The sequence below is a fragment of the Stenella coeruleoalba genome (genome assembly GCF_951394435.1).
Source record: "Stenella coeruleoalba genome assembly, chromosome: 1".
NCBI classification, from domain to species: Eukaryota; Metazoa; Chordata; class Mammalia; order Artiodactyla; family Delphinidae; genus Stenella; species Stenella coeruleoalba.
The window spans coordinates 25777552-25848232 of record NC_137169.1 but is presented as its reverse complement, the minus strand read 5'-3'; the positions used below and the strand labels follow the sequence as shown (position 1 = coordinate 25848232).

The window sequence follows — 70681 nt, the reverse complement described above, 5'->3', positions numbered from 1 at the left end:
TGGAAGTGGAGAAGGAATTTGCTGGGTGGTGAAAGAAGAAAAAAAATTATACAAGGCACAGAGGCATGAAAACACACAGCATGCTCCAGGGACAGCAAGTATTCGTCATGGCTGGGGCCTGGGAGGAATGGCCGGGGGCTGGGAGATGGGGCAAGGGGAGCAGGCAGGGGCCGAGGAGCAGCACACCTTACCTTCATGCCAGGGAGTTTGGACACATACATGTCCTAGATCCAGTTATTGAAGATTTTCAAACAGGAACGGAATGATGTGGTCAGTTTGAATTTTAATGTAGAGGGGAGAAGCGATAGAGAGGCCAGAGAGGAGGCTGCTCTGTTAGTCCAGGGATTTGGGCCACTTAATAACAATGGTTAACACTCAGTGATCACTCTGTATGGGCCCCATTCTGATTACCTCATACAAGTCAACTGATTTAATTCTCCAAGGACCCTATTTTAAAGATCGAAAAACTGAGGCATAAAGAAGTTAAGTACCTTGCTTTACTTGGTAAGTGGTGAAGCCTGGATTTGCACCCTGGCTGGCATACTTCAGGGCCCGTGCTTTTAGTTTCTGTGCTATATGGGTTCTCACTATCATCATAGTAATAATAATAATGCTATGCTAACGAGTGTTTGTTGAGTGCATATTCAGTGCCAGGCTCTGCTCTGTGCCCTTCGGACTCTTACCTCAGGTTTAATCAAGTTCTAATCAGGTTGGCAAGGAGGACACTGTCCAGCTGGAAGGCCATCCCCAGAGCCCATAGTCCAGGCCTTGCTGTGACTTAGCCACTCAGAGGACCTGGCCACCTCCCCAAATTGCTGACAGCGACCTTTGGCAGAGGCATCCGGAGCCTCGTGCTGCAGTTGGCTGAGAGCCCAGCCAGAAGGGCTGAGCCAGTGTGGAGTGGGCAGCTGCAGGGCCTGGGCCCCAGGGACCTCCAGGCGCCCTGGCTTAAAGCCAGGACACTGTGCAAGGCTGCTACAACCCATAAATGGGGACCAGGCATCAGGACCCCTGGGTTTGGGCCCAGCTTGGCCACTGATGTGTTGTGGGATCTTGGGCAAATCCCTACCCCTCCATGGGCCTCAGTTTCCTGGAGGGTGAATGAATAAGCTTGCCCCTGTCCTTGACCTTCCTTCCTTATATGGCCTGTGATGGGCAGGGCACTGGGAGTACCGCAAAGTCATCTCTCCTTCCAGGAAAGCCAGGCCCCACGTTATTTAGGATCTCTCCTTGGTGCCGGGCCCTGTGCTGTGTACCTGAGCCACAGAGCAGGGCTGAGCTGATCCCTGCCTCCAAGTAGTTCCCAGTCAGTTGTGGGGTTGGGGCACAGACAGGAAAACCAATCACAGCCCAGTGTGGTAGGTACTGCACTGCATAGAGAGAAGGGTACCCATGGAGGGGTCTGTGGGGCTCCAAGGAGGAAGCAACTGACTCTGCCTGCAATGACCTGGAAGGCCTCCAGGTAGGAAGTCCACGGAGCTGGACTGTGTCTTGCATCTTCCAGGTGGAGAAGCAGGGGTGGTGCGTTCCTGTTGAGGGAACAACCTATGCAAAGACCTGGAGGCAGAAAAGCCTGGGTCTGTTGAGGAAAGGGTGAGAGCCATGTGGCAGGTGGTGGAGAGGGCAGTGTGTATGTGTTCGAGGAATGGGGCTGAACGGGCAGGTGGGAGGCAGCAAGGGGCCGCACTGAGCACCAAATTGCCAAGGCACAGCTGAAGTCTCCTCAGCCAGGAAGAGCAGGGCCCACACACAGGCTTTGTGGGCAGCTGGGAGGGCCAGGAGCCTCTGGAGTCCCAGGTGGCCCATACCACCTCCTCCCTTCCCGAGGCCAAAGGCCATCCTGCCTTCCTGTTCGGGGCACTTCATCCCCTCCAGTCTGAGATAAAGCCCTTCACAGAGCTGCCCATTCATCCCAAACACCTCATCCTTGTGCGCTTCATCCTCTAGCTGCTGAGTTTCTCCAGTAGTCCAGTGAGGTAGCTGAGACTCAAAGAAGCCAGCCTCCAGGCGATGCAGAAACAGTTACTGAGCACCTGTGGGTCAGTCACCATGTTGACCTCTAGAGAACAGGCCAGACAGGATGCCTGCAAGGAGCCTACAGTCTGGCTGGGAGGACAAATGCTAAACAGGTGCCACTAATGCTAAACAGTGCCACAGTGGCCACTAACAATGCCACTAATTAATGATTTACCGTTGTTTGGGTTGTTTAGAAAAATATACGTAGCTGGAGAACTTTATAGGGAGCTGACCTCTCTGGGAGACAGAGAAGGCATTCCTGAGGAAGTGATGTCGCAATCCGAGCCTGAGGATGCAGAGTTGCTGGTTTACTCAGTGAAGCATCAGGGGAAGAATGTTACCAAGTCCCAGATGACTTGTCCCAGGTCGTCTGGCCACAAGGGGGATCTGACTCCAGGCCCAGCGTCTCACAGTCCCCTCCCATCAGTATTTTTCTCACATTATTCAAATGTCAGCAGCAAAGAATTTCCATATCTTTGATCTTGCTGGATCCTCCCTGAGGTAGGGCCCACCTGCCCATTTAGAGGCAAACTGAAACCTAGGAAGTCCAAATGACTCACCCACTTCCACACAGCGAGTCAGAGCTAGGACAAGAACCCACATGTCTGGGCTCTGAGATACCCGGTGAGATCATGGAGGAAAATCACTGCTGTCTTTCCCAGCATTGCCTTGGACCAGACCATCCCCGGGATGACAGACACCCAAGGGACTTTCCTGGGAAACAACTTCCCTGAGGGACATGAGAGCTGCCCAAGAGGATGCCCAGGAACCCCTTACTGGTAGCCCAGAGCTCAGAGCAAACACTCAGACCATGGTTCTTTCTGCCCTTGATGTTGCAAACAGACTGCTTTTGAATGAAATGGAGCATAAGCAAGGGCTGGACAGGCCTCTAGGGGATATGGACACCACCCTCAGAAAGACCTGTGAACTGTAGGAAGCTCTAAGCCCTTGAGCACTGGGCCCTCAAGCCCTGAAGTGGGATGGGTATCTTTGGACCCCAAGGGGGTCTCATTCCCATTCAGGGGACTCTGGGTCCCAGTGTGAAGACCTGTAGGTCATTACGGAGAATATCTTTTGGGGGTTCTAATGAGGGGTCTTTGGATACTGTGGACCCCGGGGAGGGGGTTCAAACAATAACAGATCACTTGTCAGAAACATGGGAACAGTTGAGGGTTTGAATATATTTGTGTGTATATATTTGCTGTGTATCTATGGAGTTGCTTCAGTCCCTTTCATTCCCAGAGCACTCACTCATTGATTATCTTATGTGTTCCACATTGGCCCTAAGAGCTTCATCTTATGGAGCAAAAGAGATTGAAGATGGAGAAATAAAAAGAGCTGACGAAATCCCCACAGAGAGGGACACATCGAGAATCAGACCTGACCCTCTCCTGTGGCCTCCATCTGCCCTTGCACCCTCTGCCCATCCTCCGCCCACCCTCCCCCAAGCCAGCTGGCCTTGCCTTTCCAGCCTCTGCTGAGCTGCAGGCCTTAGAAGCCAAAGAACCAATCCCCACTCCCCACCTGAGTTCTCCTCTCTGAAAAAGCCTTGTCTGGGGAGATAGGATGAACCGGAGACCTTAATCCTGGCTCTGCCTCCTTCCCTGCATTGCGGTGAGTTTAAGTGAAATCATGGATCTGAAAGTGCTTCGTAAACTGAAAAATGTTGAACCAACACAAAGAAGGGGAAATCACCACTCTGCTCCGTACAGAGATGGGTGGTTTGGAGTCGTGCCTCTGAGGGGCTCACGGTCTGGCTACACAGACACACAGGCCCACAACCTCAACATGGCATGACTAGTGTGCCGGCCAAGGGATGTGCCGGGCACTGTGAGGGCACGGACAACTCCTAAGGAAGAAGGGGAAGGCCCTGAGCGGAGGACACCTTGGAGATGGGCCCTGAGGGATGTGTGAGAGTTTACCAAGTAGACAAAAGGGAAGACATGCATTGCAAAGACAGGAACAGCTGGTGCAAAGGCAGGGGGGCCTGGAGAGGGAACGACGGTGTCCAGCTAGAGCCAGAGAGTGCAGTCAGCAATGGGGCAAAGGAGCCTTGGCAAGGCCGGCCAGGGTGGGGCAAAAAAGAGCGCTGCAGTGCTTACCAAGAAGATTTGGAGTCCTTTCCAGTAAATAATGGGACTTCTAAAGCAGGCAAGTGGTACTTATGCAAGAAACGGTTATTCGGTTTTTTTTTACAAATTTCAAAATAGAGGCTCAGCGTGAGCAAGCAAATTGCCCAAAGCCCCTGTATTCGTCAGGAAAACAGAACTAATAGGAGCGATGTATATCTCCATACTTATATGTATGTATGCACTTATATTTTATATATATTTATATTATACCTATAAAAGATTTATTATACATATATGTATAATAAATATACATATATAATATATACACACATGTATATAAAAGAGATTTTTTTATAAAGAATTGGCTTATGCGTTATGGAGGCCAGCGAGCCCCAGGATCTGCAGGGTGAGTCGGCAAACTGGAGGCCCAGGAGAATGGATGGTTTAGTTCCAGTCCGAGTCTGAAGCTATCTGGACACTCTGTGAGCAGTCAATTTGACACACAAAATTATCACAGCCTCACAGCTAAATAGTGGTAGAGCTGGGGTTCCATCCCAGGACTATCTGACTCGAGAACCCGTGGCTGCGGCAGCCTCTGGGCAGAGATCCAGGGCTCTGCTTCCCCAGCCTGGTCTCCAGCCCCACGCCAGCTGGAAGGAAGCAGCCAGTCACCAGCCAGGTTAGGCCGTGGGCCAGTCAGATAACCCAGCAGGACTTGGGGAAGGAAGGACTAAACAACAGCCTCTCTGTTTCAGGCAAGGCTTTACAAAGGGTTTTACACCCTCTTGGGAGGCAAGGTGAGGACAAGGGGGTTGGGGCTTCAGAGAAACTGCCCAGCTGGAGCAGAACCTGCTCCGCCCTAGTCAGGCATCTGAGCAGCTATGCCTCCTCGGTCTCCCGTCCCCAGCACCCCCACCCCCCGCCCCGCTCCCTGGCCTGGAGAGCCATTGTTTTCAAGATTGCTGGAACTGGAAAAGCCCCCAAACTTCCCTTCTTCAAATCAATTCCACACCATTATGAAGATGGCAAAACAGAGGTCCAAAGGGCTTTCCTACTCAGCGAACCCAGTTCTTGTCAACCCATGTTTATACGTCTCACTGTTTTCTATTGTGCAGGGGCTTAAATGGTAAAGGGATTGGATAGGCAAGTCCAGGAGTGTGCTTACGTGACACTTTCCCCACCAGCCTGGAGCCTCTAAGGAATAAAAATGGATCCACCTCTGGGCCTCCAGTGTGAGTACAGGGCCTAGCGTAGAGAAGGTGTGGGGCTATTCAGTAGTGTCCCCACATGTTCCACAAGGTCCTGAGGTACCTGTGAGAGACACAGAGAACAGAAGCTACATGAGGCTAGTATAAATGTGGGTGGTAAGAGTCAAGGGGTTGAGGATAATACATCGCAGGTTCCAGGCTTCAGCTTCTGGGTACATGGGGGTATCCTTCTCTAATTTTAAGGACAGTTGGAAGAAGTGCAGATCTAGAGGGAAGATGACAAGAACAGTTGGGACCTTGAACTCATGAGTAAAGTTCTGGAGAAGGAAAAGTAAGAGGCTTGTTTGGGGAAGGCTGTTGGTGTGTCTTGGAGAGCGGCAAGAATTAGGTATGAGTGGTAGAGGGTTTTGAATGGAGGATGAGGTTAGTCCTTGATTCCCTCGGGGCAGTGGAGGGCCACTGAAGGTCGGTAAGCAGATCCTTGGAGAGATGATTCCAAAGGGCACTTCCAGCAAGCACCATGGGAATAGCACCCTCAGATTCCTCAGGGAGTAGGGGGAGATGAAGCCAGGCTGTGCCCACATCAGCATCCACTTTCTTCCCCATTCACCTCATTTGAGCTCCGCAACCCTGAGAGTGGGGAGGGGTAAATGCACATTGGGCAGATGAGAAACTAAGACACTGAGAGGTGAGGTGTGTGCCCAGGGTCACAGCTGGGAAGAGAATCACTTGGAGCCCATCCCCCTCCTACTTTACAGAGAAAGAACGAGAGGCCCAGAGGGGAATATCCCCATTTTGCCCATGAAGAAGTAGAAACACAGGAAGGTTGGGTCTTCTCCAAGCTGTTCAGTAAATAGTGGTCAAGCCCTCCAACTGTCCTAGGTATTTTCTCATCTCTCCACAGAACTGGGCCTTTCTAAGGTCCCCAAGCCCAGAGTTTACAAAATATTTGTCTTGGCCACTATATCTTCGGTTCTAGATAATGCCACTGCGGAGCCAGATGCAATCTTACCCTCCGTACTGAGATCCAGGGAGGAGGAACAACCTCCCATGTCACCCAGAAAATCAGGATCTAACTCCAACTATTTCCCTGGGCTGTCCCTTGGACTGGCATAATAGAGGCTCGACTGGTGGTGGGACCAGCCTCTGGGCGACCATGGGAAACCTCTCTGTGGAGAGGAAGGTTCTGAGGCCCGGAGATGGCAAGGGGCTGGCCTGAGGCTCCACGAGCTAAGACATGTTGCTACCCTATCACGCCACTTGGCGAACACCAGGTACTTTCTGGCGGTGATGGAGGATGGGCTGGGCCCCAGCGCCTGCCCCACATCCCACCATGAAAGCACACCAGGAGCGAGGGGCTTTCCACCCAGATCTCTGAGAGAAGTTGCTCTATCACCCTGTCTCACCACAACCATTTCCTTCTCTAAAAACTCCCTTCGCCACAGGCTCTGAGGCCAGCCAGGCTGTCAACATGGAGGACCCAGACTAGCTGCTCTAGCTGTAGCCACACCAGGCTCAGGAATGTCCCAGGAGGCCCCCTTGCCTCTGCTACTGCCACAACTGAGGGTGTGTGCTGGGTTAGCCTCAGACTAACACGCTCCCATTGTTGCAAAGCCATCAGACATCACACACAACAGCTCACTTAATCCTCACAGCCATCCCATGCGGGTGGGAACAGTTATTATCAACGGCCCTTTTACAGGTAAGGAAACTGAAAGCAGGAAAGAGCTCTGAGTAACGACTTTTCCCTCTGACTGAGCAACCTTCTCCTCCTAAGGGTCTGCTCAGTAGTGTCGAGTATCACATTCTGAGTTTGTTTAGCTTTCGGAGGTTATTTTGGAGGTTGCCTGGGAAAGCGTTAAGCTTCGCAGAGCGCCAAAGCGGAAGGGTCCTCCGGGGTTGGGGAAACCGTAGCGGGAAAGGAGACCTGACTTAGGGAAGGTCACACGGCAAGCGAACTAACTAACTGGCTGGGGTCAGACTTGGCGGCGGGAAGCACCTGCCAGGCTTGCACCCTGACACCAGGGCTGCCGCCTCCCATCCCTTAAGGCCTCAGCTTCTAGGCTCTCTAGGCGGGGAGCCCTTCCAGAGCTCATGCTTCCGGTGGCGCCGCAGACTGTGGGAGCTGTGCCTGCGGAAACCTTTTCATCTGCAGAGATTCTCGCCCCGCCCCCTTTGGCGCGGGCAGTTCCTTCAGCCCCCTCTAGCTTCCCTGACCCCTCCAGCCCTGACCCCGCCCCGCCCCCTGTACCCCAAGCACCAGAGGACTTGAAAGGCTCCGCCCCCAGCGGTGCGCCAGGTGTAAGGGGCAGAGCCTCTCGTCCCAGCGGGGCCAGGCGGGAGCCCCGCCCCTCTACCTGAGGAGGCCCACCTTGGGAGGTGAAAGGTTCGCTCCTCATAGGAGAAAGAGGGTCTGGCTGGTGGGCAATGCCTGCTGCTACTGACTCATTCATACACTCATCCATTCATGCATTCAACCTCCCTGATGTTCATTCGTGCACTCCATCAGCAAATTCTTATCCCAGAACCTTCTAATTCTCTCACTAGACTTCTCCGGACAGCCACACTGGGTCACGCCTTTTGCTGGACTCTGGGGACACAGAAATGAACAAGGTGGACATGGTCTCTGCTCTGGAGGAGTTTAAGAGTGTAAGGAGGGACTTCCCTGATGGTGCAGTGGTTAAGAATCCACCTGCCAATGCAGGGGTCATGGGGTCGATCCCTGGTACGGGAAGACCCCACATGCCGCAGAGCAACTGGGCCCCTGCGCCACAACTACTGAGGCCCGCCTGCCTAGAGCCCGTGCTCCACAACGAGAAGCTGCAACGAGAAGTCCGCGCACCGCAACGAAGAGTAGGCGCCGCTGACCACAACTAGAGAAAGCCCTTGCGGAGCATGAACACCCAAGACAGCCAAAAATAAATAAATTAATTTAAAAGAAAAAAAAAGAGTGTAAGGGGCACAGCAGCGTGTGTCTGATGCTATAACAGAAGGATGGGCGCAGGACAGCAACAAGACGGGGAGGGAGCCTCAAGTGTGAGCAGCCAGGCAAGGCTACAAAGGGGAGTGGCATCTGACCTGGATCAGGAAAGGAGCAACAGATGGCCAGGTGAAGTTAATAATAGTAACAACCCAAATATAAGCTCTTCGCAGGTTCTTACTGTCGGTTTTATTTCCATTACTTTTCATCTTTACTACAGTCTTGGGAAGTAGATATTATCACCTTCATTTTACACATGAGGAGACTGAGGCTTCAAGAGTTTACATAAATTGTCCAAAGTGATACAACCAATAAATTTTTAAAAAGCCAGAATCTGAACCAGGTCTATCTCCAAGTTTAGACCTAGATTTAAGTTTAAAAATACCAAATGTTACCTATAAAGGCCTGGAGGCTATACCCAAAATATTAGCAAAGGTAGTCTCTGGGAGGTGAGTTTACATCGTTATGCATTTGAATTATGTATGATACGAGATGTCTGTATATGTTAGAATTCAAAATTTCCCTATGGCAGATTAGTTTTGTTTTTTCCTATTCTTTTTCTTCCCCCAGAAACGGAAATTGCTTGACTGTGGGGGTTTTTTTCTTCCTTGATTACAAAAATATAGTATCATTTTTTGAAAATCAGTCCTTTTAAAAATAACCATTTTCAGTGATTATTTTCCCTCTGTGTTTTCCTAACTTACTGCATCAAGCATGAATTACCTTTGTAATTCGAAAGTAAATGCTATTTTTAAGAAATGAATTGCACTCGTCAAGGACTCAATGACCTGAACCACCAGAGCTCAGGCAGTTCCTGAGAAAAAGGCTTGGGGGTATTGGTTGACCTCAGACAAGAGTGAGTCATCTCAGTGAAGTAACTGCCAAACACTGGGCAGACAAGTAGAAATGGGGGCCCCAGATTGGAGAAGGAAACCTCCCCTGCCGCCTCAGGGCTGGTCAGACCTCATCTGAGCCTCAGGCAAGCTGGAGAGCTGCCCTGCAGCTGGGGAGAGACCTAAGCACAGTTGAGGGATCTTGGAGAAGAGGCACCTGGGGAGAGGTCTTCACAATACACACACAATTGGCGTGCAGGTATGAGCAGGGCAACCAGGGGGCTTAACTTGTCTGGAGAAGTAGTGAGCAAGGAGAGGCTGGAAGACCACCTCATTAAAGGGTAGCTGTGTGGGTGATAGATCGCATTAGGAGACCTCCCTAATATGTACAATGTTAGTCAGATATGACGGGAGAGAGATACATCCCCAACTCAACATCTCAGAGGGAATACGCTGGAACTATCAATAGTAAACAATAGTGATAACAATAATGAGAATTGTTTGTTGAGTGCCTATTGTGTGCCAGGCTCTTTATGCCTAGCACATTATATGTAATATATATTGTAATACATGTAATTATATACAGTATATAATATAAATTATGTCAGTTATTATATATGGTGTGTTATATAATTATATAATATAAAATATAATGTTTATAATATAACTATATATATATAGAGAGAGAGAGAGAGTTAGGCATAAAGAGCCTGGTGATATATATACCAGTGACTTTCAAATTTTAGCTACACTAGAATCCTCTGGAAGGCCTCTTGCCACACAGATTGCTGGGTCCCACCCCAAGAGTTTCTGATTCAGTATGTCAGGGGTGGGGCTAATTCACAGGTGATTAAACGCAGCTGGTCTGGGAACCACACTTTGAGAACCACAATATACATTTGTCACAACCGCCTTACAGTAGAGGTTCTGTTATCAGCCCCATTTTACAGATCAAAAAACAAACAAAACAAGACACATCCGATGTTCCTCACGGAGGTAAAGTTACTGCTTACAGCTAGCAAGTGGCAGAGCCTAGATTTGAATCCAGGTTTTTCTGACTCCAAATTTCAGACTTAACCAAAACAATCAGTTCTTTTTTTCAGGTAACTAATAAATAGAAATCAAGATTCTATTGTTTGAAATTAACATAACATTGTAAATCAACTATACTTCAATAACATTTTTTAAAAAAGATTTTCTTATTTGGTAGCAAACCTGTAAATTTTTCCTTCAAGTTATTAAAGAAATAAAAATTTTGATCCTGGAAGAGGCTGGGCAGGAGTCACCAGTATTCCAGAGACGAGAAAAAGCAAAGCCTTGCGGGGGAGGCGGGAGTGATGATTCAGTTCTTCCCTCCATGTGGGAGGGGCTTTGGATTATACCTTGCCCAGCATTTCTCAGTTCTTACAGCTTCAGGATCTCGTGTTGGGGGCTCTCTGCTGGGGCAGTCGTTCTTCCCTTTCTTAGGATGCAATTGACCAAACACGTATTGAGCATCTTGTTCGATAGAGCAGGGTAGGCTGAATAATGGCCACCCAATGATACCAGGTCCTAATCCCCAGAACCTGTGAATGTTACCTTATATGGCAAAAGGGATTTCACAGATGTGTCTACATCAAGAAACTTAAAATGGGGAGATCATCCTGGGTTATCAGGGTGGGCCCAATATAGTCACAAGGGTCCTTATAAGAGAGAAGGCAAGCACAGAGAGAGAGATTGGAAGATGCTTCGCTGCTACCTTTGAAGATGGAGGAAGGGCCACAAGCCAAGGGATGCAGCTTTAGAAGCTGAAAAAGCAAGGAAACAGATTCTTTCCTAAAGCCTCCAGAAGAAATGCAAGCCCTGCCAACACCTTGATTTTAACCCCTGCAAGACCCATTTTAGCCCCGCAAGACCCATTTTGGACTTCTGACCTCCAACTATAAGATAATAAAATTGTCTTGTTTTAAGCCACTAAATTTATTGTAATTTGTTACAGAAGCTATAGGAAACTGGTATGAATATGTGCCAAAAATAGAAAACTGCCTCTAGTTGTTCCATAAGTGTGTGAGCCAATAAATACACACACATCCACGTTCACACTCACACTGCTTCTGCCTTGTGCATGCAGGGGAGCAGGTGCATACGGTGGCCTCAGTGGCATCCGGCCTCAAAGAGTGAGAGTACCTGGAGCCACCTAGACCCACCCAGACCACTTCTGGGCTTACTTCCACAAGTAAGCAAAGGTGATTCATTTCCTCAATAAACATTTACTGAGTACCTGCTCTGGGCCCAGCTTGGTGCCAGACATGGGTATGAAAGGTAAGCCAAATGGATCTTCATGGGGCTTCTGGTCTGGGGGTGGGACCATAATTCATAATTATAGTGTGGGTGTCTCAGAAGGGGGTTCAGTTCTAAAGTCAGCACCCAGGAGGAAAGGATATATCATTCAAAATTACATTTGAAAGCCCTTAAATTACCTATAATGCACAATAATTCTTTTGCATGCTTGGGTCTGAGAACTCAGCTGAAGGGAATAACTAAAGGAAAGGCTGTCTTGAGATATCTGTACGTTGAAGCTGCTCTGCCTTTAAGAAAAAGACCCCATCCCTAGGGATGAATTGAGGTTGGGCAGAGAATTTGGGAGTGCTCCTGGCACCTGCAGGGTGATTCCAGTCTGCTTTTATATTACGCATGTATCATCTTAGTGCATGTTCAAAGATTAGTTTGTTTTTATGAGGATAATACAAATTCTGGAGCTGCATCTTTGGAGGTCAGTGGTTGGAGGATAAGGTCGTATTATTTAAATATGCCTCGGATATGAATCCACAGGGCAAACTGTGGGCAGTATTATTATGGAAAAGAGCTGAACCCATGAGAAACTACGGTTGGAAGAACACGGGGTCCCATGGAGGTCTTCCCAGAGGAAGTGACATTGAACTGACACCTGCAGGACAGGGGGACAGGTGAACATTAACCAGCAAAGAGGACTGACCGGGAGAATATTCCAGGCATGCAAACTACCTCAGTAAGTGGCTAGAGTTGAGACCTCCTCTGTAGACCCAAGAGAGTGACACCCACAGTCCCCTTGCTGCCCAAAGATACCCTGGGACTCTCTGCCCTAACGCTGAGACCTTTAAGAGGTTCTTGTCTGTGAACCCTAGGCACAGTTCTACTTCCTAGAAAATGCTGGGGATTTCTTAAGATTTGGGGTTTCTTGTTCATGCCTGGGGCACTTTTTGTTTTCTGGAACAGTGTGGTGAAGCTTTGCAGGGAGTGGTCCTAGAATCTGTTCTGACATCAACTTGCTGTGTGATCTTGGACAAGTCAGGTCTCTCTGGGCCTTGATCTGTCCATCTGTAAAGTGGGTTGAGCCCTTCCAGCCCTGACACAGTCCCTCTGGGACTATGGAGAAATAGCGCCCTACAGTGGTTTGAAATCCCAGACTGGCACCAGCTCTGAGTGGGAGTCCTGACTCCACCATTTACTGGGACCTGGGGCAAGTCATTTCACCTCTCTCAGGCTCCATTTCCTCAACTGTTTTACAGATGAGGCCTTTGTTCCCATCCCTGTGGATTGTACGAGGATTAAATGAGATCAGGGACATAAAGCATTTGTTGCTGTTGCAGCTGTGGTCATTTTTTGTTATGGTTGTGAAGTGGAACGAGTTAACTCTGCTGATTTCTGCAGAATGCACCACCCTCAGGGTTTACCACCAGTGCAGTCTCGGCAAACAGCGTCAGAAGGTCCTCTGATGGGTGTTCAGGGAAACACCCAGAACTGGGTGGCTGCATTTGGCAGGAACTGAGGAAACTCCCCACAGGGAGTTATGACGGGTGGGCGGTGGCTGCACTAACTTGTGAGTACAAAGATGATTCCCAGACTGAGCTGCAGGAGTAGGCCTGGGATGGAGTCTGGGTAGCCTGAAATAGTTCAGGGTGGGAAGGGAAATGTCCCTTGCCCTCAGCTGGTAACCAGGGCCAGGACAGGCTGGGACAGGATGGAAAGGAGGAGGACTGAGTCTTCCCTCACCTATGACCAGCCCCTGAGCCTCTGGCCCTGCCCCACTTTGATTCTGACCACCTGGTGTCTATTCATATTGCAGCTTAGACAGTCTGACTGCTCTTGATACAAGGGATAGGAAACTGAGTCCCAGAAAGGGGTAGGGACTTGCCCAAGATCACACAGAAAATCAGAACCAGAATTGAAGTCTCCAGGTCTCAGATCCGAGAATCTCTGACAGCATCCAAGAATCTCTAAGGCTATGTGAGCTTAGTCAGGTCACTCCACCTCTCTGAGTTGGTTCCCTCATCTGTAAAATGGGGTTCATCATATCTACCTCTCAGGTCTGGATAAGGAGCAAATGAAAAAATGACGCAGATCCAAGACTTGGTCAAGTGAGTGAGTAGTTGGTTGTTGCCTGGCAACTGCAGCAGCCCCAGATGTTTTCTATCTCCACACTTCCATGGGAATCAGGCCACGCAGTGACAACTGGGCTCAGACCTCAGAGAGAAAAGTCTCTGGCTTATGGGGCGGTAGGGAGAAAGGCTTCTCCTTCTGAAGCACTGACCCAGGCGAGGCACAGTCAGTTCCCTTCCAGGTCCTAGAGGTCCTCCCAGGCAGCCCAAACTTGTCTATCTTTCTAGCTTAGGGACAGATTTACATGACTCCTTCTCTCTAGGCAGAGCTGAGCTGTGGGCTGTCAGCACACACAGCAGCAAGTGCTGGAGGAGAAAAGCCTGCCGGGGCCTTTTCATCACCACTGAGAGGCACCTTAAGAGAGTAATCTGGAGACACACCTGGGCCCAAACCCTGGCTCTGCCACTCATTGGCTATGTGACCTTAGGTCACTCCACCTCTCTGAGTTGGTTGCCTCATCTGTAAAGTGGGATTCATCATTTCTACCTCTCAGGTCTGGATAAGGAGCAAATGAAAAAATGAATGTAAAGTACCAGGCCTAGAAGTGGGCACTCAGCACTGGATCAGTTAGCTTTCTCAATTGCAAAGGTCACCTTGCAGAAAAGGGCCAGAGAATCAGGCTGAGAGGCTATACAGCGAAAAACAACACCCCCAGAGTGCAAGCACACGGCACGGATAGGGCAGCGCGCACCAGGGATGCTCTGCAGGCTCGCTTCCCTGACACCACCGCTTAACCGCTGCATCCTTCTTCTCCTCCTCCACCTTCAGCACTCCCTGACCTCCTTACCCTGCTTAGCCCTTATCACCTTCCCACATAACTTACTTATTATGTTTACAAGTTGTCTGCTTTCCCTCGTTAAGCACCGTGAGAGCGCGGATCTTTGTTCTGTTCACTGAACAAAGTATGGCACATAGTAGGGGCTCAAAAATATTCGTTGAATGAATGTCCATAATGTCCCTGAGGTCACACAGCTGGGAAGCAGCATGGCTGTGATTAGAATTCAATTTTATTTGGTTCCAAAGCTATAGAATCTTCTTCCTAGGGCTGTTAACGAGGCTCAGATGAGTTCACATGTGTAAGCCACTGAGCACAGTGCCTGGTACAAAGGTTATTGTACCATAAATGTGGGCTGCCGTCATCATCATCACTCTTACTATTATTGTTATTGAAGGGTCCCCCCCTTCTCTCCTCATGGGCTCATTTTTCTAAATTCCATAATAGTTCTGTCAGCTATCTGGGGTGTGACTTCAAGCCTGGGCAGACACACTGACATGAACCTCAGGAAGGAAAAAATACAGGTGTCTCCAGGCAGCCCAGGTCGCAGGGAACCTTGCCTGCCACCCCCACCCCAGGACCCAATCCTCTATGTGGCCTGTATTGTAACTGACCTGAAATTATTCTCTCATAAAGGCAAACAACACAGACTTCCTGTGTTTTGAGAAAGGGGAAGTCCAGCCAGCACTTTACATTGAGTCATTTGTTTCACAAAGGAAGCCCCTGCAGTAGGCAGAAGAAGGTAGCAGAAGAGAGAAAGGAGGATTCTAGGAGTGCTACCACTTCTCAGCTCCATGCTGAGCAAATCTCCTCTGTGGTCTTAATTTTCTCATTTTGGAAAATGGGACAACGATCTTTATCTCACCTGCCCCTCTGCATTGTACTACTATCAATGAGTATGTGTGAGGAGCTGGGAATACGTAAGCCCTGTGCAACCGGGAGGCCTTGGAATGGCCACTAAGTCCATAAGTTAAAAATACACAGACCTGGATTCAAATCCTGCCTCCATCACTTTCTAGCTGTGCGTTCCTAGACATGTAATGGACCCTCTCTGAGTCTTGGTTTCTTTTTCTATAAAATGGGCCCTTGGTTTCCTCAGCTGTGAAATAATAGCTTATCTCCTAAACTGGTTTTGAGGGTTAACTGAGAAACACACATCAAGGCCAGGAAGGACCTAGGCTAAGAGCAAGCCTTCAGGAATGGTGGCTTTTGTTTTTAATCCTCGATGACCTCTCACTTCCTCACCTCTCCTGTGTGTTGCCTTGTCCAGTCCTGCTGTGCTCAGGACAAAGCCCCTTCTGAGACTGCTTCTCATAGACCTTCTCCCACATCTATGAGGCCACAAATAACTGTTAAAATAGTTTTACTGATTACAAAAGTAATAAATCCATGCTAGAAAAAAAATTTTAAGCAAATAAGTAAAAAGAAGGAAATAGATATTACACATAACTTCACCACCCAGAGATAATCACTATTGATTGGGTGACTTTCCTCCCTGATTTCTTTTTAATGAATGTGTAACAGGATGTCCCTGTTGTTTTGGCAGATAACAAATGCCATGAACCATGGACCACCCAGGCAGAGCATGCCAAAGGATGGAGAAACCAGTTCTACCAGCATTACCCCATCACCCACCTCCGGTCATCATGGAGTGTGTGTGTGTCTGTGAGAGAAACAGAGACAGAGATGAAGAGAGAGGAGAGGCTGGTTGGAAGGGATTTCTTTTCTTTTTTCTTAAATTTTTAATGTATTTATTTTATTGATTTATTTTTTTAGCTGCGTTGGGTCTTTGTTGCTGCGCACGGGCTTTCTCTAGTTGCGGTGAGTCGGGGCTACTCTTCGTTGCAGTGCACGGGCTTCTCACTGCACTGGCTTCTCTTGTTGCAGAGTACGGGCTCTAGGCGCACAGGCTTCAGTAGTTGCAGCATGCAGACTCAGTAGTTGTGGCTCGAGGGCTCTAGAGCACAAGCTCAGTAGTTGTGGCACATGGGCTTAGTTGCTCCGCGGCATGTAGGATCTTCCTGGGCCAGGGCTCGAACCCATGTCCCCAGCATTGGCAGGCAGATTCTTAACCACTGCACCATCAGGGAAGCCCTGGGAGGGTTTCTTATGGAGAGGACTGTTGGTTATTGTTTGGTCCCCACTGAAAAATCCCCTCCACCCCAGAGAGGTGGACTTGAAGGGAACCACTTGGCAAGTTTGAGATGTACCTGGGGTCCACAGACCAAAGAGAAAGGCAAGTCTAAGGCAATGGCACACTCTCGTATCACCCACACTTCACACAGCACAGAGCTTATCACACTGAATTGGAAATGTCCGCTGAGTTGTCTGCCTCACCAGCTTGACCTAGAAATGGCTTTCAGTCTGGGCCTTGTATCCCCTACCCATGCAGAAGGCCTAGCACTTAGCTGATGCTTGATAAATGTTCTGGTGAATTGAGTGAAGATTGAAGAAGCTGTGGAATCGAAAGCAGAAAGATCAAGGATTTTAGAACCACACAGATCTAGGTTCAAATGCTGCCTCTGCCACTGTCGCTGTGTTCCCTTTGAGGAAGTCACGTCATATATCTTACCTCATTGTTTTCACTTGAAAAATGAGGATAATTTGAGTTTCTGTTCTGCACAGTTTTGAATGATCAAGCGATGGCACGTAGTAGGTGTTCCAGCAATGATGAATGAATGAACACACAGTAGTCTTGGAAATGCTGCACACTGGCTGGGCCTCCCTGTTTGAACTGATACAGTTCTGGAATTTCTGGATCCTGGTTTCTTTCCCCTGCTCCTTTCTCAGGCATCATCATGTCATTGTCGTCATCATCATCATCATCTTTATAGCAGCAACAACAGCTGCTGGTTGAATGGAAATTTACAGAAATTCCATGACCTGGTCTCATTTAAATCTCACAATAATCCTGTGAGATCTATAATTCCCATTCCACAGACAAGAAAACTGAGGCCTAGAGAGGGTGAATGACTTGTCCAAGGGCGCAAAGACTTGAGACTTGAGGTGCTGCTTTTGGCCTTCCTTAAACTAATTGATTTAACAGGTACTCAATACCCACTGTGTGCCAGGCACTTGAAATTAGCAGCTTGGCTCCTGTCCCCTTATAGATGAGTGGGAAGGACAGACATGCAAGTTAATAATTATAACTCTACATAGTAAGTGCTGTCCAGGAAAACTCCAGAGAAGATGATTATTTCTTCTGCTGGGGGCAATCGGCTGGAGGGTGAGTCCAGTCCACTATTTTCTATCTCTGTGGCTTTGGGCAAGTTACTGCACCTCTCTGGGCTTTAATTGCTTCATCTGTAAAATGGGGATTATGATAATAATATCTCTCTCATACAATCACTGTGGGGATAACAGAGGTAATGTATGTATTTGCACAATGTCTGGCACAAGTAAGCACTTAGTAAATTATAGCTGGTTCTTTATTACTGTAACCTAGATGTCAGCCAGGGGCCTCCTGACCCCTTGAGATCATGGGATGAGCCCAAGCACTCATTCCAAAACCCTCACCAAAATTACTGTGAATTCTTGGGAGGTTTTTTTTTTTTTTTTTTTGCAGTACGCTGGCTTCTCAATGTTGTGGCCTCTCCTGTTGCGGAGCACAGGCTCCGGACGCGCAGGCTCAGCGGCCATGGCTCACGGGCCTAGCAGCTCTGCGGCATGTGGGATCTCCCCGGACCGGGGCACGAACCCGTGTCCCCTGCATCGGCAGGCGGACTCCCAACCACTGCGCCACCAGGGAAGCCCCAATTCTTGGGAGATTTGATATCTCGTGGTCCAGCTCCTGATTCAGCCTGTACTGTCTTTGATCAGCACTATGCCAAAACAGATGTAAAGCTTGGCCCCTTCAGCCATTTTCACAAACACCCCAGTCGGGGCAGCTTCAGTGAGTATAGAAGACTTTTTTGAAGATTTCCAGGAATGAGAGACAGAGGAAGAGACCACATCACAATTACAAAAGACCTCAGGGTGAACTAAAAATACTCTGGTTCCCAAGACAGCATCAGCAGCTCTTCTGCTTCCCTCTACACTGTTCCCACCCCCTCAGCTGTGGCCAGCTCCTGTCTCCTGGCCATGGATATCTGCCATATGGCTACTGTCTCTACTCTCTCTTCCTAAGGAGCTCTCCAATTTCCCTTCCAGGCATTATCCCACTGTGTGAAGCCTTAGGGGTTGGGGGGCTGGCTTCCCCTCCCATCTCCAGTCACCCCCTCACACTCTCCCTCACCCCCTGCAAGTCCAAGCACAACAGGGCCCCTCCCTGGCCTTCATGTAGACCCCATGAATGAGGAAATGTTTGCCATCATTCATAGCAGTTGATGCTGGTGGGTAGGTGTCCTGGCTGGCTTTCTGCTGCCTCTGCCCTCCCCCCGCGTCGGTTCCTACCCATTTCCCAAACCCAGGCCTCCAGTTTCTGGTAGATTCTCTGAGTCCTCAGTAGCTTAAAACATCTAGAGTTGTTTTAAGAACAAATTCAAATCCAATTCCTCTTCTTTTTTGCCTCCACAACAGCTGCCTCTGGGAGCTTCAAGACCACACCTTCACCTTAAATAATTTTTCAAAGTATTTTCCCAGTGAAAGCCATCCTCTTTCCTAAAGAGAAGAGGTCACACACTGAGGGTCTATGAGCTGCATCTGGTCCACAGGATGTTTAAAAAATCAAATCAATATTTAAAAAGTGAGCAATTACACATAAAAATCTGGATTTGTGGCTTTTCCTGTACACTCACAATATCTGGCGTCATAGGACCCACAGTCCCCGCAAGAAGCATGCTGGCCTCAATGGACAGCAGAGTCCCTGCCCTCTAGCTAGGTTCTTCTTATGCCCCTGCCCACTGGCCCTATTTATTTCTCCTGTTTGACCCCTGTAATCTTTCAAATTTGTGACCTTTGCTGAAAAGCATTTCAGCAGCAGTTCCCACCCCCCATCGAATTTTATTATAATAAAGTTGGGTCTATTAATGTGCTAGGTTCGCAAAGGGCACTCTAGGCAAAAAGTACAGCAAGTATAGTCACGAGTATGAAAGTGATGGCTGTTCCTGGATGGGCAAGAGGTCCAGAGGGACTGGGTCTCTGGTGCAAGAGAGCAGTGGGACTGGAAAGGGTTAAGCTGGGGCTTGGTTATGAAGGGCCTTAATGCTCTCCTATAGGGCTATTGGGAGCCAGTGTGGGGTTTAAAGCAGGGCGACACATCATGAGGTGTGCCGTAAGACAAAAGTGGCTGGGAAGCTCGTGGGGCAGGATAGATTGAAACCCTCCTGTCCCCCGCTGTCCCTGCAGGAAGCCCAGCGACAGGCTGGGGCAGTGGTCCAGGAGGGCCAGGGATGCTGTGGCCTGACTGCGTGGCAGCGGCAGTAGTAATGGCTGGGACGGATTCCGGAGGCAGCCTTGCCCTGGAGTGGGTATGCTTGACCTTGACGGAAAACACTGCGTGCGCTGCCGCTGCAGCTCACTCGCCTCCCCGCCCCTCCCCCGCGCCGCAGCGGACTGCGGCGGAATCCCGGCCCCTCGCCGGAGCCCACTCCCGCGCGGCTGCGGCACGCGAGGGGCGGGGGCGGGAAAGCGGGGGTGGCAGGATGGTGGGGATGCCAGTCTCCCCCAGAAGGCGAGGAGGGGAGGAGATGGGGAGGCTGGTCACGTGGTGCCGCCACTAGGCACAGTCCGATTGGCAGGTCCCGCAGCGGAGCCACCCGGGCTGCTTGGGTTTCCAGGCACGAAGCAGCGCCCTCCCCTCGTTCGAGGGCTCCGGGGTGTGCTGGTCTCTTGCGGAGGAGGGTAGGGTGGGGATGCTGCTCCCTCCGCGGGGTGTAACGCAGCCTGCTGCCTGGCTGGTCGCCACGGTCCTCACTGCATCTTGGGAGGTCTGATTATTGTCTCCGTGAGCACATCCCTTCTCTGCTTCTCTCCCGCCTTCCCACATCTGCCCCTCTTACTACCATGCTAGCTGGAGGCCAGCTTTGTTTAGACTGGCTGAAACAGGTTTCTGTTACTGGCCGCAATGTTGCAATTTGGGGTAAATCAATTAACCAGGCGGCAAAGATTAAAACAAATCCCACAGACACTTCCAGCCTCCACAAATCCAAACCGACATTTTTCTCTCTCCAAACTGTGCCTTCTTTTTGTCTTCATCTCTGTTTCAGGCAAGAAGCCCAAAAGCCATCTGTCTCACTGTCCTCCATCAAATCTATGACAAAAACCTATTAAATTTACCTCCAAAATAGTTCTTAAAACTCAGTACCCAGTGTTTTTCCTGATTTGTAACTATGTTTATTTGTGATTGTTTTTGTACAGTTTTTTCCACTGGACTGTAAGTGAGCTCCATGAGAACAGGGACCTTATCTGTTCTGCTCATTGCTGTATCACCAGCACCGTACCAGGCACATAGTAGGTGCTTAATAAGTGTTAACTGAAGGAACAGATGCACAGCAAGTACTGTACTAGGTGTGGAAAAGGGGCTCAGATTTTAAGATGAAACACACAGCTCTAGCCTCAAGAAGTCATCTATCCAACAAACCCACCCTGAGACCTTCTCTACACCAGGTGCTGGGGGGGACCAGTGCACAAGATGAGTAAGACTGCATTTCTACCTTCCCCCTACATCTGGGGAGGGGGGACCACACATGACTAACCTAGACAGTAAGACTCTGAGGTACTGGGGAGTCAGGGGTGGTGGCCCATACCAACCTCTAGAGTCAGAAGAGTTCAGGATTTGAAATATGATTGACCTCCAGGGCCAGCTTTGCTGCCTTCTGGCTGTGTGACCACAAGTCTCTTCTCTCTCTGAGGCTTCACCTCCTTATCTTAAAAATGGGGATAACATTCTTGGGCTGAGAGATATGAAAGCACCACGTGCCAGGTTTTATGACAATGTTGGGTGTAGGTGGATAACCGTACCTTCTCGTTTGCCCGGAACAGACTGATCGACACCTGTTGAACCAGGGCAATTGATAATAGCATTCTCTTTCATTCTCAAAAGTGTCCTGGGTTTGGACAGTAAATCATGTGGTCATCCTAGTAATAGGTGTGACACTGGTGTTATCTACATCATGCCCTGGGGACACAAGAGAGGGAGGGAGGTGAGTCTGAAAGTAGAAAGGGAGGTGGTGACCATGGAAATGAACCTGGAATTATGCATGGGATTACAAACAGAGGGACTAGCATTTGCAAAGAAGCAAGATGCATGGAAGGAGATGAGGCTGGCAGTGGGAACTGTAGAAAGTTTTTTGTGGAGGGGTTGACATGAGCAGATGATTTCACAAAAGACACCAATCGAGGGGAGCTGGGGCCAAAGTCCAGGCAAGAGAGATGTTGAGGCCTGAACCAGAGTGAGGTTCCATAAGCACTTTGGAGTAAATAAGACTTGGATATGGGGCTTGGAGGACAGGTCAGAGGCAGGAGGACTTCCAGGTGGATGGGGAGGCCATTCACTGAGGCAGGTAGGGAGGGGGAAGGGCCAGGAAACCTAGGAGATAGGAGGCCACCCAGATCAGACTGACTAGGCCAGTGGCATTCACCATTCTGATCCAGAGGGAATAATTAGGGGTAACAACAGGTAGATCACTCCTGAGGCCAGAGGAAGGAGCTGGGGCCCAGCAGTATTCAGGTGACATCTGATCAAAATTAGCTTTCAAAGCAACCTGGAAAGGCAAGAGAAAGCCTAAAAGTAGAGCCTCAAGGAAAGAAAGAGCAGGCTTTCCAGACCACCTCCATTGTACACATGGCTCTCCTTGATCAGAATGTCTCCACAGCGCCCTACTGCTGAACAGAATAAAGGCTGGAGTTCTCAGGCTGGCATTCAAGGCTCCTGGTGACCTGGCCCCAGCCTACCTCTGGTGAACACTTCATATTTTACCTGCTCATGTTTGACCCCTCCCTTCTTGTGAAAACATAAGAATTGCCCTTTCCCCTGGTCCAGCTATATGTTCCAATCATGGCATCCCATCCCCCATGGCCAAGGGCTCAGTAGCTGTAGTACTTGTCTCAAAGGGTTACATGAGCCCCAAATCACTTTTTTGGCCTAGGCTAGTTTACGTTGCGCTGCTTTTCCTTGCATCCAATGGAGTCATAATACAGAACCTTTCCATTTTCTCTTCTCTCACACAGGCTTTCAAACATTCTCTATTCCTCAGGCTGATCCAGCCTTTGTACCGCTATGCCTTTCTTTCAGGCTCCCTCAGTTAGGAATGTCCTTTCTCTTTCTTACAACTTGTCAACTCTAACTCATCCTTTGAGACCCAATCCAAAGGGCTCTTCTTCAGAACAGCCATCCCTCACCACCCTCAGCAAGGCTTACCATGCCCTCCTCTGGCCTGTCACAGCTTTTTGTACATGACCTTATCACTTAGTATCCCAATGACCTGCTTTCTTGTCTGCAACCCCTATTGGACTGTGCTTCATCTCTATGACCATAGTGCCTGGCAAAGAGCCTTCCACAAAGTAAGTATAATAAATGTTTACTGAATGAGTGAATAGATAAGTGAGAATCCTTCTCTCTCATGTCATCTCCCTGAGTCACTGCTCAGCTTGTATCAAGTGGAGACACAGAGGAAAAAGTGGGAGGAATTGCTTTAGTCCCTTGATTCACGGGTGACGGATTCAGGAGACAAAACCCAGGAGAAATGGGGCCATAGCAAAGTCCAGTGGCATTTATGAGAGGTCAGTTTTCTGCCAAAGCACTGATGGTGGCAGCTTTGAGCTGGGGCAGAGTTTGTTTGGGAACCAGAGCCAAGAAAAGCAAACATTCGGTACATTGAGCTTTTCAGCAAGCTAGGATTCTGACAGCTGTTTCTGTCAGCTGCACAAGAGGAGGCATCTCAAAGCCAGCTGGGTCTGCCTGGAATCAGGGGTCCCCATCTCCTTCAGCATAATCTGACCCAAGGAACAAGGCAGACTTCTCCCCCATCTTTCATCCATATCACAGGCACACAGCTCCTCGAAGGGGGCTCTGCAACCGCTCAGGACATTGGGCACTGAGAACAAAGTCAACAGTGATTATAGGGAACTGTGGCTGAGATAACATCACTTACTAAATAGTCCATGCCTCACCCCCCTCTACATTTCCCAGCCTCCTTTGCAATTAAACTGGGCCTGTATGACATTTTCTGCCTAGTAGTCTGTGAGTGGAAGTAACAGACTACTAGGCAGGCTGTCATTTCCAGGCTGAAGTATTGAATTGATGGTGCACAACCCTCCAGCTCTCTTTCCCCTATTGAGGCAATCCTGAAAGCCTTGGGTTGAGGTGGTACAGCCCAGACTTCTGAGTGACCCAGAGACTGCCTTGCCTCATAGCAGGCTTTGTATGAGTGGGGAAAATATATCAATGTGTTAAGGCATTGAGATATGAGTTGTTACCACAGCAAAACCTAGCCTACTCTGTCCAATATACAGAAGTTAATTGTTGTTTAGCCATCCAGCATCAAATCTCCTTCCTCCTTGAGGAGAAACATTTCTCCTCCTTATGGGACTCTTTGGTATTGCCAAATCCAGCGGTCATTTCTGTTCTTATCTTTCTTCATTTCTCAGCGGGATTTGTCACAATTGACCACTCCCCCCTGGAAACATTTTATCTAGGTGTCTGTGACATCATGCCGGCTTGAGTTTTCTCCTGTCTCACAACCCCTGCTTCTCAGTTTCCTTTGCTGGCTCCTCTTCCACTGTTTTACCTCATGAGTCTGAACTTTCTCAGGGTTTGTTCCTGGGGACCTTTCTCATGGTTTTAAATACCACCCATGAAAAAGACAGCTGGTTACCTTCCAGTACTCATTCCACCATTCTTTTTAACAACAGAGCACCGGGCTTCCCTGGTGGTGCAGTGGTTGAGAGTCCGCCTGCCGATGCAGGGGACATTGGTTCATGCCCCGGTCCGGGAAGATCCCACATGCCGCGGAGCGGCTGGGCCCGTGAGCCATGGCCGCTGAGCCTGTGCACCCGGAGCCTGTGCTCCGCAACGAGAGAGGCCACAACAGTGAGAGGCCTGCGTACCGCAAAACAAAAACAAAACAAAAAATAACAGAGCACCTATTTTTAGGGGCACATTGTGCCCAGTTAGAAAACTACATGTCCCAGTTTGGCCATGTGACGATGCTTTGGCTAATGAGATGTAAACACAAACGTGCCAGACTTTCCAGGTAGTCTTCTTAAAAGGAAAACAGTGTACCTTTCTTCTCTTTTCCCTCCCCACTGTCTGGAATGTGGACCATAATGAGGTGATCTTACGATTAGAAACCAAGTGCTGAGGATGGTAGAGCAGCCTTGAACTGCCTACTTTGCGACTTAGTTTTCACAAAGAGAGAAATAAATTTCTATCGTAAGTCATTTTTTTTCTTTTGTTATTTGCAACTGAGTATAATCCTAACTGATACATTCCCATTGCTGTTAAAGTGGCTTGCTTGCCTCGCATTTGTAAGTCTGAATCCAGATCTTCCCCCGGTCAGAGCAGTGGGGAACCAGCAAAAGAAAGGCACTTTCAGGCAGAAAAATGCTGGGCTTCCTTCTACAAATTGTAAGTAACGAAGCTACCGGGAGGTAAGAATGGGAGGTGGGCCTAGCAATAGTTTATTAGCTCACAGAGACCACTGAATGTTAGATTAAGGGATTTGGACTTTGTTCTATAATTCTCTTGCAGATAGGGGGACCCCGTCTGTCTTATCTAGTAATGCCTCCACTTAACAGATGCTCAATGAATATACTCTTTATTAATTAAAGCTTAATAAACAACAACAAAAGAAGTGTTGGAAGGTGGACCAGCTTGGAGTCACCATCTGATTTACCCTTATCTGCTTTTTACAGATGGAGTAACTGAAGTATCATTTGCTGCAAGTGGCAATCGGCCCATCCTTGAGGAAAGGCAAACCGAAAACTCCACCTTATGGATGACGGGGGTCGGGGAGAAGGTATTGTAGCAGGAGGTCTAAAAAGCAGTTGGGTTACCGTCTCCTCAAGATGGAGGTCCTGGAATCACCTGACCCCCGAGGAGGCGGAGCTCCGCTCTAGCACGCCCAGCACGCCCCACCCCCGCTCGGCCCCGCCCAGCGCCCCCACCCGGGCGGGGCGGCGCGGGTTGTGAGGTGTCTTCGCGAGGCGCCTGCGCAGTGGGCAGCGGCGCGCGGGGCGGAGGCTTTATAACCACTTAGTCGCTGCCGTTCGGTTTCTATCTCTGGGAGGGCGGCTGAGGCGGCGGCGGTCGGGACGCCGACTGAGGAGCGCTGAGGCGTGAGCTGTGGCGGCGCTGGGCGCCCCTCGCTCCTCGGCCTCTGGGGGCCATGGGCTCCGAGAAAGACTCCGAGTCGCCGCGGTCTACATCCCTACACGCGGCTGCGCCCGACCCCAAGTGCCGCAGCGGCGGCCGGCGCCGGCGCCTCACCTTCCACAGCGTCTTCTCCGCCTCGGCCCGCGGTCGCCACGCCCGGGCCAAGCCGCAGGCCGAGCCGCCACCCCCGGCCGCGCCGCCGCCGCCCGCCCCGGCCCCTGCCGCGGCCCAGGCCCCGCCGCCTGAGGCGCTGCCCGCCGAGCCGGCCGCCGAGGCCGAGGCGGAGGCCGCGGCGACGGCGGGGCCCGGGTTAGACGATGAGGAGGCGGCGGAGGGCGGCGGCTCGGGCCCGGAGGAGGTGGAGTGTCCTCTGTGCCTGGTGCGGCTGCCGCCCGAGCGGGCCCCGCGCCTCCTCAGTTGTCCGCACCGCTCGTGCCGGGACTGCCTCCGCCACTACCTGCGCCTGGAGATCAGCGAGAGCCGGGTCCCCATCAGCTGCCCCGAGTGCAGCGAGCGACTGAACCCGCACGACATCCGCCTGCTGCTCGCCGACCCACCGCTCATGCACAAGTACGAGGAGTTCATGCTGCGCCGCTACCTGGCCTCGGACCCCGACTGTCGCTGGTGCCCGGCCCCGGACTGCGGGTGAGAGCGGGGGCGTGGCCCGGGGGCGGTGGCCGCGGCGGAGGGAACCTGGGGCCTGGGGCTGGTCACCGCGTGTGACCGGCCCCAGGGGCCGTCCTTTGCGCACCGTGTGTGTGTGTGTGTGTGTGTCCCAGCGTGGAGGGAGAGGTGAGGGATGACCAGGGGGAGGGAGGGCCAGGCGGCAACTGCGGAGAGCCGGTAACCGCTAACCATCCGCACGCCCAGAAGAGTAGGGTAAACGCACCCAACACCCCACCACTGCCCGAAGGCTTGAAGTGGGGGCTGAGCAGTCGGTGAGAAGGGAGCTGTCCATCAAGTCAGGAGGCAGGGAGAGGCCGTTTTTGGTCGGGTGAATGCCCCTCTGTCCAGAGGTAGGGAATATGTCTTAATGAGGATGGAGAGGGGATATCTGGCAAAGGATGGAATGAGAATATCATTCTGAGGGGGCAGCGCTTTGGAGGGGTGTGTCCATTTGGCTAGGGGCATACTTTGCAGCGTTTCAGGAGAAGGGGTGTTCTTTCTGCCCACCACGGCTGAAAGTTGGAATGCAGGTGACTGAAATGGCACTAACGGGAAAGGACAGCTCCCAGGCAGCGCTCTGGGGGCACCCTGGGCATTGTGGTGTGTCTTCTGTGCCAAGCTATTGGGGGGCCCCCTGTGGTTCTTACACTGCTGTCTTGGGCAGGGTGCAGAGTGGACAGACCCTTTCTTTGTCCAGAGAAGCAACGGGGCACTGAAAAGGGTGCCCAGAGGTTGACATGGTAGGAGAAAATGTGTTTCCCAGCTCCTCTGATCTTGAGTTCTTGACGATGCACCATGTATGCCGACTTTTTAAGGTCAGTGAGAAAATAGGCAGTAGATGCAGAGACATAATACTACCAGATTTCACTATCTGGAGCATTCAGTGGACACCGCCCCCGACCCCCACCCCCCACCCCCGACCCTTACCTTTTAAAATCTGATTGTGTGTTACTGTCAGTACATCCCATGAACGATTGCATGCAGCAAAGAGGGGCGTCAGACTGTGCCATTACCTGCTCTGCGACCTTGGACAGATCATTTTATTCTTGTGTGTCATGTTTTGAGGACAAAAAGATGCTAGGGACTCCTAGTAAAAAGCTGAGTGTTCGTTTCTTTCAGAGGAGTTAAGAAAGGCTCTTAATTGTAGCCTATATATCAAGGCTTTTAAGATTTCCATGATTCTGCTATTTGTCTCCTTCAAAAGAAGCCGACTTAGAGTATCTAGGGGAGTAAGATGAGTTATTCTATTTTTCTGTTCTGACAAACTTGTTTAGAGATGGATGTGTTATTTAAGCTCACTGAGTTGGGGTTTCTAAATTACTTTGAAGTGTTGTGGTCAAAGGTTGGGGCATTTAACTATGGTAGGTCACTTTCACTTTCAGTTAATAAGTATCAGAAAGAACCTCGTAGGCTCTTGGAAAAGTTTGCTTATATCTGGACATCTGGTGATCTTCCTAGCCTTAAGGGGTTAATTTACATGGTATTGAAGTTTTACAGACACTATTGATCTATTTTCTGAACCAAAGGAATATTTACTTAAGAGAACACTGCTTGGTTAACTTTGGAATAATATATTAACTCCTTTTTCAGATGTGAATTTCCTTGAATTTTAACTGAGAAATGTGGCATCACTCATTATATTTCTGGAAAAGTTCTCTTTTTGTTTTTATTTCTCTGAAATCAATCTCTGTCTTTGCTCACGTCAATAAAAATGAACAGGAATTAATTTACAATCTTGATGACAACTCTAAACCATTACTGATTTGGAAGTTATTAAAAAATTAGGCCATTTCTTATTTTAGCCAAGTATTGGATTACTACCATCCAGAGGTTTTTTTAAATTAGTTAAAAAGCTAACAATTTTAATATAATCTTTAAATGTGTTATCTGTGGGTTTAAAGAAGGTGAAGTCTGGGAAAAGCAAGCAAGCTAGCATCTGAGTATCTATGTGTCAGGCATACATAATTTAATTTGATCCCTGCAACATTGTAAGATAGATTTGATCTTGTTTTACAGATAAGGAAACTGAAGTTTAAATGAGTTGAGTGACTTGTTTAGGGTCATATAACTAGTGGGTGGTGGAATCAGGCTTGGAACACTGGTCTTAACTCCAACCAAGGCCAGTATTCTTTTCTCTCAAAGCATAAAAAGCTTTAAAAAAGCATAGGCTTATCAACATTATTGGGGATGCTACTGTTTGGGTCATTTCATCAAGTGTGGCCTAAGGACAATGTTGAGAGAGCCAAAAATGCTAGAATCTGGTTTCTCTTCTGATTCTTATTGTTAACAGCCTATTACCTACTTTATTTTTCTTACCTGAAATAGGCCTAATCCTTTCCTTACTTGAGAGGCCTAATTGATATTTTCAGAGTGTTTTGAGAATTCAGTTGAAGGTGTTAGATAAACAGGGAGATAAACAGGGAGTAACTTTAAATTTCTGTCACTTCCCAAATAGGTGGGGATATGGCCAGTGGTTTTGCCACCTCTTTTTAATGTCATGAGAAAAATAACTTGTTTCGTTTTAATCAAACTGTTCTATTCTTCTGGGTCAGGTAGAAATCATGGATGAGAACTAGAAGAGAAGCCTAAGACCCCAATTGTGTCTTCTCATACCTGACCATCTTTACTGCCTGCAGATTAAGTTTCTGCCAGCCAAATTTATCAAGTTCCTTTTTGCTCTCTGTGTGTATATGTGTGTATTTGGCAGGATGAGGGGAGCATATAAGTGATCTGATCGTTAGTTTTACTGTGATCACTCACGATAATAAGAACACTATATGTTAAACGATTCATTATTTGTTTATAAGATATTTGTGGAACAGAGAAAAGAATCTTGAATTTTTCTTTTTTCATACTTAAATACAATTTTATTTTATTCATAAATAAGGGAACTGATTTCTATGGGAAAACATTCACATTATTATTAGTATTATTAAGTACAATATTACCAAGTGCAATTTTTTTTTTTTTTTGCTGTGCGAGACTGTGGGATCTTAGTTCCCAGACCAGGGATGGAACCCGGGCCCACGGCAGTGAAAGTGCCGAGTCTTAATCACTGGATTCCCAGGGAATTCCCACCAAGTGTAATCTTTAAAACATACTTTCAAATGAGATAAAATTAACTCAGAATACAGATAACTGACATTTTTATAGTCCTTTATAATCTTCAGACTGTAACTTCATTCAGAAATAATTTCATTTTAGTTTCATACAGGTAGATGGTGGTAAACTCATTTTATAAAAGAGAAGCCAGTTCAGAAAAGTTTAAGTGTGGGACCCAGTGTCTCACAGCTGATAAATGGTACAGTTGATATGCTACCCCTTAGAGTCTCTACTTAAGCACAAGGTCTTTTCAGAAACCTCCAAATCATGTAAACATGTAATGTTTTCCTCTCAAGTGCCCTGTTGCCTATCTTTAAACCCCTTCAGAATCTCTAGAAGACTGAGGGGTGAGCAAAAGAGACGACAGAATATTTCCTGGCATACAGGGGGCAGATCTTCTTTACAGAAGAACAGGAGATAAGGCTGTCTTGACCTAAATTCTTTGTGCAGGTCCACCACTCCAGCCTCTCATTGCTGCCTCTGTCTCCTGCAGAGACCCCCATCCCACCTGACCCCAGAAGGTAGTATCACTTATTGGCCATCCTAGATAACTGGACTGGATTATCCCATAAGCAGGAAGCTTCTGTTTGTCTCGTAACACTTTTATGAGGGAAGAGCACGCTCCCTGAACAAGACAGATTTCTCAATCAGTGAGGGAGGATTTTCACTTTCTGAAGCCTTCCTGAACCTCTTCTCTCTCTCTTTCTTTTAAAAAATATAATTAATTAATTTATTTTTTAAAGGTGGAGATGGGGAGCTTTTTTTTTTTTTTTTTGCGGTACGCGGGCCTCTCACTGTTGTGGCCTCTCCCGTTGCGGAGCACAGGCTCCGGACGCTCAGGCTTAGCAGCCATGGTTCACAGGCCCAGCTGCTCCACAGCATGTGGGATCCTCCCGGACCAGGGCATGAACCCGTGTCCCCTGCATCGGCAGGCGGACTCTCAACCACTGCGCCACCAGGGAGGCCCTAAAGGTGGAGATGGGGAGCTTTTAAAAACAATGTTTATTTATTTATTTATTTTGGATGCTCCAGGTCTTAGTTGCAGCACGCGGGATCTTCGTTGCAGCATGCAGGTTTCTTCGTTGCGACATGCAGACTTCTTAGTTGCGGCATGCAGACTCTCTTAGTTGCACCATGCGAACTCTTAGTTATGGCATGCATGCGGGATCTAGTTCCCCAACCAGGGATCGAACCCGGGCCCCCTGCATTGGGAGCATGGAGTCTTACCCACTGGACCACCAGGGGAGTCCCCTGGACCTCTTCTTAATTTAGCTCTGTACCTTCATTTTCATAACTCTTTATTCCCCCTACAACGCCCCTCGCCATTTACATCATCCTACAGCCCAATATGTCTTTCTCATATTTGCCAGAGTACTCATTCTAAAGTGGAACATTTTATATCATTGCCCTGCTTAAAACTGCTCATACCTGACCTACAAGATGACTTCTTATGTCTTTAAGAACTTATTCTTTATATGATCTATCCTTATGATTTAAGACCCTTTATGGTCTCCAACCATCTTTTGATCTTGTTTTCTATTTTTCACCAACATCAATATTTCCCAAGGTATAGGCATTACTATTGAAAAGAAAAATGTTTTATGATTGAATAAGCTTGGGAAATGTTGGATTGAACAAAATAAAGCAACTCTATTTCTGAGCTCCTTAGACCCTTTAAAAAATACTAATATACACTGTAAATCTTGTTAATGCTAATATGCAAATCTTCAGTCTGGTATAATTTCCGTAAACTGAGATCACCAGGAAACATGTTTTGTTTTGTTTCGTTTCCATGACATCTTTAAAGCATACCTGAAACTTTCCCTATTTGCAGTTCTCTAAACTCCTTTAATAGTTATTATGTCCTGCCTTCTGTTACTGTCCTTATTTAACACTAAATCTTGTGCTCTGAGTAAATTGAGAGCTCCTCTAGACTAGGATATCTATATTCCAACTTTTTCTACAACTCTGAACAAAATCTTTCGATTAGGTCCCAGAAGAATGGGATGAATAGTTAAATTTTTGATACGGGGGATAAAGAATACAAACACCACACTTTTGAGAGGAGAAACAGATAAGAGGAGGGTGTGCAAGAAAGGACAGACAAGTAATCATTAAACAGACACTTTTCAAAATCATATGGTGTTGAAACTTAGGTGAGTATTGGGTATTACAAAAAGGACTTAGACATGGGCCTCTTGACAGGGAGTTTGGCCTGGTAGAGGAGACAGATAGGTAAGTAGGAAGATAATTATAAATGCAATGTAATATATACTAAAGAAAATACAAGTGTTCTTAGAAGATGGATGAAAGGTTTTGCATGATGGTGTCAATAAAGACTTCGTGGAGGAGGTGATATTTGATCAGGGCTTGAAGAATATGAGTAGAAATTTATACCAGACAAACAAAGATGAGGGTAGAGAAAAAGGTGTCTTAAACCAGAATGTTATGAGCAAATGCATGGAGGTATAAGAATTCAAGACTAAGTCTGGAGTCTCGTTTGGTTAGCCTCTGGATATACAATATGGGGAACATGATCTGGGAAGTGACTTGAGATCCATCTGAAAAGGTAGATTGGATTCAGATTTATAGGTCTATCTATGCCATGCAAAGAAGTGTAAGTTTGAAGGACTTTTTTCTTTTTTGTTGAAGGATTTTAAGCAAAAGAGTAACATCATGAAAGATAAACTTTTGGAACTGGAATTTGGATTGGAGTAGGGAATAAAGAGACTGCAGTCTCTTGCAGTTGTCTGGTCAAGAGATGACATGGGTTTGAACTAGCGCAGTAAAAAGGAAGATAGTAAGAGTATGGCTCACTGTGACAACTTGGCCCATGTTTTCCACCCTTATATATGCTCAGGGTCTGTTTGTAAATGGTTATATGGCCTGGAACGGTGAAGTACAGACATAATATAGGAACACATTCCTTTAACTCCCAGGGTTTGTTGGAGCATAATCAAATTCATACTATTGGGAATTTTTCCCCCAGGGCTGGAGTAAGGTAATGCTGTGGTCTGGCTTGTCACACATTATAATGTTTCTCAAGTTAGGAAATTAATAAAAGTTGTATGAACTTAATGGGGGGAGGAAAGGATGCTTCTGTGTTCTTAGCATCATGCAATTTCCTACACCTTCCATTTAGCTTCTAATTAGCAGACCTGAATGCTCTGTTCAACTAAGAAAGCAGAGTAGGAGGCTCCCGTGTAGGACATGGAAGAGAGGGAACAAGATAGTCAAGGCAGTTTTGGTCTCAAGGATGAAGGGTTTTTCTTGACTGCCTGGGGTAGAAGATTGCCCTATTCAGAATTTAGGAGTTTGCTCCGAAAAGGGGCTTAAACAGAATTTTAGGATTAAGTTATAGTACTTGACATAAAGAAAGCCAATAGATACATGGATAAGTTTAAAAGATTGCTTTAGGGAAAAGTAATGGCCCAGGAGAAGAGCTAAATGACCTGGGGAAAGTAAAAAACCCAAACAGGAGAGGGTCTCTATCATTCATTCAACACAGGTATTTTAAGCATGAATCAGTGTGCTAGACCCTGGAGATTAAAAGATGGTTGATACTTTTCCTTCTCTAGTCTGGTTGGGGAAGCATACATATAAACAGATAATTACAATATAATGTGTTAAGTATTGTAAAGTAATTATGCACAGACACAAAGTGGGCAACCAACTGCCTGGAGAGGTTAAGTGGATTTTATAGAGAGGATGACATTTGAGCTGGTTCTTAAATGGCTAAGTATTTGCCAGGACAAGAAGTAAGGAGAGGGCGTTTCGAGGCTGAAAGGAATAGAATATGCAAAGGCCAAGAAGTAGGACAAAACACGCTGTTTATCTATACCATAACTTTTGGGACAAGATCTCAAATGCAGTTTGTTTGTTTTTTTTAATATATTTATTTATTTATGGCTGTGTTGGGTCTTCGTTGCTGCATGCAGCTCTCTCCAGCTGCGGCGAGCAGGGGATACTCTGCTGCAGTGCATGGACTTCTCATTGCGATGGCTTCTCTTGTTGCGGAGCACGGCTCTAGGCATGCGGGCTTCAGTAGTTATGGCGCGCAGGCTCAGTAGTTGTGGCACGCAGGCTCAGTTGCTCCATGGCATGTGGGATCTTCCCAGACCAGGGCTCAAACCCGTGTCCCCTGCACTGGCAGGCAGATTCTTAACCACTGCACCACCAGGGAAGTCCTCAACTGCAGTTTTAAAATATGTTTAGTTTTGGGTTTTTTTAATAGAAATTTATTTTTTATTATTTATTTATTTATTTTATTCATTTATTTTTGGCTGCATTGGGTCTTCGTTGCTGTGCACGGGCTTTCTCTAGTTGCGACGAGTGGGGGCTACTCTTTGTTGCGGTGCACAGGCTTCTCATTGCGGTGGCTTCTCTTGTTGTGGAGCACGGGCTCTAGGCGCGCGGGCTTCAGTAGTTGCGGCACTCGGGCTCAGTAGTTGTGGCATACGGGTTTAGTTGCTCTGCGGCATGTGGGATCTTCCCAGACCAGGGCTCAAACTCGTGTCCCCTGCATTGGCAGGCGGATTCTTAACCACTGCACCACCAGGGAAGTCCCAAAACATGTTTAGACTTAAAACATGTTTAGACTTAAAACATGTTTAGTTTTAAAACTCGAAGGCTGCAAGCACCTATACTACCATTTTAGGGATAGAATCTAAAGTTTGGAGATTTTAATTAGCTCAGTGTCATGCAGTATGAGTCAGGGGTAAGGAGCCCAGACCAGGCACCCAAAAACAGGAATGCCAAGTCTCGTGCCCTGAGTAATTCTGTGTCATGGTAATAGGTTGCTGGGGGTCTTGAGTATTTGGGGTTATTTTACTTCCTTGGAACCAAATTCCACACCCAAAATTGACATTGTCAATACTATCAAATGTTCTTTGAAAAAAAAGAAGTATCTGTTAATAAATATTTACTCCCACCATGTGAGGTAGGAATGGATCATGAAATGCTCAAGGCTTCCTGACTGGCAGTCTATCTAATATGTATTGTCAGAAGTTGACTTAATAATTTTCTGAGATCATCCAATACCTTTCTCATTTAACACAAAATAGCAAGCAAGTCACTTTCTTCAGGAGAAACGTTTTTTATCTTTAGTAGTTATTTTACAACTAGGTGGAATAAATTTGCTCAGAACTCCTACAGGGTATGAATCATTTGCATTCATACATTGACCTCTTCTCACTTTGCTCTTTCTGAGAAGAGTTTTAATACACCCTGTATTATGTAACATAGATGATACCTTGTCATCGGTAATTTCAGTGTCATTCTCAAATCAGCTTGCAGAATCTATGATGAACCTGAGAACTTAAGTTGCTATCGTGAACATCTAATGCACAATCAAATAAGCAAACAAACCATAGAATAAATCTAAGAAAATGTTATTAGTCTTTTGTTTAAGCTGTTTGAGGTCTTTGACTATTGGAGTAGAACATGGAATAGGTGACAAAGCCCCGATGGCAACACCTAAGCCTGAACTCATTGACCTGTCTAAAATTTGTTTGAACTTTCACAACTGCTGTCCTCCATTTTTCATTTGTTTGTTTAAATTACTTTTTTTTGAAAAAAAGAGTTATTTTAAACAGGTGTCTACTTGTTAGTCTGTGCATTTAGTTGACATTTTTAGAATTAGTCAGAAAGGCTAATAGTTTGTAAATATATTTGTTTTTGTTTTTGTTTTTGTTTTTTTTTGCGGTACGCAGGCCTCTCACTGTTGTGGCCTCTCCCGTTGCGGAGCACAGACTCTGGACGCACAGGCCCAGTGGCCATGGCTCACGGGCCCAGCCGCTCCGTGGCATGTGGGATCTTCCCGGACCGGGGCACGAACCTGTGTCCCCTGCATCGGCAGGTGGACTCTCAACCACTGCGCCACCAGGGAAGCCCTGTAAATATATTGGATTGCTTGTAGGAAAGTAATTCTTGGTAAATAAACATGAATTATAAGAAGCAGTTGATACTGGTGCTGATAGATTCTGAATTGTCCATCTTTACTAAGAATGTGTGTCAGAAGGGATTGGGGGAAGATATGGCCATATTCTATGTTAATTCATAAGATAGATGAGTGGTATTCTTCGATTCTGGAACCTGTCAAGAAAAGAGATTTCAAGGTATACATTCAAATTGGGGAAAATAATTTTTTGGAAAGATAAAATGAGCTTTCAATATAAGTTGATCACGAACCCATCTATGTTCATTGTCTCTCAGTCTGCCATCAGACCAGCTTCACTATGAAACTTAAAAATGAAAAAGTATTGAAATCATAAAACTCCTAAAAGAAAACATACGCAGAACACTCTTTGACAGAAATCATAGCAATATTTTTTTGATCTGTCTCCTAAAGCAGAGGAAATAAAAGCAAAACTAAATGGGACCTAATTAAACTTAAATGCTTTTGCACAGCAAAGCAAACCATTGACAAAGCAAGAGACAAACTACTGAATGAGGGAAAATATTTGCTAATGATACGACTGATAAGGGGTTAATATCCAGAATATATAAGCGGGAGAGGGTGTGGAGAAAAGGGAACCCTCTTGCACTGTTGGTGGGAATGTAAATTGATACAGCCACTATGGAGGACAGTATGGAGGTTCCTTAAAAAACTAAAAACAGGACTTCCCTGGTGGCACAGTGGTTAAGAGTCCGCCTGCCAACACAGGGGACACGGGTTCGAGTCCTGGTCCGGGAAGATCCCACATGCCGCGGAGCAACTAAGCCCATGTGCCACAACTACTGAGCCTGCACTCTAGAGCCCGTGAGCCACAACTGCTGAGCCCGCATGCTGCAACTACTGAAGCCCGCGTGCTTCTCTGCAACAAGAGAAGCCACCGCAGTAAGCCCGCGCACTGCAACGAAGAGTAGCACCCGCTCGCCGCAACTAGAGAAAGCCCATACGCAGCAATGATGACCCAATGCAGCCAAAAAGAAAAAAACTAAAAACTAAAAATAGAACTACCATATGACCTAGTAATCCCACTACTGGGCATATACCCTGAGAAAACCATAATTCAAAAAGAGACATGTACCACAACGGTTCATTGCAGCACTGCCAGGACATGGAAGCAACCTAAGTGTCCATCGACAGATGAATGGATAAAGAAGGTGTGGCACATATATACAATGGAATATTATTACTCGGCCATAAAAAGAAACGAAACTGAGTTATTTGTAGTGAGGTGACTGTACCTAGAGTCTGTCATACAGAGTGAAGTAAGTCAGAAAGAGAAAAACAAATACCGTATGCTAACACATATATATGGAATCTAAAAAAAAAAATGGTTATGAAGAACCTAGGGGCAGGACAGAAATAAAGATGCAGACGTAGAGAATGGACTTGAGAACACAGGGAGGGAGAAGGGTAAGCTGGGACGAAGTGAGAGAGTGGCATGGACTTATATATACTACCAAATGTAAAATCGATAGCTAGTGGGAAGCAGCCACATAGCACAGGGAGATCAGCTGGGTGCTCTGTGACCACCTAGAGGGGTGGGATAGGAAGGGTGGGAGGGAGATGCAAGAGGGAAGAGATATGGGATATATGTATATGTATAGCTGATTCACTTTGTTATAAAGCAGAAACTAGCACACCATTGTAAAGCAATTATACTCCAATAAAGATGTTTAAAAAAATTAAAATTTTTAAAAAAGGTAATTTAAAAAAAAGAGAGAGACATGTACCACAACGGTTCATTGCAGCACTGTTTACGATAGCCAGGACATGGAAGCAACCTAAGTGTCCATCGACAGATGAATGGATAAAGAAGATGTGGCACATATATACAATGGAATATTACTCGGCCATAAAAAGAAACGAAACTGAGTTATTTGTAGTGAGGTGGATGTACCTAGAGTCTGTCATATAGAGTGAAGTAAGTCAGAAAGAGAAAAACAAATACTGTATGCTAACACATATATATGGAATCTCAAAAAAAATGGTTCTGATGAACCTAGGGGCAGGACAGGCGGAATAAAGATGCAGACGTACAGAATGGACTGGAGGACACGGGGAGGGGGAAGGGTAAGCTGGGATGAAGTGAAAGAGTAGCGATGACATATATACACTACCAAATGTAAAATAGATAGCTAGTGGGAAGCAGTTGCATAGCACAGGGAGATGAGCTCAGTGCTTTGTGACCACCTAGAGGGGTGGGATAGGGAGGGTGGGAGGGAGGCGCAAGAGGGAGGGGATATGGGGACATATATGTATAGCTGATTCACTTTGTTATACAGCAGAAACTAACACAACATTGTAAAGCAATTATACTACAATAAAGATGTTAAAAAAAATTAAAAACAAAAACAAAATATATAAGCAGCTCATACAAATCAACATCAAAAAATTTTTTAAATGATCCAATTGAAAAATGGGCAGAAGACCTGAATAGACATTTCTCCAAAGAAGACATACAGATGGCCAACAGGCACATGAAAAGATGCTCAACATCATTAATCATCAGAGAAATGCAAATTAAAACCACAGTGAGACATCACCTCACACCTATCAGAATGGCTATCATCAAAAAGTCCACAAGTAACAAATGTTGGCAAGGATGAGGAGAAAAGGGAGCCCTCGTACACCATTGGTGGCAATGTAAATTGGTACAGCCATTATGAAAAACAGTATAGAGGTTTCTCAAAAAATTAAAAATAGAACTACCCTATGACCCAGCAATTCCACTCTTGGGTATTTATCTGAAAAAAGAAAAAAAAGACCAACACAAATTCGAAAAGATACATGCACCCCAATGGCAGCATTATTTACAATTGCCAAGATATGGAAACAACCTTAAATGTCCATCAACAGATGAAAGGATTAAAAAGATATGGTATATATACACAATGGAATACTACTCAGCCATAAAAAGTATTTTTCCATTTGCAGCAGCATGGATGAACCTGGAGGGTATTATGCTCAGTGAAATAAGTCAGACAGAGAAAAAAAAATACTGGATGATATCACTTATATGTGGAATCTAAAAAATAAAACAAGCTAGTGAATATAATAAAAAAGAAACAGACACACAGAAATAGAGAACAAATTAGCAGTTACCAGTGGGGCAAGGGAAGGAGTAAGGGACAGGATAGGGGTAGGGGATTAAGAGGTACAAACTACTATGTATAAAATAAATAAGTTACAAGGATATATAGTACAACAGAGGGAATATAGCCAATATTTTATAACTATAAATGGAATATAACCATTAAAAATTGTGAATCACTGTGTTGTACACCTGAAACTTATATAATGTACATCAACTAAATTGCAATTTTAAAAAAGTATACTTGCTTTAGTTTTTGCTGTTGTACTTTATTTTACAAATGTTCTATCCTTTATAAACAAATTCTATTTTCTCTAAGTATATCAAATCATCAAAAGGAAATAGTTTTGTACCCTTATTTATGAAACTTACTGGGACAAACTGCTCCTAAAGCAGCTTAAACTATGACTGAATACATGCTAGAAATTCAGGCTGGACTTCCCTGGAAGTCCAATGGTTAAGACTCCACACTTCCACTGCAGGGGGCACAGGTTCGAACCCTGATCGGGGAACTAAGATCCTGCATGGCATGCAGTGTGGCCAAAAAAAAAAAAAAAAATTCAGGCTAAGTATGATATTTTCCCCTACTTTTTCAGGAGATAAATGATATGAGTTTTTAGAATCTCAAGAAACAATTTACTTTCTCACACAGAATGTTTTAAAGTTTGTTAGGTGTGCTCGTGCATGTGTTATTTGTTATATGTGTGTTCTTTCCTCTGCATCGTATGAAGTGGTGGGGGTACCACACAGTGTTACCCCACTGGGACTGATGCGTGTCTTAACTTACTTATATCTCTTCCTATTTCCTTACTCAGGTATGCTGTTATTGCCTATGGCTGTGCCAGCTGCCCAAAGCTGACCTGTGAGAGGGAAGGCTGCCAGACTGAGTTCTGTTACCACTGCAAGCAAATATGGCATCCAAATCAGACATGCGATATGGCCCGTCAGCAGAGGGCGCAGACATTGCGAGTTCGGACCAAGCACACTTCAGGTCTCAGTTATGGGCAAGAATCTGGACCAGGTATGAGTTGGCATTGTCTCATTTGTCTCTTTATTGATATTTCATAATGTGAGCCCAAAGCTGGGAGAGATTACCTTCCTGTATAACTCAAGGATTAGAGAGCAGAGACTATTTGTTTTTTGTTTGTTTTTATAAATTTATTTTTATTTATATTATTTATTTTTGGCTGCATTAGGTCTTCGTTGCTGCACTCGGGCTTTCTCTAGTTGCGGCGAGCGGGGGCTACTCTTCGTTGCGGTGCACGGCCTTTTCATTTCAGTGGCTTCTCTTGTTGTGGAGCACAGGCTCTAGGCACGTGGGCTTCAGTAGTTATGGCACATGGGCTCAGTAGTTGTGGCTTACGGGTTCTAGAGCGCAGGCTCAGTATTTGTGGTGCACAGGCTTAGTTGCTCCGCGGCATGTGGGATCTTCCCGTACCAGGGCTTGAACCTGTATCCCCTGCACTGGCAGGCGGATTCTTAACCACTGCGCCACCAAGGAAGTCCCAAGTGCAGAAACTATTTGGTAATATTTTCAACACTGTATTTGGTATGTAGCTTGTCTCTCTGACCATTTATAGGTTGTCCAACCCAGGTGAAATTGGAATAAAGCAAAACTGAATTCTGTACTTTCTACCTTCTTAGTAATGTGTCTCAGATTGGAGAGCAGTTGGGTCCTTTAGCTAGGGGCTTTTTCAGAACTTTCACTGTGAGCAGAAAGACGTTTAGTATTAAAACTACTGTTTTCCTACTAGCTTTAAATACATCACTGGTTTTGGAAGTAGGGTACAGATTTAAGGAAAGGAAATAATATTAGTATGGATTAATGATTAACCTTAAAAGGAGGAATATCACACATTCAGTTCCAACCTTGACATGTCAGAGTGAACCTCTTTTAAAATGTCAGTGGGTTTATTGCCTTTTATAAGTGTGCTTTATTTCACTGATGTCATTTGAGAGAAGCTAGTAGGAAAGATTTTACCATTCACTTTTTCCTGGCACAGTATAATCTCCTAAATTCTCTTTGTAATAGGATAGTTCCTAGCTTGCTGTGAAAATTACCAGGTGTATGCTATATAGCATACTCAATTGTTTGTAGGTTTTGAATTTTAAAGTATCATGGGAAGGGACTGTGAATTATGTTAACAGCAAATCACAGTGATACTTGTACCTGAGAAATGAGTTTAAAGCCAAATGCAGGCTGCAGACTATTCTTCCTGTAGGACTGTGCTTTTAATTCTGCCAGCCTATTGGCTGCTGAAATTCCATTTTTCTTGGAACCATCTTTCTCTCTAGGGAAGTCTCCTTGCTCAGAGTGTGGCTCTAGTGCTGTGTAAGATGCCAGATTGGGGGATAGGCAGCTCAGTATGAGACAGGATCCATTTTATGAAATTTCCTGAGGTCTAGACATAGCCAGCCTTCCAGTGAAGTGGGTTGCACAATTTGGAATCCTCAGTCAAGAATTCTTGACTGCCTCTTCATTTCTTGTGCATACTCCTAGGAATAATAAAATCAAACGAGGTTTAACTAGGGATATTTTTCTACCCATTCTTTCTCCCCCACTTAGCAGATGACATCAAGCCATGCCCACGATGCAGTGCTTACATTATCAAGATGAATGATGGAAGCTGTAATCATATGACCTGTGCAGTGTGTGGCTGTGAATTCTGTTGGCTTTGTATGAAGGAGATCTCAGACTTGCATTACCTCAGGTGAGATGAGAAAGTGTCTGTTGTTTTTATAGTCTTGTTCTCTTACTGATGTAGGGAAAGGATGTCAAAGAACCATCGTTGTCTGTCCTCTCATTACAGCATAAGGAAGCTTATGCTGTAAAAAAGTTCCTCTGAAACACCCTTCCAATCATGTTTTTCTCCAGCTCAGCAACTTCCAGTGACTGTTTTCCATTACCTTCCAGATATAGTTCAGTTTCCCTATCATGACTTTTAAGGTTTTCTGCAGTCTGGCCCCAATATACCTTTTTCCATTTTGCTTTCATAAATGCTATGTCCCAGATTATCTGTGTTTCTTCTGTGTTATCTTACCTCCATACTTCTTCATGTTCTTTCCTTCACCTGGAATGCTTTATAATCACCTCACCCCCCAGCAACCCCCTTTTATCTCAGCTGTTCAGTTCTTATTCAGCCTTCAATGGCCACTTTAAATGTCATTCCATCTCTGATGCCTTCCCCCAGTTTTTTCTGCCTCATTCTTCTTTACTGACATTCTTTAAATGTTCTATAAACGTCATCATGACTTTTAATTACTTCATTTACGTGTCTAATTTTGTTAAACTATATTAAGAGTCTTCAGGCCAGTATTACCTTTTTACAGTTCCTTGGATATAGTAGTCATTAAAATATTGTCCTGAAGGAGTTAATATTTACAAACTTAACATTCATCGTGTGGATGAAACATTTTCATTTCCAATTTAGCAAACATTTGATTACTTACAGTATACCAATTATTGGGGACACAGGGGTGCGTAAGACATGATCCCTACTTTCAAAATTACTTACTCTTATCTAGTAGAGAAGACAGTACAAAGGGAGTGGACAAAAGTGGTTGGACTCAGAAGGGCTGAGTGTAAAAGTAGCCAAACTCAGAGTATGAAACTGTCATAAAGGGTATGATGAAGTCTTTTTATATCCTATCCCAGGAAGATGGTTTGCAGTATCTACATATGCCAAGAAAACTATGCAAATCAGAGAGAGTTCATTAGCTGCAGGACACAGTATGTATGGATGAGATGTCAAGTGCATAGACTATGCAGGATCCCACGTAGTATCACTCAAAGAAGTAGGTTCGTTTTGGTGGGTTAGAGAGGACAGAGTGCAGCAGAAAAGAATGGAAAAGAGGTTTCGTTTCAAGTCTGGAGGCCTGCCTTTACGAAAAAAGAAAAAACAAGTAAAGAGCCAGAACTCTAATAGTCTGACCTTGTCCTTTGCTCCCCCTCATGTAATAAATTCATTTCTTGTAATCTCTTGTAACTGTTAATCACTCCTATAGAAAAGAATGCTCTTGCTCTTATCAAGCTCTCTGATGACAATAGCTGCATTTGTAATATTGACATTAACTTCAGCATGTTTCCTCTGTAGCCCCTCTGGCTGTACATTCTGGGGCAAGAAACCATGGAGCCGTAAGAAGAAAATTCTTTGGCAGCTGGGCACATTGATTGGTGCTCCGGTGGGGATATCCCTCATTGCTGGCATTGCCATTCCTGCCATGGTCATTGGCATTCCTGTTTATGTTGGCAGGAAGGTAAGATATGTTGAGTTCTGTGCATGTTCCATCTTCAGGTTTGTTGGTAAAGGTTTGAAGGAAATGGGGAGGAGCTTATGTTTCAGAGCTGCCTGAAAACCAGCTGGTTCTTAAGTAAAACTAATTTTTTAAATGGATTTTTCATAAATTCCCAAGAGATCTGAAAGTTCTTATTAACATCCTGGGCCTGGTTTGTCTCAGTGACTTAAAGATAAAATGCTTACTTCACTCCCCTGAGTTACTTTGTCTCTTCTTATATTAACTTTTTCTGTATTAGTTTATATCGTCCTGGTCTGAGTTAGATTAAAATGTGAGAAAGATGTCTCTTTGACATGGGGGAATATGTTTTAATATAGATAACTTAAAAGAGAATATTCACTTATCCTTTTTCTCCCTAGCAAAAAGATTGATGTCCTAACCTGCTGACCTGAATTTTCTTTCTTATTCTTAGATTCATAGCAGGTATGAGGGAAGGAAAACCTCCAAACATAAGAGGAATTTGGCTATCACAGGAGGAGTGACTCTGTCGGTCATTGCATCCCCAGTTATTGCTGCAGTTAGTGTTGGTAAGAAGCTAGCCAGGACCATGACTCCTCCCCTTACACGACCCACTCCCATTAGCTTTCTGGCCTCGCAGTTTAGCCAGCCGGCCAGATGTTTCACCCTGGATGCTCCTACATTTTATGTCAGACCCACCTTGGGAGTTTATTAGGCACTGTTATTATTATCAGCCACACTAAAGTATCAGAGTTTGGGATCTTTCATTCGTAAGTTAGTGCCTAGAACTCCATCTGGCACATTAAAAAGATTGAATTAAAAAATATTACTTTAAGGCCTAGTTTTTCACCTTTTCTCTTCCTTCTTCATTTGCCACAGAACCCACAAAACAAAATTACTTTTGATTTGCTTAATGCCTCACAGTATTTTGGAAGGCATGAGGGTCTGTTTTAGAATAATAATAATATAATATTTTCTGAGACTCTCCATGTGCCAGGAGCAGGTCTGAGTGTTTTGCCTGTATTAATTTATTTAATCCTCACAGCAGCCCAGTTGTAACAGAAAGGTGCAGTAATTTGCCCAAGGTCACTTAGCTGGGACATGAATTAAGGCAGTCTGACTTCAGAGTCTGGGCCTTTAACAACTAAGCCATTCTGCCTTCCACAGCAGCAAGATTTTGGAATTAACACTCTGGGGGGGATCCTAAACCCTAGGAGTCACTTATTTAATGTTTGATTATTGATTGGTTCTTGGATTAGCACTTCAGCAGTGAATGGAAGGAGGAAAATGAAAGCAACATATATTTACTGTGCTGAGCACTGTATATACATTGATCATTGGCAACCCTAGGAAGATATGTCCAAGGTTATAACAGCTGGTAAATTGGAGACAGGATTCTAATCCAGGCCTTTCTGATTCCAAGTCCAGTCATCATTCTGTTGGACCAGTCTACCTCTCTAGCATAGCTATCTTCTGTCTTTCCTTGGCCCTTTATAAAGTGGTTTGTCTGTGTTCAGCCCTGGGAAGGAGAATTCAGGGCAGCTGCAACCTGATGGCCTGCTGACATGTTTCCTTATCTTCCCCAGGTATTGGTGTCCCTATTATGCTGGCTTATGTTTATGGGGTTGTGCCCATTTCTCTCTGTCGTGGAGGTGGCTGTGGAGTTAGTACGGCCAATGGAAAGGGAGTGAAAATTGAGTTTGATGAAGATGATGGCCCAATCACAGGTAAAAGGAGAATTTTAATTTCCCTTTGAATTTTTGGAACACAAGATAAAAGTCAGTAAAATTCAGCACATTTTACAGAGAGATTGACATTGGATTACATTGGCTAATGAGCTTTATAGGAGGTAAAGTATTTTTAGCTTTTCATTTCTTTTTTCCAGAGTTATTAGGTTAATTCCCCTGGTACTTGCCTCTGTGTGGCAAAGTACAAACTAGTAGGACTCCAAGGTACAAACTAGTAGGACTCCAAGTAACTCTAAGTATGCTGGTAATAGTAAATTACATAATTATAATTATAATAAAGTCTTATATCTGCATGGTACTTTATAATTTTCAGGACTTACACAGTTGTTATTTTCACTTGGCTTTTATAACAGCTCTGAAGAGAGAGGGCCAGGGCTGTTATTATCCCCAATTAAAGGGAACTTATTTAAGCCTTTGTCTCAACATCTGTTAAATGTGTTTAAGAGCTTCTGCAGAGCTGGAACTATAGCAAGTCTTCTGACTTATACTTTGATGTTGTTTTCACTTTACCATATTAACTAACCTGGGACACAGAGATCCCCAAAGGTCTTTCAAACTTCCTACTACAGTCAGCACACGACCTAAGTGTATCTTGAAATTTTCATGTTTAATTAGATGACATCTATAGTGTAATGCAAAGAATAGGAGACTTAGAATCAGATTGTAGTTTTGTGTGACTAGCCACAGACAAGGCATTTAGTTCTAAGCTTTTGTTTCCTCACCTAAAATTGGGGCTATTAGTTCCTAGTTACTGGGAAGATTACATGTGAGCATATGTTAAAACACCGGATATGTGGTGGCTGCCTGTAGTAGCTATTCATTAAGTGAATAAATGAGTATTTTTCTACATGAATATTCTCTGCTCTGAAGAGTCATTGCAGGAAAATGCCAGACTCTGTTTTGATGCTGTGCTATCATTAATTGAGATGTTTGGTTCCATCCCCAGTGGCAGATGCCTGGCGAGCCCTCAAGAATCCCAGCATTGGGGAAAGTAGCATTGAAGGTCTAACTAGCGTATTGAGCACCAGTGGAAGCCCTACAGATGGACTCAGTGTTATGCAAGGTCCATACAGCGAAACAGCCAGCTTTGCAGCCCTCTCAGGGGGCACACTGAGTGGTGGCATTCTTTCCAGTGGCAAGGGAAAGTACAGCAGGTAAGCAATTTCTGACAGAACCAGTTGGAATTATAAGAAGTAACATATCATATTGAGCCATTTCTCTGTGCCAGGCATGTCTCGTATAGCATATCATTTTGATTTAATCATCAATGGTGTTTTTTTGTTTTGTTTTGTTTTAACTTTTACAATTAGAAAATAGGCTAGAAAGGTTAAGCAACTTAAAAGTTCTGTGTTTTTTCCCACTGCACCATAGTGGCTCCATATAAAGAATAATTTTTTTTTTTTAAACACAATAATCCTGTGTTCCTGGCCAAATCTCTCTCTCTGTTTTTTTTTTTTAATATTTATTTATTTATTTTGGCTGCGCCAGGTCTTAGCTGCAGCACACGGGATCTTTAGTTGCAGCATGTGAACTCTTAGTTGCGGCATGCGTGTGGGATCTAGTTCCCTGACCAGGGATCGAACCTGGGCCCCCTGCATTGGGAGCACAGAGTCTTAGCCACTGGACCACTAGGGAAGTCCCAATAAAGGATAATCTTGACTTCAGATCCTCCCTCTACTACGTTAGGCTGCCTCCATCAGGAAGGGGAAGCATGCATTTTTGTAGAATTCCCAAGACTGTGTCCTCCATTAGGCTTATCACTGGCTTTTAGTTGAACAGCATTTATACTATATCTTGTGGCTTATTGGTGCTGTTATTCTTAAAACCTTCCTAATTCTGATTCCCATTTGATAGATAAGGTAAATCAATTCTATAAACTTGTGTTGAGAATATGTAAAGCTTTATGACTAAAAAGGTTATGACTTGGTTGGTCGTTTTACCAGTTAGAAAAAACAGAACATATTCAGAGGAGCATAGCAGATGTTACATGAGAAGCAGTTATTTGAACGCACTGGAGAAGAGAGCCCTGGGGAGGGGTAAAGGTGGTACAAAACAAGGTAGGGAGGTAGGGGAGATGCTTGCCTTCAGATATCTGAAGGGCCTTGAACTGGAAAAAAGGATTAAGAGTTCTGCCTTATGCCAAGGGATAGATTAAGACGATTTGGCAGAAGCTAGAGGGAAACTAATTTTGTTTCATTATAGAGACTATAGGAAAAATCTATATAAAGTCCAAAGAAGGGATGGATTACGTCTATCCCTGGAAGTGTTTATAAAGTGAGACCAGAGGGCCATTTGGCTCTTAGAAGGAGTCAAGCAACAGATGGCAGATGGACTGGATCCCACACCTGAGTGCTTGTCAGTTACCTGGGAGCCTTTTCAAAATAGATGTCAGCACCCTATCCCAGAATTAATAAATTAAAATCTCCCAGATTCTCTCCTAATCTCCTAGGGATCTGTGTTTTGAAAAGGTTCCCCAGGTGATTTTAGCATAGCCATTGCACAGACTAGCATCTGCGAAACACCTAAGGTGATAGATGGCCTTTGTGAAAGGCCTCTTCCAATTCTAACTGTGATTCTATGGCAGAGCTGAAACTAGGACCCAGGTCTCTGACTCAATGTACTTTCCATTGCACTGCCTCATTTTCCTGAGCCATGGCACATTTTTGAAGGGCATCTAAGGCTGGAGCAGCAGAGCAAAGACTCAGGCAGCAGGATGGAGGTTGATTGAATGTGCAGCTGCAGGCTGCTGCTGACCTGTCTGCGTTTCATGACTCTGGTTGTCTCTTGTTAGGGGATCCTGCCCACACATGCTGGAGAATTCACTGTTGTGCTTTCTTAAAACCAACACCCCTGTAAATAAGCAGACATAATTGGAGACTGACTTGCTGAAACTGCAACTTAGGCAGTCCAGCTGTTCCAGTACTGTGAAAGCCTTTTATAGGAAGTGAATGAGTCAGATGGGTTTGACTGTGAAACCCATTATGAGGAAATACTTAAGTGTGCAACCAAATGATATTGGAGTCAAGAAAGGAAAAGCTATGGGTCCTCTGAGACACCATTGGGAAACTTTGCTGCTCTTGTCAGAGGTTGACTCTTATTATGTCCTTTAAGCTCGTAGGCTGGGGGTAATTTGATTGCTAAATGTTTAAGTTCCTAGTATGTGCAAGACATGGAGGGTAAAGCGTGAATGAGGTGTGGTCTCTCCTTTTTTGGAGCTCACAGATGACTGGGAAAGAGATGCATAAATTGATTTAATAAATAGGTAGGTGCTGTGGGAGCACTTAGCAGGAAGTGACTGGTTTGATAGAAGAATGAAGGGAGATGATACTTCCTTTGTTGTTAAGGACTGAGTATGAGTTTGTCACATAGAGAAAGGAAACTTCCAGAGAGAGGGACTAGCATATGCAAAGTCATAGAGGTATAAAATGTGTATAGGTGTGTAAGGAAAGAAAAAAATTCAGTGTGATTATGATTTAGGACCTATGGTGAGAGATGGAACTGGAGAGAGAGCTTGGAGGCAAATCAGTAGACCTTAAATGCCTGTTGGCAAGAGGGAGCCAAGAGAGGGCTGTTAGAGTGATCAGGTTTTTGTCCACATTGGCACTGATCTGGAAGTTGTTTGACTTGGACTTAGGGCTACTGGAAAGAGAACCCAATTGCAGTTACCCACTCGGGAGCTGTTGAGGGCCTGAAGTTAAACAGTAGCAGTGGGGATGGAAAGGAGGGGACGATTTCAGTAGATAAATTTAAGAGAGAAGATGTGTGGGCATCTGTTTGAGCTATTTGACATTTGGAGAAGATCAGATCAACTCAATTTGCAAGAGAATAATGGAAGAGGTATGTGCCAGGAAGCAGACTGTCTCGGAATACCCAGGTCTCGCATTAACTTAAACGTCCCCTCTTTACACAGGTTAGAAGTCCAAGCCGATGTCCAAAAGGAAATTTTCCCCAAAGACACAGCCAGTCTTGGTGCAATTAGTGACAACGCAAGCACTCGTGCTATGGCCGGTTCCATAATCAGTTCCTACAACCCACAGGACAGGTATGTGAACAGTCAGAAGCCTAGGAGAGGTTGCATTTTTTTGGTTGGGTTTTGGCCTTAGAAGCTCAATGCCTCATGTTAGGGCTCTGTGTACCATCTAGTGTGATACATAGTGTGTATACCCTGTAAATTCATTGAGCAAGTTCTTGGTATGGGAGTATTTGGCATCTCTTGATTGATTTTTCTTGTTAGCACTTGATTTTTAGAGGTTCTTTCTTCCTTTTCTATTTCCTTTTCTTTTCTTGGCTATTGCAACAGTGTAATTATTCACATGGAACTGAAGAGCTAGATTGGTGTCCATTGATGTATGTATGTAGCTCTATGGTTTCTGCTCTCATGTTGCTCTTTGCTTGATGTGGCTTCTGTAGCCTATTTCTCTTTATATTTGAGAAGCTAGTGTATCTGGTATGGTGTGACTGCAGCACTCCCTACTGGAGAGATTCTGGTTTCTTCTAATTGTGGCAGAGAAGTGAAAAGCTGTGACTCTTCTTTCACTTTCATATTTTGAGTTAGATAGTGTGAGGCTCCGAACCTTAGTTGAATTTTGGAAGCTCATTTTTAGTTGTTTAAAGAAATTGGCAGAATAACTAATAAGGACCTACTGTATAGCACAGGGAACTCTTCTCAATACTCTGTAATGACCTATATGGGAAAAGAATCTAAAAAAGAGTATAGATGTATAGTATGTATACATATGTATAACTGATTTCATTTTGCTGTACAGCAGAAACTAACACAACATTGTAAATCAACTATAATCCAATGAAAGTTAAAATATAAAGAAATACAGAAATTGGCAGAGATGTTTGTGTGCGTATTTTAAATCAACAAAAAGATCTAATTGTTCTTCTCCATCTTATTTGAGTGTTAGGTTAAATTTTATTTTCTCTAAAAGTGAGCTCTATTCTACTATTTACCTATATTTTCGGACTTTCTAATCCTGAACCCACAAACTGCTTTTACCAACAGGTATAGCATGACCCATGCATGATTCAGCAAAGTGGATTTTGTCTCCACAGAGAATGCAACAATATGGAAATCCAAGTGGACATTGAAGCCAAACCAAGCCACTATCAGCTGGTGAGTGGAAGCAGCACGGAGGACTCACTCCATGTTCACTCACAGATGGTGGAGAATGAAGAAGAAGGTGGTGGTGGCGGTGGCAGCAATGAAGAGGATCCCCCCTGCAAACACCAAAACTGTGAACAGAAAGACTGCCAGGCCAGCAGACCTTGGGACATCAGCCTGGCCCAGCCCGAGAGCATCCGCAGTGACCTGGAGAGCTCTGATACGCAGTCCGACGATGTGCCAGACATCACCTCGGATGAGTGTGGCTCCCCTCACTCCCAAGCCGCAGCCTGCCCCTCAACACCCAGAGCCCCAGGTGCACCGAGCCCAAGTGCCCATATGAACCTCTCTGCCCCAGCTGAGGGGACGACTGTCTTGAAGCCGGAAGATGCAGAAGCCAGAGTATGAAGTGGAATAAATGCTCCTGTTCTGAGAAGCACACTTGTAACTGCATCTTTTGGAATCTTTTTGGGGGGGGGCAGGGATTTACATATTGTATTTCAAAGATTTTCTGGTCACAGGTTTTCCCCAGGGAAATTCTGAGAAATTTGCAATTTCTTAACAGAGGAAACATGGAAACTTTGCCCTTGGTTCCACCCCCCATCCCCTTTGCCCCCCCCCCTTTTTTAGTTTTAATTTATTGGTTAAACTGATGGTGGCAATCTGTGAGGTGTGTCAAAGAGTGTACAGATGTATGTGTGTATATTGTATGTATGCTAACATATTACTGCAGGACACATTTTAATAAAGATTTCTGTCGTAATTCAACTCCTCTCATTTTCCTTGGCTTGGATAGTTCTCCAGAGCCAAGTGTTTGAAACAGACCACTACATCTTTAACAGTCTCTAGATCTAAGCTTTCCTAATCCCAGGGAAGAAGGATGGTATTCTAACCAGACTGCAGTGGAGTCATCTGTAAACCAATGACTCCTAGTATGACAGGAAGCAAAGCCAAGCTTGACTTGGACTGTGTAGTCAGACTGAAGAATTAGCTGAGTCAGCCAGATAGAGAAGCTGGAGATTAAAATGAGCCTTGTTTGCCCTCTAGAGGCAGCTGTGCAGTTTTCCTATTAAAGCTTTATTTACCCCTTTCTGCATTATAGTCACTATTAGAAACGTGCTTCAGAGGAGGGAAGGGGTATCAGTTCCAGTGGCTCTTCAGAAATCCCAGTGAATGTTGCATGGTTATAAGTTGGGGAACAGAGTATTCTTACTGGATAAAGAAATGTACCTATTCTGCATAATCACCAAGCAATATCCTAGGTGTTTGTTATGCTCCCGTGTATACATTCCCTGTTCCAAAAAACTCTCTAGTTTTGCCAATCTAGTTTAAGTAAGAGGGACTAAGGAATCTGACTAGGATTTGTAATGAAAGGAGAGAGGAGGCATGTCATCAAAATCACAACATATTTAATTTTATCTGATCTTATAATTTTGTCAGAATTGAGCTAAGTTAGTGCTACTTGGGGTTTTGGCTCTGTCTAGAATAATGGCCTTAGAAATCAAAGCTCATACATAGTATAGCAGAAAAATTAAAAGATTTATGAAACCTGATCTGAGATTCCAAATCTGGCAGTAATTTACTCTGTGACTGTGTGAGTCAGTTACTCTCTCATGCCGCTAATATCCCCAACTCTCAGACAGTATTTAAGGAGCTTCCAGTGCCAAACTTCTGTGTCACTTTAACCCTGGGCCCAGAGGAAGAATTGAAAACATCCTTTCCCTGAGGACCAGATGGCTTTCTGTTTCCTTTCACAGATGCACCTGCTCTTTGTCTTCCTGACCTGTGCTTTACTACGATGAGGATGATGAGTCTGGACAACAGCCATCTTGGAAGATTCTTATCTCTTGGGCACTGCAACCAGACTTAGCACATTACCCTGCACCTGGGACAGGAGGTGCTGTTAGTGGACTTTGGGTCTCTAGAAGAATGACCAAGAGGGTGTCTTTGTGTGAAAAAGGGAACTTGTTGGGAAAAGGGGCAGACTGTATGGAAATCTCTGAAATGCAAATTATCAACTCAAGACTTGTATTTCTCTTGAAGAAGCATGAAGAGAGCAATTAACTTGGATAAAATCAAGGAAGTCTTTTGGAGGGGCAGGAGTTTGCAGCCAAACCTGTATTTTTATCTAGGCTCCAGTTCTTACTGCTGCGAGAGTTGGGCTACGTACTCTGAGTGTGTTTACACTTAGCCAAAATGGGGATCATAATCCTAATTATGGAGTTGTAAAGATTAAGTGAGATGGCGTACTGAAAACGCTTTTGTTAAAGGCCCATATTTTTTTTTCTCCTGCAGGAATAAGAAGAAATAAGTTAAGGGATATTATGGGTGCCATCTAAAAAAAGCCCAGAGCTCTAGACCAGAGGCTATGAAAAAACTAAGCTTATTCTAATCCCTTGCAACACGGTTGTATCTCCTAGACATTAGATGAAAAGGCCCGTCAGCACCACCTGGAGGAGAAGATGAGTAATGCATGGGAAAAGTTGATTCTCAATTTAGAAAATGGGGAAAGTTTAATTTCTTACTTGTACAGCGTTCATTCATTCTGAAATACCTACTACGTTTCAGGTACAGGATGCAGCAATAAGGAAAACACAAAATTCTTGTTCCTGTGAAAGTCACACTCTAGTGGGAAAAGACGATCAGATGTATAATCTGGATGAGGATAAGTGTGATGAAGAAAAGCAGGGAAAGTGGAAAAGAGAGCTGCTTTAGGTGGGTACTATGGGCCTCTCTGATAAAGGTACATTTTACTAGAGTCTTGATGGAGTTAAAGGTACATTTTATTAGAGTCTTGATGGAGTGAGAAAGAACCATGTGGATTTCTAGGGCAAGAACATACCAGACATGAAAAATAAAGTATGAAGGTCCTTTGGTGGAGCATCCTTAGTCTGTTTAAACACACACACAGCATAGAGGCCTAAATGGCTAGAACAGAGTGGACCAAGGAGGAGAGTAGTAGATCAGGTTGAAGAGGTGGCTGAGGACAAGATTGTGTAGATTATCAAAACAACTCTGAAGACAATGACATTTTAGGTTACTCTGAGGCCAGGAAGAGAGGTAATCTTCAAAGCCAGACAGATGGGGTGTTGTGTTCAAATTTAAAAGTGGCTAAAACTGGGAGAAGACATGTCTGGTCACCAGTCCTACTTAGATGGGCCAATGGAAAGAAATTTGTGGAAGTGCTAAATGGGTACTTATTCATTCTGACCTCTTTCTAATGTACTGTCTTATACTCTAGAGGCTGGAAAGTTAAAACTACATGTCTCACACTTCCTTGAAACCAAGGTTGTAAATGTAATTTATTTTGCCAGATGCACAAACAAGGATATGGAAGGAGGAAGTGATTCAGGGGTCATCTTCAGCAACTTTGTTGTTCTTGCAAAAGTATAAAGCCCTTAGGTTTCCCTCCAGTGGTATTCTAATATCCATCAATAGTTGTGTGGATGTTGAAGGGACTCCTGATCCACAAATAACCGTCAGTAATACATGTTCTTGTAGTCAGCCTATGCTGGCCTCCTGGTTCTTCATCTTCCTGATGGTGGCAGAGGTAGTGGCTCCCATACTGGACCGATCTGGGAGTCTTTCCTGGAGGTCCAGCCTAGAGCCCACTTGCCCAGCTTTCCAACTCCTTTGTAAGCACCTAATTTATGTGTATTGAATTCTTTTCTGCTTAAAATAGGTGGAAGGGTTTTGTTTTCTGCAGTTACTGAACCCTAACTGATACAGTATTTGGTTCCAAATTTGGTTATAGACAATAGTCCCTCAAAGATGGGATTCTTGATTAGTTATGACTAAGTTGGATTTGAAGGAAATGAGAATCTAGTTGCCATTGAAAATGGTAAGGTAGTAGGCAAAGATGACTTACATCTGTGGTCACATTAAATGAATTGTCTTTTGGATAAAAGACTTTGATAGACCAAGTGGCAGCCACAACAGACCATCGTGTAAGAAATGAAGACTTAAATGGGGGTGGCTTATGCTAGAGAGATTAAAGAAAGAAAATGAAAGCCTCAAGAGTTTAAAATTTTCAGCTCAAAGCTGTCTCTTGTAGCCACAAGGCTGATGTACATGAAAATCAAGGAGGGATTCTGGGTTGTTGAATTACGACATAAGTTAAATTCTTAGCTTACCAGGTCTCTTATATAAAAGTTAGGATGTTGTTTAGGAAAGAGTAAGATGTGAAATGGGGACATGTGAGTAGATTTGGGTAAATCCTAGTGTTCTGAACCCACAGACTCCACTTAACTTCTCTTACCAGCAGAAGCAGCCCTCCTCTCTCCTCCCCCCGTTGATAGGGCTGGTCCTGTCCTCCCCCCGTTGATAGGGCTGGTCCTGTCTTCCCCCGTTGATAGGGCAACTTACCTGCGGTAGTTGCCTTGAAAGGGAAGGCTTTTGTGTCCCTTCTCATGTACTTCTCATGTCCCACCCACTACCCCTTATTGCTACCAAATCTGTGACTAGAGTCAGATCCCAGTATGCTTCAGAAAGGCAACCACAAAATCTGACCTGAGAGAAAGAAAGGTTACAGAATTGTGAGATTTTGCTAATTTGAATCAGCAGAAACCTGAGGAATGTGTGTGGACTGGATTCTAAAGGTATTAGACCAGGAAGAAAAGAACAATTTTATTTTCATTTGGGTTGAACTTATTAATATGGGCATTCTAGAGATTCTGGAATCAGTATACTGACTTTAGCAGCTAAGAGTAGCTCTTAGCTGGTTGGTTGGATGAAAGCTGGACTTAACAGTGGTCTACACTCAAATTGAAATGCTAAAAATTCCTTAGTATAGCATTAGAAGATGAATCCAGAAACATGAAGATAGAAGTGACGGTATAGATTTATCATACGTGTGACCTACTCATCTCCTAATTTTGCCCTCTAAAATTGCTCAGAGGACATTCCTTTCACAAAGGAATTGGAAAGTACATAGATAAAGGGAACACCTTACTTTCAAAGTGCTGTAATGTAAATTCTCTATAGTCGGAAGCGAAGCTAAGAGATGCTGCCATTGAAATGGAATCCCTGATATCAGTAGGTATGACGGAGATCCTGGAGTGGCAGGGGCCAAGGGGCAGTACCAAGGCAACAGAGCAGGAATACTTGGTTTGTATATACAAAGCAAAACTGCAAGTCTGGCAAAGAGAGGCCTGTTTTAAGTCACCAAAATGGAGAGTTATGGACACTCACTAAATTCTCAGACCCAAAGCCCTTGAATAAAGGAATGCTGAGTACCCTGGAGAAAGCACCCAGCAATATTACCATAACTAAATTGTAAGTTTTCTAATCTTCCCCAAAGGAATCTTAAGTCAATTAACTATGTTCCTGTGCTTAGGGAAATGGAAACACCCAGGCCTTTAGCGAATACTTGGAAACCGACCCTAAGCCAGTACTAATCTCAAGGGACCTAAAAGGTCTTTGTGGACCACTAGTTAAAAATAGAAGCCTTCGGGGCTTCCCTGGTGGCACAGTGGTTGAGAGTTTGCCTGCCGATGCAGAGAACATGGGTTCGTGCCCCGGTCCGGGAAGATCCCACATGCTGCGGAGCAGCTGGGCCCATGAGCCATGGCCGCTGAGCCTGCGCGTCTGGAGCCTGGGCTTCGCAGCGGGAGAGGCCACGATAGTGAGAGGCCCGCGTACCGCAAAAAAAAAAAAAAAAAAAAAAAGCCTTTGGGGTGTTATGGGTTGAAAATTCATATGTTGGAGTCCTAATCCCCAATACCTCAGAATGTTACCTTATTTGGAAATTGGGTTGTTGCAGATGTAATTAAGATGAGGTTATACCAGAGTAGGGTGGGCCCCTAATCCAATATGATTGGTGCCATATAAAAAGGGGAAATTTAGACAAAGAGTCACTCATACAGGGAGAATGCCATGTGAAGATGAAGGCAGAGATCGGGATGATGCAGCAGAAGCCAATGAATGCCAAAGATTGCCAGCAAACCATCAGAAGCTAGGGGAGAGGCATGGAACAGGTTCTCCCTTACAGCCCTCAGCAGGAACCAACCCTGTCAACACCTTGATCTTGGACTTCTAGTCTCCAGAACTGTGAGACAATAAATTTGTAATGCTTAAGCCAGCCAATTTGCGGTACTTTGTTATGGCACACCTAGCAAACTAATACACAGGGATCATGTAACTTAAAAGGAATCTTGGCCTGTATCTATCTCACATATTCATCCTGTGTATGGTTATTTCCCAGTTCCTGTAAGCACAATTGTAATAGATGTATTTGGCACCTGGCAGAATCTTCACATTGACCGGTAGAGTGAAAGCTATTGTAAGAAGAGCAGAGGAAAGCCCCTTGCGCAGTCCTACACCAGAATCATAAGCCAGAAGAAATAGTGCATCCCTGAGGGCATGATAAATATTACCGCCACCATCCAAGACTGAGAAGTTCCACAGTGGTGATCCCTATCATATCTACATTTAAATTATTTGCGCGGTAGAAGACTTGCCATGTAGCTGTTATTTCAGATATAATCACTTTGAAGCAAGTCAACACCTGCCCCAGCACCTGCAGCCATGCAACTACTGGCCTGGAATATGCTTTTTTTCTCTAGCCCAAATAGCAGAAAACATGAAAAGCAGATTACTTTTACCTGTCGAGGTCAACAGTACCGCTTACTGTCCTCCCTCTGGGTGGCATCACTTCTCCAGCTCTGCTGAAATCTAATGTGCAGGCACTTCAATCATTTCATATTTCCCAGAACATCACTCTGTATGTGATGGCATGTTTTTGGACATAATAAGCAAGAAGTAGCAGGTATCTAAATGCCTTGGTAAAATACATGTGTTCTGGAGGATAGGGGATAGTCCCTGCGGAAGCTTAAGGGAACTTTCAGCTCCATAAAATTTTTCGGGATCCAGAGCAGGAGTCTGGAGGATGGCAGTTTATCTAAAGTGATCGATGAGCTGTTGCACTGTATACCCCCCACCACTAAGAAAAATCCTGAGCATTTGGTGGATTTCTTGATTTGGGAGGTAGCATACCCCGTTTGATTATGCTGCACTGACCCGTTTTCCAAGTAACCCACAAGGGCTACTAGCTTTGATGGGCCCAGAGAAAGAGAATGGTCACCAGTTGGTACAGGCTGCAATGTAAGCAGTTAGAATTTTATGACCTAGCAGATCCAGTGGTGTGCAAAATCCCTTGGCAACTGAGGCTACTGTACACACACTGTGGCAAACATCCATAAGAGAAACACAGCACAGGGCCATCAGATTTCAGAGTCAAGCCAGGATATTTTTGGCAGTGGCAATTCTTTTGAGAAGCTGATGTTGGCTTACAGCTGAGCCCTGCTCCATGCTCTGGAGGGACCAGCTGGGCACTTAATATCAGATCAGAGCCCTCCCATCACAGAGAAGGCAGGGATTTGTCCTCACTGGAAAAGACACTCGAGATATGAATTGTTTCCATGTATGCCAAGCCTAAAATATTCATAAAGAATAAACTTTAAATGAGAAAAATAACAATTATCAGGGCAAAGACATCCATCCCCCCATTATTCTAAATTTGACTATATGTTCACTTTGAGAAGCATAGTGGTTAAGAGGACAGACAACAGAGCCAGAATGCCTGAGTAGGAATTCTAACTCCACCATTTATTTAAGTAGCTTATGACCTTGGGCAAATTATTTAACCTTTCTGTCTCCGTTTCTTCATTTGGGACTATGAAGATTAAGTGAATACATATGACAGTGCCTGGCCTGTAATAAGAGCTATATGTATTAGCTAGCATCGTCCTTTTCATTTATTATTATCATGCTCATCATCATCATCATTGTTACTATCCATGAACTTACTGAATGTCTATTCATCATGTAGTATTCCACACAACACTGCCTCTCATCAAGTGAGGCAATGGGCTAAGACCCATGGGATCATCCAAAGCAGCTGGCCTCACCCAACAGTCAAATTGGAAGCTATTGGAAGACAGCATCTCATGCAGTGATGTTCTGTCCTATAGGATGAGGTATGTTCTGAAACAGTGACCTATATATATATAACCCATTCACAAAAGTTTTGCTTCTTGCCCCTGTGACTTTGGTCTTTGTTAGTTTAGAAGTCTCAATACCCAGAGGAGAAGTACTTCCACCAGGGCACATAACAATGAGTCCACTGAACTGGAAGTTTTTTGGCCAATTTTGGCTCCTCATCCACTGAACCAATAGCCTAAAAGGGGGCAGTTGTGTTAGATGGAGAGATTGATCCTGATTATCAAGGGAGATAGGTTTGTTGTTGCTCAGTGGGGGCAGGAAGGAATGTGCCTGGAACTTAAAGGGCTTAAAGGGCTACTTCTAGTACTGCTGTATGCAGGAGTCAAGGATAAAAGGCTATTCCAGGGAAGGCTTAATTCCTTTAGGAATGAAGAGTTGGGTCACCACACCAGATAAAGAGCCTCATCCGGCTGAGATACTGGCTGTGAAAATGAACTTCATAAGTAGTAGAGAAAGATATTTATGAATATAAGTAATTCCTGAAAGGTGGAGAGATGAGGACTATATTAGCGTTTCATATTTTTCCCTTGCTCTGGTATGTATATATTTATAGATATCATCCCATTTCTTCCCCTCCCACATTTTCCCTAGTATCATAAGGTGTGTTGGTAAGTTGATCAGTTAATCATTAGGTTACAGGTTGTTGAGACAGGATCGTAACTGAACTGGAATGAGTATCACCCAGAGCTGGATACATGACTAATGAGATTTTGGATCTCTCCTTTTAGGGAGGGTGAAATTGTGTAGATGTGGTGAATTGCTTGTCAGCATCCATTCCAATCTCTTTCTCATAGTGCCAAGGCCAGAGTTAAATGCTACACTTCCCAGAATCCCTTGCAGTTAACATTCTGCATGCAAATTAGGGTTTATAAATTGCATCCGTTTATATAAGAGTTGGGAGGAGAAAATAAGGCAAAGGCCATCTTCCAGCTGTGTGGTTGTTGCTTCATGTTTGTGGCAACCTTGAGTTACTTCAGCAGCATTCCAATGTCCAAGCACTAGTTTCATGAGGTTGAAAAGCAGTGGTGGCAGCAGCAGAGGTAGATTTCTGATCCCTGGTCCTTAGACTGCAGCCACATGGTGTGTGTGTTTTCTAACCATCTTATTTCTTTATGGAGATATAACTCACATAACGTGAAATTCACCATTTTACTTTTTTTTTTGGATGCACCGTGAGGCATGCAGGATCTTACTTCCCTGACCAGGGATCGAACCTGTGCCCCCATGCAGTGGAAGTGCAGAGTCTTAACCACTGGACTGCTAGGGAAGTCCTGAAATTCACCATTTTAAAGTGTGCAACTCAGTAGATTTTAGATATATTCACAAAGTTGTGCAACTATCACTACTCTCTAATTCCAAATGATTGCCATCACCCCCTGAAAGAAACCTATTATCAGTCAGTCGCATTTCCCCCCTCCCTCCAGCCCTGACAACCACTAATCTACTTTCTCTATGGAATTTACCTATTCTGGACATTTTGTATAATCATACAAAATGACTTTTGTATATGACCTCTTTCACTCGGCATAAGGTTTTCAAGGTTCATCCACGTTGTAGCATGTATCAGTACTTCATTCCTTTTTTTTGGATGCATAATATTCCATTGAATATTGTAAGGATTTTGTATGGATATATTACATTTTGTTTATCCATCCGTCAGTTGATGGATATTTAGATTGTTTCTACTTTTTGGCTATTGTGATTAATGCTGCTATGAATATTGGTATACAGATATCTTCAAGTCCCTGGTTTCAGTTCTTTTGGGTATATACCCCAGAAGCAGAGTTACTGGATCATATGGAAATTTTATGTTTAATTTTTTGAGGAACTACCATCCTCTTTCCATAGAGGCTATACCATTTTACCTACCAGCAATACACAAGGGTACCAATTTCTCCACATCCTTGTCAACACTTGCTATTGTGTCTTTTTCATTATAGTCATGCTACTGGGCATAAAGTGGTACCTCATTGTGGCTTTGATTTACATTTCCCTAATGACTAATTATGTTGAGCATCATTTTCATGTAATCTTTGGCTATTTGTATATCTTCTTTGAAGAAATATCTAGTCAAATCCTTTGCTCATTTTTAACTTGGGTTGCCTTTTTTATGGTTGAGTTATAAAGACTTCTTTATAGATTCTGGTTATAAGTTCCTTAACAGATATATGATTTGCAAATACTTTCTCGCATTCCATGGGTTGTCTTTTTACTTGGTGTGTTCTTTAATGCAAGAATTCTAGTAGCAGCCTCCTGACTCATCACCTTCATGATTGTGCCAGTTAGCAGCTATTCTGGGGTCTTCTTCTGGAAGTCATTCCTGGAGCCCACTCCTCCAGCCCTCCCAACTATTTTGTTTAAACCTCTGATTCCCTGTATCAAATCCTTTTCTGCTTAAAATAGAGTGGTTTCTGTTTCCTGCAACTGATCCCTGACTAGTAGACAGCACAACTTGAAAACTTCGAGCAAGGATGTGACATGTCATTTTGCTAGAGCTGATGTGCAGCCCAACTATAATAATAAATTCCTGGAAAGTCAAATTTGGACACACCTTTGTGCCAATCCCTTCATTTCTCAAATGAAGGAAGGAAATGGAGACACAGTGAGGAAGACACAAAAACCATGAAGCTGAGGACCTGCACCTCCCTCTCCCATCTCCCAGGGCCAGCAGACCTGAGCTGATCTTGCTTCATAAAATCAGCGGGATCTAGGTCACGTAAATCCAATGAGGCCAGCCCAGGCCAAATGCTGCTGTGAACAACATGGATGTGATGGAGGCCACGCACCCGTGTGAGGCCGTCTGGTATGAGAGACCTAAGTGCTAGGAGCACATCCAGAGCATGTTGCCAGAACATTGTTCCTGTTCTCCAGGGACCTGCTTGGGGCCCCTGAGATGGCTTCCCCTGGTACCCCACATCCTCTGAGTCCGTACCATTCGCCCCCATTCCTGAAAGTCGTCTGAGCACCTGAGGAAGCTAGGAACATACCCAGCCATGGCCACTGATTTTCTGGAGATCGAAGCCTGGTCAAAAAAGAAGCAGGCCGCAAACCCAGATCTGGAATTCGTGCTCTTCCCACTCCAATATGGCTGTCCCTCATGCAGACATGAGGGAGAGGGCTTCATGAGTGGAGGGTGACAGAGAGAGAAGACTGCTGGTTCTTTGTGGCTGAATTATCAGGCCTGAGTTGTCATCACAAGGATCCAGCAAGGGCAGGATAACCACCCCTCCTCTTACTTTTGTGCGTCTGCCTTTGTGAGTGGCTTGGAATATAGTTCCAGCTCTGGATACTGCTTTGTCATTCCTTAGGCACCAGCCTTTGAGGAAATCCACTCATTGCCCACCATATGTGGACAGCTGCTCTGTTCAGGCTCTGTGTCAGGGCACAGAAACTGACACCCGGAGACAGACCCAGGCCCTGGAGATGGAAAATCACCAATGAAAAAAACACTTCTTGAAATCATAGATGTGAATGAAAGGGAAATTGGCCTTCTCTTTTCATAAACCTTTAACCAGTGAGTGCAGGAAAGGAGCAGCCAGGAAACGGAGAAGGAGAACCGGGAATGAAGGAAATGATGGGGTGAGGATTTCAGGAAGGAAAGCAGGGTTAGCTAACATGTGAGACAGGTCAGGCTGGCCAAGAGCTGGATTTGTCACAGGGGAAGTAACTGGTAACTCTGGAAGGAGCAGTTTCAAAAGATGGCAGCAATAGAAAACTGATTTCGTTTAGTTGAGGTGTGAGTGAAAAGTAAGGAGGTACTGCTAAGAAGAGGAGTTTGTTGTTTTTTTTTTTTAAGTACAAGAGATTCAAGCATGTTTGGCGGCTCAGGAGAAAATAGGGTAGAAATGGAGAGAGTGACAATATAAGAGAAAGGAAGCTATTAGATGGTGCTTTGTCTTTAGGAAGATAGAGGGATGGGATCAAGGGCACAGGCAGAGGGGTTGACTGTGGACATGAGAAGGACCCCCTCTGCTCTCAGCTTGGAGGGAGTTGGAGACCACCATGAGATCTAGTCTCCTTCCCCAAAAGGGATAATCTTCACCATGAGAAGATATAAAATGCCTGCCACAGAACAGATGGTTGATAAATACCAAGCCTTTCCTCCCTTCCCTGGCGGTGTAGTTTCAGTCCCCTGAGGCCACATGTGACGTCACTCTGGAATGTTTCAAGGCTAAAGAACACAGCTCCAGCTGGAGAAATTAAAGGCAATCCCAAGCTTTTCTGGAATTCCAGGGGAGTAGAGGCTGCTTTCTCCTGAGGTTCCAAAGCTGGGAAGTTGTAAGCATGGATCTTCCACTACATGGACAGAGACTGCCTGATACTGAAACCAGCACAGACAAAGGCAGAGCTGAGAAATGGAGAGAAGACAAGAGACAGAGGCACATTTGAGCATACCAAATGACATTGGGTTTTTTTTTTGTTATTGTTGTTGTTGTTGTTGTAGTTTGGCCACGCCACGTGGCTGGCGGAATCTCAGTTCCCCGACCAGGGATTGAACCAGGGCCACAGCAGTGAAAGCACCGAATCCTAACCACTAGACCACCAGGGAACTCCCTATGTGACATTAATGCCAAGAGCTAACCACGCCTAAGGCCCCCAAACTTTCCCAGAACATCATCCAACAAATTCCTTCCCGCTACCCAAAGCCCATTTCTGTTAGGATTCTGTCACCTGCAACTGAAGTTCTGACCACTATGAGAAGTGGAGTGTTGCCAGTGATGTCCCTAGCACGTGGAAATGGCTGAGTTGAGGTGAGGTACAGAACAGTGAGGATTTTCCAACTGTTGGGAAAATCCTGGGATTTTCCATTCCCAGGAGGCTAGGAGGTCAGCATTCCCTGAGATGCAGCTTCAAGGCCAGGGTCTCCTGAAGCTCAGACCATGTACCTGACATAGGTGGGATGATTAGGGGGCTTGAAAAAAATTTGTCAGGGGGTTGTATGTGTTGGCTATTTTCCCAAGCCTTGATTTCAGAGTCAAAGGCATAAATTTTGCAGAAAGAATAATGAAGAATAAAAGCTAACATTTCTGAGGCACACATCATGTGCCAGGCTCTCAGTGCTTTATGCATATTAACTCATTTAATCTTCACAATAACACAAAGAAATGGGTACCGTTGTTATTCCCCATTTTACATTTGAGGAACTGAGGCGTGAACGAATTTGCCCAAGAACACAAAGCTAGACAGGGTTAGAGCTATGACTTGAATCCAGGCAACATGACCTCTGAGCTTATGTATTTACAGCTTTGCTAAGAGAGATAGCCTGTAGCCAGCAATCCAAGCTGATGCAGAGTCTGACGGTCACATGCTTTGCAAGATTGAAAAAGCTCATCTATTCACGTCAAAGCTAAAGTGAGTGGGAATAAAGGCAGGGAGGTAGGAAGCACAACCCCTCCCAAACACTTCCTACCTGTTCCCACTAAGAGGACAGTGACCCTATGTAAAGAGCCTTCCACTGGGATGCAGCCTAAAGGTCAGGGACAGCCAGCTGTGCCTTCCCCCCATGCCTGGTGTTCACAATTGCCTCAAGGCAGAGGTGAAGCTGGAGGCCCTGAGCTGAGGACTGGGAGGTCCTGTTGCTAAGACCCTGCATACCAAGCTCAAGGTCTAGATTTAGGGACCATAATTCATCATTCTGCTGACTTGGTTATTAATTCATGGAGTTATCCAAATGTGAATAGCCAGAAAACTTACACAGCTTTTAAGGGAGTGGTTCTGTGAGAGAAACCCCAATCCTGGCATGTGGAATCCTGTAATTGATCAACCCCAGGGGCAATGTCTTGGCCCCAAACAATACCAATCGGAAATCCTCAAAATTCTTCTAAGATGTGGCCACAGTTACAATGGTTAGATGAGATTCCCCCAACCTGGCAGAGCAGCCAGACTGGCCTCATTTTATCAAAGCAGGGAATCCTTGCTGTTCTCACTCTGAAGGATACAATACACACCACGGACCACTGGGTGATTTTTCCCCTCCTCTCCTGTTCAAAATGGGATTGCTTATTTATAATTACCTTGTGTTCCCTTCATCAATGCATCAAGGTATTAGGGGCTGATTAACTTTGTTTATCTGTAGCAGCGTTTCCCAAAGTTTTTGGTCTCAGGATCCCTGTACACTCTGAAAAATTGAAGACCTGAAAGAGCTTTTGTTTATGTGGATTACATTATTGATATTTGCAATATTATAAACTAAAATTAAGAATTAAAAATAATTATTTATTAAAAAATAATAAACCCATCAATGTTAAAGTAAATAATACCCTTTTCAATGAAAAATAATTACATTTTACAAATCAAAAAAATGAGTGAAAAGAATGACATTGTTTGACATTTTTGCAAATCTCTTTAATGTCTGACTTAATAAAAGGCAGCTAGAATTCCCATATCTGCTTCTTTATTCAATATGTTGAGATATGTTGTTTTGGCTGAAGTACATAAAGAAAATTCAGCCTCACACAGGTATATAACTGGGAAAAGGAGGAGTATGTTAAAAGGATTCTCAGATAATTGTGGATATTCCTCTTTGATACTCTACCTAAACTTGACAAGTCACAGTTTTGTAAAATTTAGTTTCAATGTGGAATCTGAAACCATATCTGTCAATTTTCCATTACATTAAAATATATTGGTCTGTCTTGCACTTTGAATTCATCCTTAACCTGTGCATGATTTTGTACAGGCATGTGTTGGTCACTTGGAAAGTATTGATTGGTTCACTGAGTTTTACAGATCTTCCAAATGTTGACACATTTCATTATACAATATAAAAGTCATATATGTTAATGTCAGCACTAAAAGTCTTTAATATTGGGAAGCTGCTAAGCTCACGGCAGTGCATACCAATTTTCCAAACACCTAATTTTCACTCAAAAGCTCAAATTTTATCTTTGGCAGCAAATATTGTCAATTTTTTCCCTTGAATTGACAGGCTCACTTCCTTCATTTTAGAGAAAATGCCTGCAAAAAAACCTACATTTCCATAACCACAGTATGTCTTTCAATCCTTCTTTCAAGTAGAAATGGTGCTTATGAAAAAAAGCAGCTAGTTCATCTTACAACTCAAACAATTGCACAATTGCTTTCTCTGGAGACAACCATGGTACTTAGGCAGACAGCAGAATTCTTCCCATTCTGTCAAAATATTTAAAAGAAGTATACTCGTAGAGAGTTAATAAAGTTAATAATTTTTACTGTTTCATCAAGTCATTCTTAAATGAATCTGGTATATTTATTTTTTTTGTTGTGCGTGCACAGCAGTGACGGATACAATGACTACAAGGGTGTCCTGGAGTCCCTACTTTTCGTAGTGCTAAGGGGACAGCTGTTTGACCCACCATTGCTTTTCTACCATCAAAACTGGAAAATAGGGCTTCCCTGGTGGCGCAGTGGTTGAGAGTCCGCCTGCCGATGCAGGGGACACGGGTTCGTGTCCTGGTCCGGGAAGATCCCACATGCCGCGGAGCGGCTGGGCCCGTGAGCCATGGCCGCTGAGCCTGCGCGTCCGGAGCCTGTGCTCCGCAACGGGAGAGGCCACAGCAGTGAGAGGCCCGCGTACTGCAAAAAAAAAAAAAAAAAAAAAAAAAAACTGGAAAATAAATAACATCTTAGAATTATGATAAAAATAGTTTTGACTTCACAGACTCCCCAATAAAGTCTTGGGGATCCTCAGAGGTTTGCAGACCACACTTGGAGAACCACTACCAATGCTTTATTCATCAGTTAACAAATATGTATCATACATCTACCATGTCCCTAACTAACACCATTCCAGGCTCTGAGTTTTGAGTAGTGAGTTTTATATGAGATACTTAAGGCCTCTCTGCTGTCATATGACCTACATTCTTGTAGACAGAGCAGAGAATTAATATATAAATGAACAAAGGTTATTTCACCTAGAGAAAAGTACCTTGGAAAAATAAAACTCTGTACTCCTTGAACATTATATAGTAATGAATGTCAATTATTTCTCAATAAAGCTTAGGGGAAAAAAGAAAAGAAAACTGGATAATTTAATAGAAAGAGTCTTTGGGGTAATTTACATTCACGGTTCAATATGGTGTCTACGAAACCCTGTGCCTATTTAACTTTAAATTTTAATTATGTAAATTAAATAACTCAGTTTCTCAGTCATACTAGCCACATTTTAAGTGTTCAGTAACCACATGTGGCTAGTGGCCACCCTATTGGACCGTGCAGGTATAGAGCATTTCCATGATTACAGAAAGTTCTAGTAGACAGCACTGATTTAGACAGTGAGACAGAGAAAAGATTTGAGGACAGAGTGTTGAAGGCAGAGGGACCAGCAAGAGCAAAGATCTACTTTAGTGCCTTGAAAGAAAAGGAAGAAGAGCAGGTGGCTGAAGTGCAGGGATTGAGAGGAGAGTGGTAGGATGTGGTATCAGAGAGATGAGTGGGGACCTTGGCATGTTGGACATTGTAAGCTGTGGTGAAGCCCTACATAGGCCACTAAAGGGAGGTGTTCATTTTGTTTTGTTGTTAATTTATTTTTGGCCACGCTGCATGACTTGCAGGATCTTAGTTCCCTGCCCAGGGATTGAACCCAGGCCCTTGGCAGTGAGAGCACCACCAGGGAATTCCCAGGGAGGTGTTGATATGACCTGATTTATGTTTTTGAAAGATCACTCTCTTTGCAATGTAGAAAATAGATTTTAGGGGTAGATTAGAGGGGCCAGTTAGGAGGCTACTAGATGCAGGGAGTGACTGTGGAGATGGAAAGAGGCTTTTTAAGATATATTTTGGAGATAGGACGACAGGACTTGTTGATGGAGAGAATATGGAGAATGAGAAAAAGGGAGGAATCAGAAATGTGTTTTATGCTTTTGGCTTGAGCAGCTAGGTAGATGATGATGCCATTTATTGAGATGGGGAAGACTGGAGGAAGAATGAATTAAGGGGAGTGGAAGTAAGGGCTCTTCTTGGGTATATTCAGTTTAGATGGCCATTAGATGACAAGGAAGCATTTGGGTACACAAGTTTGGCACTTAGCGAGTGGTCAGAGCTGGAGATATATATTGTTGTTACTGACATTATCATTGACATGTTGATAGTATAAAAGCTAAGAGACTGGATGAAATCACTCAGAAAGAGGGTGCAGATGGAAAAAAGACGTTTGCCCGAATTCTTAGGCATGCCATCATGAAGCATCAAGAGAGTGGAAGGCTCTTAAGAAGCTGAAGAATTGAGAAGGTAATAGAGAAAGTAATCTGGAAAGATAGGAGATAGGTGTCAGGGAGTAGGGTGCTGAAATGTAAGGTCTTAGACGTAGTATAGTTACTGAAGATGACAAGATCAAGGGTTTGACCTTAGAATGGGTAGTTGAAAACTACCATGCATGATCTTAGCAGCAGGACCTCCCAGTCCTCAGCTCAGGGCCTCCAGCTTCACCTCTGCCTTGAGGCAATTGTGAACACCAGGCATGGGGGGAAGGCACAGCTGGCTGTTCCTGACCTCTAGGCTGCATCCCAGTGGAAGGTTCTTTACATAGGGTCACTGTCCTCTTAGTGGGAACAGGTAGGAAGTGTTTGGGAGGGGTTGTGCTTCCTACCTCCCTGCCTTTATTCCCACTCACTTTAGCTTTGACGTGAATAGATGAGCTTTTTCAATCTTGCAAAGCATGTGACCGTCAGACTCTGCATCAGCTTGGATTGCTGGCTACAGGCTATCTCTCTTAGCAAAGCTGTAAATACATAAGCTCAGAGGTCATGTTGCCTGGATTCAAGTCATAGCTCTAACCCTGTCTAGCTTTGTGATCTTGGGCAAATTCTTCCGTGCCTCAGTTCCTCAGATGTAAAATGAGGAATAACAATGGTACTATTGTTATTGTGAAGATTAAATGAGTTAATATGCATAAAGCACTGAGAGCCTGGAACACGGACAAGTGCCTCAGAAAGACCCACTGTGTTGAGTCTTCATTGCTGTGTGCGGGCTTTCTCTAGTTGCGGCCAGTGGGGGCTACTCTTCGTTGCAGACCGTGGGCTTCTCATTGTAGCGGCTTCCCCTTGCGGAGCAGAGGCTCTAGGCGTGCGGGCTTCAGTAGTTGCAGTGCACGGGCTCAGTAGTTGTGGCTCGCAGGCTCTAGAGTGCAGGCTCAGTAGTTGTGGTGCCAGGGCTTAGTTGCTCCATGGCATGTGGGATCTTCCCAGACAGGGGATCGAACCCATGTCCCCTGCATTGGCAGGTGGATTCTTAACCACCGTACCACCAGGGAAGTCCCTGTTTCTTTTTCAAGATTGTTTTGGCTTATTCTGAGTCTTTTGCACTTCCATATGAATTTTATGATCAGCTTGTCAATTTCTGCCAAAAAAAAAAAAAGGCAGCTTGGATTTTGGGGAGAATTGCCATCCTAACAATATTAAGGCTTACAATCCATGAACACAGGATGTCTTTCCATTTAGTTATGTCTTCTTAAATTTCTTTTATGTTACTGATTTTAAGCAGAAGAGTGATGTGATCTGATTTATACTTTAGGAAGATTACTCAGTAGTATGAAAAACCAATTGGGGGAAAGAGATGCTGCATGAACAAGGACAATAGTCACAGAGACAAAGAGGAAGCACTAGTTACAGGAATATGATGTAAATCGGCAGGACTTGATGATTGACTTTATGTAGAAAGAGAGGAAAGAGGAAAGAATGACTCCCAGGTTTTTGGCTTGGGTACCTCATGATGCCAACCCACTGAGATAGAAAATACACAAGAAGCAGTAGGGGGTAAAAGTTGGTACATGTTGAGCTTGAGGTGACTGGACACCCAGGTGGAGAGGTAAGATCATTGGATATTTAAGTCTGATCCTCAGGGGAGCTGTCTAGTCTGGGAGAATCATCATATGAAAGGGGGGCCATGAGACTACATGAATTAACCAATGGGACCCATAAAGGCAGCAGCAAGGATACAGAGGAATACCAATATTTAAAGGTTGAGCTGTTGACAAAAAGTCTACAATGGAGACTGAGAAGGAACAGCCAGAGGCAGGAGGAAAACCAGGAAGGAGGTGTGTTACGGGAGTACGGAGAGAGTGGCTGATAATAATAAGTTAGGAACTGAAATGCTTCATTGGATTCAGTGTGGTCAGAAGTCACTGGTGACCTAGAAGAGGGCTCTTCCAGCGGAGGGCTGAACCGCACTGCTGTGGAGTGTGGAGGGGGTGGTAGTTGAGAAGATGGAAACAGCATGTAAAGATAATTCATTTCAGAAGTTTGGAGGGGAAGGGAAAGGAAGTACAAAAGCAGTAAGTAGAAATGTAAAGGGAGCCAAGGGAAGGTGTGTTTTTTAGGATAGAAGAGACTTGGGTATGTTTATAGGCTGATGGGAAAGACTTGGCAGAAAGGAAGAGGGTGAGGAATGAAGTGTGGTCCATGTGGAGCTGTAGGAGTGACTGGGAGAGAGAGCAAGGTGAGTGGATTTAGAACAGTGCTTTCCAAATTTTAACATGCATACTAATCACATATCTCAAATCTCCCCTCTTCTTTCCATCTTCATAGCCACCATCCTGGTCCAAGTTCCCTACATTTCTCATTTCTCACCTGGACAAGTGAGCTGGCCTTCAGATGCTCAACCTTGTGATGTAGGCTTGGTGGTAAAGAAGCCAGGAGGGGGTTAACTGAACAGAAGAAAGGAGAATGGGCTGGCGGCCTCTGGGAAGTCAGAGGATGAGGCCATGGGAGTCAAAACACCAGCATGGTGCAAGAGAAGTCTTTGTGGGATGCTCAAGGGTGGGATTTCAGAGGGGACCGTTCAAGGCATGAACCCAGACAGGATGGCTGGGGTCATGATGAAGGTCACTGAGAAGGTCAAGGAAGAGTATTGGAGGGTCCTTCACATGGATGAGCAGGACAATTTGGAATGACTGCCTCACCAAAATCTGGAAACCCAAGTCCTTGATAGACGGAAGGGGATGGCAGAGAGGGCAACAGATCAAGGTGATGAGAAGGGGTGGCAGCGTAAAGCCGGGAGTCAAGAGTCTCAGAGGAGAAAATTACATACGCACATAGGAAAAAACCCTCCAAGATGTGAATGCTGATTATCCGTGGGGATAGGGAGGATTATGAGTAGTTCTGATTTCTTCTCTATACTTAAGAAAGAAAGAAATGTAAAAGATAGAAAATATACAAAGAATAACAAACTCCCCATTCACACCATGTAGAATTTGTCATTGTAAATATGCCTAAGTCCCCTTCAACCACCTCCTCCTCTCAGCATGATCACTTGGCCTTTCGTTTTATGTATGTGTATGGAAAGACACAAAATTGAATATGGTAGGGTCCGTGTGTGATTGTTCTACTTAGAGGGAGGAAGTATTCTAATAGTCAGGGAGGAAAAAGCCTTTCTCAGGTGAAGAGGACTTGCACAAGGACTGGAAGCCTGAACCTCCTTCCCAGATGAGCAGCCCGGCGGGGAGGCCATGCCCTGGGAAGACCCAGAGTCCAATTTAAGTGTACTGGACCACACCTGGTTGTTAAGTGTTCCAGGAAGAGAGAGAATTTCTATTTGTATTTCTCTGGCTAGGTTTCAGCCAACTCTCACATCTCTCAAGTCTTTTTATGGCTCAGAAATCTGGGAAGGCGATCACTATCTCCATTTGACAGATGGGGAAACTGAGGTCTGGGGAAGGGCTGTGAGCTGCCAGGGTGTCACAGTGTGTTGGTAGAGCACAAGGAGCTATTGCTGTAGCCTGGGGTTCTTTCCAGAACCCCAGAACCCTAGCCAGTGTGCAGAAGAGTGAGGCGCAGGCAAGGGACACTGGACAACTCAGAAGAATGGACTTTGGTCACTTGGCAATAAGCAAAGAGAAATGGCAATAACTTCAGGGCGCTTAGGCTGGGCCATGGCCGGGAAACTGTGTCAGAAGAGAAACAGGTGGGCCATTCCCTCCTCAGAGGCCCCAGAGAGTAGGCCCACTCCCTGAAGACTATGGCTCCCCTGTCGCCCAGCACACTCAGGAGCAGCCTTCACAGTTAAACAGATCTGGATTCAAGTCTCAGCTCTACCAATGATACATGCTGTGTGCTCTTTAAAAAGCTCCTTTACCTTTCTGGGCCTCCATTTTCTCATCTGTAAAATGGGGTAATAATCTTTAACTCTCAGTATTTTTCTAAAGATAGAAAGAGAGAACCCTCATTTATTCATCTGAAAGCAAAGACATTTAAAAAGTCTGGGTCCCCAGCCTAATTCCAGACTGCCCTGGTTGGGGTCAGTGTCAA

At 44.9% G+C, this 70681-nt stretch overlaps 1 protein-coding gene across 7 annotated transcripts; it reads left to right on the top strand.

The window, feature by feature from the left end:
• The first annotated feature begins 25270 nt into the window (after positions 1-25270).
• Positions 25271-58854, top strand: RNF19B (ring finger protein 19B). Of its 7 annotated transcripts, XR_013829350.1 has the most exons (12): positions 25271-26181; positions 39164-39369; positions 40915-41059; positions 42443-42605; positions 43057-43171; positions 44189-44329; positions 45297-45504; positions 48261-48392; positions 49412-49472; positions 51218-51357; positions 51756-52175; positions 57289-58854. XR_013829350.1 is itself a non-coding variant. In XM_079928762.1 (10 exons), the coding sequence occupies exons 1-10, from the start codon at positions 25550-25552 to the stop codon at positions 51260-51262; spliced, it is 1848 nt and encodes a 615-aa protein (XP_079784888.1). In that variant the 5' UTR covers positions 25271-25549; the 3' UTR covers positions 51263-51748. The 7 variants fall into 7 exon arrangements, 5 of the variants coding, with proteins under 5 accessions (XP_079784888.1, XP_079784889.1, XP_079784886.1 ...); XR_013829351.1 differs by lacking the exon at positions 57289-58854 and having other exon boundaries at positions 51756-53141; XM_079928762.1 differs by lacking the exons at positions 51756-52175; positions 57289-58854 and having other exon boundaries at positions 51218-51748.
• The last annotated feature ends 11827 nt before the right edge of the window (positions 58855-70681 follow it).

Coding starts and splice junctions, on each gene's coding strand:
- RNF19B (XM_079928760.1), top strand. CDS start 25,550: ATGGGCTCCGAGAAAGACTCCGAGTCGCCGCGGTCTACATCCCTACAC. Junction 41,060..42,442: donor TCAGACTTGCATTACCTCAG/GTGAGATGAGAA, acceptor TTTCCTCTGTAG/CCCCTCTGGCTGTACATTCT. Junction 45,505..48,260: donor GGCAAGGGAAAGTACAGCAG/GTAAGCAATTTC, acceptor CTCTTTACACAG/GTTAGAAGTCCAAGCCGATG.